At 46.0% G+C, this 72,089-nt stretch overlaps 2 protein-coding genes and 2 pseudogenes across 4 annotated transcripts in view; 2 read left to right on the plus strand and 2 right to left on the minus strand.

Annotated features, from left to right (window-relative positions):
- Nucleotides 1-1,062: 1,062 nt before the first annotated feature.
- On the minus strand, nt 1,063-1,689 carry LOC311530983 (olfactory receptor 14I1-like; annotated as a pseudogene). Its single transcript has one exon. The product of its transcript is annotated as an olfactory receptor 14I1-like (transcript).
- An 18,771-nt stretch (nt 1,690-20,460) lies between these two features.
- LOC311530984 (olfactory receptor 6N1-like) lies at nt 20,461-24,826 on the plus strand (the record flags this gene model as incomplete). The annotated part of the gene is given in 3 exon segments (XM_084648055.1): nt 20,461-20,528; nt 23,860-24,791; nt 24,793-24,826. Coding segments are annotated over 2 exon segments (957 nt in total). The 5' UTR covers nt 20,461-20,528; nt 23,860-23,868.
- A 22,281-nt stretch (nt 24,827-47,107) lies between these two features.
- On the minus strand, nt 47,108-48,065 carry LOC311530985 (olfactory receptor 14A16-like; annotated as a pseudogene). The gene has a single exon. The product of its transcript is annotated as an olfactory receptor 14A16-like (transcript).
- An 18,566-nt stretch (nt 48,066-66,631) lies between these two features.
- LOC311530986 (olfactory receptor 6N1-like) overlaps nt 66,632-72,089 on the plus strand; it is a gene marked incomplete at its 3' end in the record, with an annotated part of 9,544 nt that continues 4,086 nt past the window's right edge. The window contains exon 1 of the mRNA XM_084648056.1: nt 66,632-67,057. Within this exon, the coding sequence (XP_084504182.1) occupies nt 66,639-67,057 (419 nt within the window). The 5' untranslated portion in view covers nt 66,632-66,638. The remainder of the gene's footprint in view (nt 67,058-72,089) is intronic.

Here is a 72,089-nt window from a genome sequence, read left to right on the forward strand (position 1 = left end):
CTTACAGTAAAAAGGGGGAAAGGAACCTGGCATTAACTTGGGAAAGCACTGCAAGCAGGATTCATAACATAAACCATGAGCAAAACACCCACCCCAGAGTATGTTGGGCAGTGTCCTTTTGCCTCAGGTTCTTAAGTCCCACAGTCAAAGATTCCAGTAACGTGCCCATCCCTTCACCGCACCCCACGCACAGCTGTTGTCCTTGGTCAGTGAAGACCCAGAGTTCAGAGGTGCATCTGTGGCGTTCACCGCCCACCCTGGTGGACGGAAAGAAAGGCACCTTGCTCTCTCCGCTGTCCGGGCATTTGCTCTGCCCCTGCCTCTGCTCCACCAGCCCTCCTGCACCTTCTGGGATGTCTTGAGGTCCTGCCACATAACACAGCTCTCAGTGATTTCAGCTGTTATTGGGGGAGCCTCACTGATCGTGCAGACTGGGCAGCCTTATGCACCAGAGACACTGTCCTAAAGCAAGACTCATGCTTAGACCTGGTTATTAGTGGCTTTAGCTCTATGGGTCTGCAACAAAACTCTCAGTTGAGTCTCAGTCAGCTCTGTTATTACACAGTGGAGAGAGAAAGGGTCAAATCATGTCCAAGAGCCCTTACGCAGTGCTCACATCAGCCGGCCAGCAGGCAGACACACACGCACCCATAACTCCAGAGCTTTTGAGGATGTAAATTTTGGACTTAGGCACCAAAATGCTTTTGCTCATTTAGCCCTGGGCTCCTGCTCAGTGGGGCTGGGTTTGGACAGGTGACTTAGAGGTGAAAGCAGCAACTTCATCTCTTATCTCCCACGCCAGCCTGTCCCATCCTGCTCGACAATGTTTGTAGCTTCCACATGGAAATGGGGTGTGAACTGAGACCTCAGCTCCTCTCAGATGTTCAGGGGCCGAAGGCGAGGGACAGTCCTGCTCTCTCAAGTTGCCTTATTGGGGCACAATCTATTCCCAGGCCCTGCCGCAGCGTGGTGCACCCAGCATGGTGTGCCAGGGACATAACATCAGCCCAGGGATTCAGTTACTGAGAGCAACCAAAGCAATCAGACCAAGTGGGACATCCCCTAGGAAACCCCTGTGAGGAGCACAGAGCTGTGATTATCCCCAGGGGGCATTAGCAGGGGAGAGAGTAGAAAACAGCTCAGCAGAAGGGACCCAGTGTATCCTGGGTGCAAAATCACCGATTTCCCTGGAGAGGCCCCAGGAATGGGCTTGGCCCTCTGGAGTGCAGAGTAGAGAATACCACTGGTCTAGGCACTGGCTGCCATTTGGACACAAGCTGTCCTGTTCATCAGTGTCTCATAGTACAGTGGTTGGCAGATAGCGACATATCGCTCATACGCCATGATGGTCAATAAGGCAAAATCTGCTGAAGTGAAGAAGACAACTAGAAAGACTTGGGCAACACATCCAGAATAAGAAATTGATCTGGTGTTCATGAGGGAATTGGCCATGGATTTGGGGATAGTGACAGAGATGGAGCCGAGGTCGAGGATGCCCAAATTTATCAGGAAGAAGTACATGGGGGTGTGAAGGTGGAGGTCAAGGGCTATGGCTGTGATGATGAGACGGTTCCCCAGCAGGGATATCAGGTAAAGCAATAGAAACACCACAAAGTGTAACATCTGCAGCTCCCGACCGTCAGAGAATCCCAGGAGAAGGAACTCGGTCAGAGCGGTTTGGTTTGACATTTTCTTCCTCAGTGCACTGTCTGATGTCTGTGGAGGGAATGAGAAGGACAACGGTCAGGATTAGAGCAACAGAGGGAATGGCCCTGTTTCCCCTTTCCCTAATATCTCGTTATGTGAACGTGAAAGGTGCACAGCACTCGTCACGTACAATGAGTAGGTGTTGTTAGTGCTCCTCGCCTCTGACAATCAATGAGTTGTGTTATCACACTGGTGTAAATTGGATCAGCTCCTTTAAAGTCAAGGGCGCTTCATCAATTTATCCCATCAGAGGATTTGGCCCAAGGTGTGGCTTGATAAAATGCAATATGAAGGATGGAACAAAGCACACTCCAAACCCAACAATTCTCACAGCTTGGGTATGAAACTGATCAACTAAAATGCTAACACAGCCTGATTCTCACTTTGCAGGGCAATATGATGTCGACTCACCCAGCATCGTAAATAGCAGCTCATCTGTAATTTTTACACCCCAAGCTCTGTGCCTAGACGGCCTGCTGCCTGCTTCCAAATTGATTTATGGCAACAACTCCCAACTGCACTTCTGCCTGCATGTAACAATGGGCTAGCAGCATCCCTCCGTCACCGCTCTGTTGCATTGTTTACTCTGTGCAGTGTGGTGCAGTGGCTGTCAGGACACCTGGGCTCTGTTCTCGTCTCTGCCAGTGACCTGCTGTGTGATCTTGGACCAGTCTTTTCCCCGCTTTCTGCCTCTGTTTCCCCCGTCTCCCTTTCTCTGCCGTGTCTTCTAGGACTATAAGGGCTTTCAGAGAGGGGCTGTGGGGCAGATTTTTAAAGATATTGAGGCACCTTGTGGGATTCTCAAAAGCATCAGGACCCCAAAACCCCTTGAAATCGACAAGTTGTGATCTCCTAGGTGATTCTGAAAATCCCACTAGGCATCTAAATACCTTTGGAAACGTAGCCTCGTGTCTTACTCTCTGTATATTCTGCACAGCCATTTACACCATCTATACTCAGCCGACAGCAGTGTGGAGCTAGGCCAGGACGTCTGAGTTCTACTCCCAGGGAGCTCCTGTATGTCCTTGAACGGGGTCAGGACAGACAGGCTTTGGCTGCTTGGTTCAACTCTAACCCAGGGTTTAAAGGGGCTCTTCTGTGTAAAACATTCTGTGCGCTGCCAACTTTACTGGTTATTCAGTTGTTACCTCTTCACAACTATCCCTTTGAAAGAGAAATCACACAGATGCGATAGAATCAATGGGTTTGAAATCAGGCTCTTATCAGGAAATATTAATGTTCCCCAATTTATTTAAGATTTACTGCTGGTTGGAAATTGTCAGCTGGGTTCTTTTTAATGGAGATTGGTTTTTAAGCTAAATAACAACACATCTCAGAATCTGTCTGCTTTTCTCAAACATTTTGGGATTGTTTTGTAAAAAAAATGAAAACTTAAAAAAACAAACTGTATTGGTTTTGGAATTTAAAAAAATCAGTTTTCAGCAGAAAGTTTTCATTTGCCAAAAACTGAGGTGGTGGTGGGGGGAAATGGATTTAGGGTTTTCAGTGAAAAGAAAAAATTTTCCTGACGGGAGGAAAAATTCCAGTCAGCAGTAGGTATTTGATTAAACTGATGGGAAAGGTCTTAACCAGTTCGTATTGTAATTCATATTTATCATCTTAATTCTTCCCTGTATGTTGATCCCCCAACACGTTTAATTGAAATAGCAAACTTCCTGTGCTAGTCTTTGTGGATTTTTTCCCAACGGAAGACACAGTCAGTCATCCAGCACTAGGATTTTTTGGTCAATATCTATCTATATAGCAGAATCTAGAAGCTAATGGCACAGGTATCTGAGAATCCTTTCAGCCTCCTTCTGCAATTCACCTCTTCCACGCCACCATCACTTTTCCCTTTGTAGTAGACACCTTCAGGCCACTCAGCGTCATCTCCTCCCTGCGCTGTAAACTGACAAACATTGAATTCTCTGGAATAAAAGGGCTTTCGAGAATTAATATGGTACACCTTAGGCTTTCGGTTGGAGGTGAGGAAAGCTATGAGACAATTAACAGCTCCCAGGTGTTCTTGGAACGTGAATGGCCCTTCCCACGATGCTTCCATTTTATGGGCCTGGAGCGCCTTTAAGACCATGACCTGGTCCCCTACTTTGAAGGAACGCTCTCTGGCATGTGTATCATACCAGGCTTTTTGCGCTTATTGAGCATCCTGTAGGTTTTCTTTAGCGAGGGCTAAAGAGGTTCAGAGGGTGTTTTGTAGGTTGGTTACAAAGTCCAGAATGTTAGTTCCTGGAGAGGGTGTAAACCCCTTCCATTGCTGCTTCATCAACTGTAATGGCCTCTTAACCTCACGGCCATATACAAGTTCAAATGGTGAAAACCCTAAACTGGGATGTGGTACAGCTCTGTAGGCAAAGAGCAACTGCTGCAACACTAGGTCCCAGTCATTGGAGTGCTCATTTACGAATTTAAGTATCATGGCCCCCAAAGTTCCATTAAACTTCTCCACCATGCCATTTGTTTGAAGGTGGTAAGAAGTGGCAACCAAGTGATTTACCCCCTGAGCTTTCCAAAGGCTTTCCATAGTTCCTCCCAGGAAATTAGTTCCTGCATCTGTGAGGATGTTGGAGGGCCAACCTACCCTGGCAAAAATGTCTGCTAGTGCCTGGCACACACTTTTAGCCCTGGTGTTGCTTAGAGCTACTGCTTCTGGCCATCGGGTGGCAAAATCCATGAAAGTCAGTATGTACTGCTTTCCTCTGGGTGTCTTTTTCGGAAAAGGACCCAGAATATCCACAGCTACTCGCTGAAATGGAACCCCGACCCCTATCCAAACCCCTGCCCCCTGACAGATCCCCGGGTATCCCACACTTATCCAGCCACGGTGCACTGAGGCTGCAGGAGAGGGGGGAGCAGGGGACGGGCTCTGGCTGCTGGAGGCCCGGATGTGAGCGGCTCAATCTGGCCCGGCAGCCCTGTCAGCCGCGTCGCACTCTGCATTGGGAGGGTAATCCCGGACCTTTTGAGAGTTTTCCTAATTCCACCCCGACGGCGACTTAAAACCCAAAAAAATGTCCAGGAAAATCCGGACGCATGGTCACCCTACCATAGGGATTCCAGGATCTGCAGCTGCTGCCACCTATATGGTGAATCCTCCAAATCATCATCAAACAGCTCTTCCCCATTCTGCAACCTGGCCCCACGGTCTGACCATGCAGGAGAACAGAAACCCTTTGGGACAGCAGCAGAGTCTCTTCAATGCCGCACTCTTTGCATGGCTTCCCATGGTCACCATGAAACACGACTACCCTGCCCCCAGGAATCTCTCAAGGAGCTGCCGGCGCAATCACTGGGCACCCACTCGTAATGGTCTCGGGCAGTGGCATTGCAGAGGGAGCTGAGCAGACCGTCCCTTCTGTGACTTCCTGAATTGCTGCCAGGACGGATTCTCCTCTGCGCTAGGGAGAGTCCCCGAGGAAAAGCAGCTGTGGTCAGGGAGGGGGCAAGACAAGCACTCTCCCTGAGCCCTTGACTAGCAGGCAAGCAGGACTCTGGGAGCCAAGGGATTGGTGTGTCTTGCTGGGAGAGCAGAGCTGGAGAGCAGAAAAGGGCATTGGAGGAATTGTAGAAAAGTCAGTGTCATGGCCGGGTCATGGGCAGCCAGACCTAGTGGTCAGAGGCAGAGTCCACACTCACAAGACAGGAGTTGAGAGTCAGCTGGGTCAGGATACTGGAAGAGCAGAAGCAAAAGACCAAATTGTGTTCAGAACCTCAAATCAGGTGAGTCACCCCAAGTCCGGATGCCAGGAAATCAAGCCTGGGGAGTGGGAGCAGGAACAGCCAACAAACGGTCCAGAGCCGGGGAGGAGCGCGGCTGTTCAGACAGCTTCTTGTTCCTGCTGCTGGTTTAAGGAGGTCCTGGGGGCCGATTAGCTGCTCTGGGACTCTGCCAATAGGAGCCTCAAACTGGGTCTGGACTTCGTAAGTCTGAGGTAAGCAGTTTTTCGTAGGCTTCCAGGTGGCGTGCTGGAGGGTGGCTGCTCCCAGGAACCCTGCAGACCAGGGTTAATGACCCATGGGTCATGACAGTGAGTGATCTCTCCCCGCTCAAACCTCCTGCACGAAACAGTCTCCAGGGTCCCGGACACATCCTCTGAGAATACAAAAACAGTCATGAGGACAAATAGGCTATGGAACAGGAGCCCCCTCTTTCTTGCAACAGCCCCAAGTGTCCAGAAGAGTGGACAGTTCTTACCTCCAGGAGATGCCTGGGATCTTCCATCTAAGCCTCAATGGGACCCATGTTGCTTGGTCTGACAGGAGGAGATCATCTGTCCCCACTGCTCCCTGTGCTGGGCTGGCTGCAGCACACATCTGTGTAAGAGGCTGGGCCAGAGAGATGTCACAATCAGGGTCCAGGCACCCCAGAAGGAGAACAGAGGGTCTGAAACCAGAAGATGAAGCAATCAAATCAGCGGATTCGTCAGAGAAGTTTTGTACCCTACAGGGACATCAAATAAGGTCTGTTAGGAAAGCTGAGACATTAGTCTGGAAACTGCTAAGGCAAAGATTGTGACTTGTTAAGATTCAGTTTTAGTCACTGCAAAGTGTGTTGTGTTTTCTTTGTCTGTTTGAAATTTGTCTCTTTCTCTTGCTTAGTATCACTTAAATTTCTTCTTTGTTACTATGCTTCCCAAACCACCTCAGTGTTGTGTGTTTGAGTGAAGTGTGAGTCTCCAGCCTACCTAATATGCTGAGCTGTGCCCAGTCTCTCTGAAGGTAGCGAATAATTTCTGAGCGGTGCTGGGCACAGAGTCCAAGGGCAGTTCACCAGACATCTCCTGTGAAGCCCAAAGAGACCAAAGGAGCAGGAGAGATTCAGGCTCCACTGACCCATGGGAACTTCCCAGAGAAGAGGCTACACAGGGCTCCGGACACAGCCAGCAGGATCCCTCCCACAAGCTGGGCCATGACCTTCCCCTCCCAGCCTCAGGAACCCCTCCCATCTCCCTGCTCTCCCCACCCACTCTCCAATACCAGGCTCTTTCCAGAATGGAAGCAGGTTTGTACCAGATTTCACTCACCGCTAGATCCTGGACACAGCTTTCTAGCTGGGCTAGCAACCCCGTTGAGACTCACTCTTGCAGTTTGTTGGCTGGGAACTCAGCCCTCCAACCAGGTGACTGTCCTTTACTCCACTCCTTCCTGGCTCATGCTCCTTGCAAACAAAGTCCAAAAATGTCTTGAACAGCAACAAGGCCTTCCACCCTTGTGGAGAGCTCTTTCTCAGCCTGATTTCAGCTCGGCCTGCCCTTCTTGGGTTTCTATGGTCTTCTATGTCCCCTTCCTTAGGGACGGTGAGAGAACCCAGTCCTACACTGGACTCCAGGTTTTGTCCCAAGGCCGTCTACTGAACAGCTCGCTCTGCTTCTGTACTTTTGCTGCTGTTTTCCTTTGTTTCCTCTCAGGTGGGTCGCACTTGGTCATCAATTTGGCCTAGCCCCAGGCTTTGCAGCCACAGGCCAAGCCACCCTGTTATACAGCCTCCTCCTTAAAATCCAGCCGAACCCGGGGGCAAGTTCTACTCTTGTCCAATCTTCATCCCTCACCATCTCATCGCTCTCACCAGCTATGCACTCGTACAGCCTGGGCGCGCAGCGTCTCCAGCTCCCCAGCCAGCTCGCTCACCAGAACTCGGAGGCCATCCTTCTCTTCTGCAGTATCCCAATGCTCTTCCTGCAGCCACTCATTCTCATTAACAACTGCTTGCAGAGCCTTGTTCTGAAGCCACTAGCTTCTTCTGTAGCCTTTTTTCTACTGCCGCTGCATCCCCCCAAACCTTTTCCATCAGGGGCTGAGCACACACCATTGCTCAACTCTCGTCTATGTCCCTACTTCAGCCTGCTTCATCTCTGTGCCAACCATTTCATTCTTCACCTCCCTGCAGCACCCGACAGGGTGTGTTGGTGGAGGGTCTGCAAGGTCCACGGCCAACCCTGCCATCTTCACCTAGCCTGCCTCCTGTGTGTTTGTGCCAGAGGACACCTTCTCCTTTCTTTCTCCCCTCTTGGGGCCCTGGCCCCTCCATTTGCCACTCAGGAATTTCCTATGCAAGCCGGGTCTTTTGATATGGCCTGCTTCTCTGCACCAAAGCCAAACAACTTTTGTTGCTGTCTTGGCATTAGGCCATGCTTGTACACTTTCTCATGCCTGCTCTCCTGGGCTAACCTTCTCAGCATAGCCCTGGCATGCTCTCCGAGTCTGCTCTTTTTGTCCATGGGCGTAGCAGGTTGATTTCCCTTTGCAGGATCTCTGACAGGTATTGCTGCTGCTCCACCAAGATTATCAGCTGCATCTGTAGCTCTGCACTTCCTTCTGCTTCTGTTGGGTTTCTAGGAGCTGCTGGAGAAACCCCGAGACCTGCTTTGGCTGCTGAAGCAGTCCCTGGAACTCAAATGGGAAATCCAACTTTGGGGGACGGATCTTCCTTCAGTAACCAAGACTTCCGTGAGCCCTCACGGATGACAGGGGGAATTCAATCCTGCGGACTATGCCAATAATAAATGAATCTACTCATTGTTAGGTGCCCTCTGGTCCCCCATCGATGGTCACTCCAGCACCATGGCAGTCTCTCTGCCTGGTAATTCGGCCCTCTGGCCGGCTCACCACCTTTACTCCACACTTCTGGGGCTCAGAGTCCAAAGACATCTTCCCAGAGAGAAAAGTTCTTCTGTTCTCGCTGGGGCTCTGCCTCAGCCTGCAGCCCCCTTGCTAGGCTTGGTAACCCTCTCTGGGTGCATGTATGCCCCCTTCTTTGGGGCCAGTAGAGGAGCCCTGTCCCACCCTGACACAGGTAGCAGCCCAGGCCTCTGTACCCAACAGCTAGGTCTGCTCTTTTCTCTTTGCTGCAGGTTTCCCTGGGCACATCCTACCTCTCTTCTCAAGTTCCCTTCTCAGCTTTCCTTGCGGCTTTCAACTTCCTACCTAGTTCTCACTCCAGTTCATAGCCCCGTTGAGCTTTATCACCGCTGAAGTCTGGTTCTTTCGGGGCCAATACATGGTCCCTCTGAGATAGGACTCATTCTGTAATCAGTTGGGCTAAGCCCCAGGCTCTGCAGCCCAGGGGAAAGCACTCTCCTTTCCCTGTTACACACCTGCTCTGCCCAGCCCTGCTCTTATTGGGTTGAGGGGGTGAGTCTTGCCCACATACTCAGTGTTTAGCTGATGGCCATATTTGGGCTGGGGACGAAATTTTCCTCCAGGGCAGGATGGCAGAGTCCATGGGGGGTTTTCACCTTCCTCTGCAGTATGGGGCATGGTTCACTTGCTGGAGGCTTCTCTGCACCTTAAAGTCTTTAAACCATTATTTGAGGACTTCAATAGTTCAGACACAGGTTAGGGGTTTATTCCAAGAGTGGATGGGTGAGATTCTGAGGCCTGGATTGTGCGGGAGGTCAAACTAGATGATCATAATGGTCCCTTCTGACCTTAAAGTCTATGAGTCCATGAGTTCAGACCTCTCCACTTCAGACCTGGTTTCCAGATGGGCTAAGTTCACAAAGGCTCGACTGGCTGCAGTTGGAACTTTCTTGGTTCTGGTGACTCTGACATTCAGGCCTTTCATCATTCAGAGGCTGACAGGTTTGTTGAGGGGAGGGTGAAACCCCATTGCTGATCAGAAGGAGGTCAGAGTCCATTCTCTAGGAGCTGAATAGTTCTCAAAGAGGCTGAGAGGGAAGACCCCGCTCCCTAATGGAGGTAAGAGCCATCTACTTCTTTGGGCTTATGGGTCTCTTTGGGGAGAAATGGGATCCCTGCTGCAGAGCCAGGCTGGGAGCTTCCCCCATCCCTGGGACAGAGACATCTCCATCAATGTGCCACCTTTGTTTTTTCCTAGCAAGAGGCTCCCCAGAGATCTTCTCAAACCTGTTCTCCTGGGAGCATTTCTGGGAGGAGGCTCCCGTCCCTCAGTCTCCAACTCCATCATGCATTCTCATTCACATAACATCTCCACTGTCCAGTTCCACTTCCCGCAGCAGGCAGCTAACAGTATCCACTGGAGCTAACTCTAGAAGAGAGAAGAGGGTAAGAACAGAGCAATAGACTTTCATGCTGTATAATCGACACTAGGGGCAGCAGATTGGAAGAAATGAGGCAGGGTCAGGAATATTGACCAATAGATTTCAGAACAGGATAAAGTAATGTGGAAAGGTCAGTGATGCTGCAAGATGTAGGGGCCATTTAGGGATCTGGGGCAAAAATTGAGGATTGGTCCTGCTTTGAGCAGGGGGTTGGACCAGATGATCTCCTGAGGTCCCTTCCAACTCTGATATTCTATGATTCTATGTTTCAGAGTAACAGCCGTGTTAGTCTGTATTTGCAAAAAGAAAAGGAGTACTTGTGGCACCTTAGAGACTAAACAATTTATTTGAGCATGAGCTTTTGTGAGCTACAGCTCACTTATACTATGTCCACTAGAGGGCAGGAGAAACAGGCCACTATTTTGTGAAATGCCCACTAGATGGCAGCAGATATAGGATTATTATTAATTATTATAAGAACAGTACATTATAACAGGCCACCACCTTGGGCAGGTGTCTCTGAAAAATTTAACCTAGAGTTTCGTTATGTGAAGTATTTTCCCCCATGGAATTTTTCCTTCCTTTTATAAGGAATTAATAAGTCATACTGGACAATGTTTACAAAAAACAAAAGCTTTGCAGACAGAAAATTAGTCAGCTGGGAGGTAGGTTAAAGTGGGACCCTGATTACAAAGTTCAAAACCCATCACCATTAAAATGAACAAAGCCTAAAAGGGGTTGAGAATATTGTTTTCCCAATCAATTTTGCAATCAAGCCAGTAATCAAACAAACAAATAAATAAATAAAGTGTTTTTTTTGCCCAAAGGCTGAAAGAAACAATTTTATTTGGGTTCATATGAGAAAACTTTGGTAAAAAATAAAATAAAACGAAGAACTTTGTGCTTGTATACCAGCTTCTGGAAGGCAGGTGTGTGGATAATTGTGTGATGCAGAAATAGAATGGATCTACAGACAATATCAAAATAACGTCAGCAACTGTGTGTGTGGGGCGGGGGGACTGCCATCTAGTGGATGGAATTAGATCCTGTCAAATGTGCCCTCTTCTGTAAATATCCAATCCCTGACATACCAAACAGTGATGCTTTGCAGCTTATTAATAACCATGACATGCCCACAGGTTAGTTACCTTCGAACAACCCCTGTGCAGTGACTCTGTACTTAATGCTGCTTTTCACTGTCTCAGATATTTCGATTAGGACGCGAGTTCGAATACATTGTCCCGCTCCATATCTCTTGAGTCAGTAAGACCAGGGATAGGGGAGACTAGTTAGGCAACCTCCAAATGTCCAGGTTCCATTCTGTAACCAGGCAAGGGCTCAAAAAGAGCTGACTATAAAAAGGACACATTTGTGGAAAATCCTTCCCAAATTGTCATCTCTACAATCTCTCTAGCACTTTTGCAAGTACAGGTTTGAGAACTCCTCAGTGACGCTTGGGATGAACATTGGCCAGAGCAAAGATCAGAAAACCTAAGAAGTTTACTTTAAAACAGGGTTTCATCAAAAGGGGGGCACTGTGCATCACCCCAGTAGACTGAGAAGGCTGGACATTTCCTTTCCCATTTCAAATTATTTATTTTCTGTTCCTTTGGGAGAGGCAGGAATCTCTCAGAAATGAGAATCCAACACACAGAATGGTCAGGCAACCCACAGGGCACATCCCAGGAACCACACTGGAACTATAGAGAAGCTATTGCAATAGCTATTCGGGTACAGCCCAGAGGGCTGTTGCATGGAAAATATGTGAAGTTAGTTCATGGTGCAACACTGTGACGGGGCGAACCGGCCCCACACCGGGACTGAGAGGGTTAACCCTTCGCTCCCAGCAGAGGAAGCCACGCCCCTGAGGCTCTGCTGGGCATGCTCCAACCAGAAGTCAAGTATAAAAGCCTGCAGGGCGGTTCAGTCAGGGTGGGCGGCCAAGGAGGAAGGATGCCCAGTGGAGGCTCCAGCCCAGGAGCAGCTACAACCCTGACAGGGGAGAGCTGCGGAGTCGGGAACGGAGGCTTACAGCTATTGGAACCCCAGGGAGTGTCGGGTGCTGAGGAACCTGGAGACCCTGACGCCACAGGGACGGCTATCGTTGGAGATCTGGTGGGGAGTGAAGGTAAGGGAGTGGTACCTCCCACCACAGCGAGGTCAGCGTGTTGTGGTAGGATTCCCTGCTGACCCTGTGGTGGATCAGCCCGCCACTGGCAGGGCCCTGGGTCAGAGCCCGGTGAGGACGGGTGGGCCTGGTCTCCCCCACCGGGGATCACAGCCCCCCCGCTTTTGATGACATAGTTCCCTGACCCCTTTCTTACCCCAAAAGGGATATATGGACTCAGGCCATTGGGCCATGCTGCCTTAGGAGCATACTGTGTGGACTCCGGCCACTAGGCCGTGCTATCCCACAGGGGAAAAAGAATTTAGAGGAACTCCTGGCCTTTGGGCCACCCTGCTCTAGGAGCACACTCTATGGACTCTGGCCACTAGGCCATGCTATCCCACCAGGGCAAGTGGAGTTATATGGACTTTGGCTATTAGGCCACACAGTACTGACTACCAGAAGGGTAGTAAAACCAACATAGATGCAGAGAGGTGTGGTCACGCCTTGCCCCCCCCACCCCTGAATCAAAGGGGTTGATGAGGTACAATCCCCCCCACAAACACCATTAGACAGAATCACAGCTTCATTTGTCAGAGAGATCATACAGAGAAGTACCCTACCTTGCCCAGCTCCCAGTCACTGGTGATGACCCAGCTTTCACCCTTAGGGTATGTCTGCACTACAAAATTAGGTTGAATTTATAGAAGTTGATTTTTTAGAAAGCGATTTTATACAGTTGATTGTGTGTCCCCACTAAGTGCATTAAGTCGGTGGAGTGCGTCCACAGTACTGAGGTTAGCGTCAACTTTTGGAGCGTTGCACTGTGGGTGGCTATCCCACAGTTCCTGCAGTCTCCGCTGCCCACTGGAATTCTAGGTTGAGCTCCCAGTGCCTGATGGGGCAAAAACAATGTTGCGGGTGGTTTTGGGTACATGTCATCAGTCCCCCTCCCTCCGTGAAAGCAACGGCAGACAATCATTTCATGCCTTTTTTCCGTGCGGGCGCCATACTGCTTTCAGCAGACAGTGTAGTAGGGCTGCAAACTGTCGTCCTCAAATGACCATTTCTGCTGCCACTCTGCTCTCCTGGTGGTCTCACAGGTCCTCTGTATGACCACTTCCGCTGCAACTCTGCTCAGCTGCTCTTGTCTCGCCATACCTTGGCAAGTGTGCAGACGATGCAGTAGATCTGCAAAACTGGTCATCCAACCACCACTTCCCCTGCAACTGTGCTCTCCTGCAGACGCCATACCATGGCAAGCATGGAGCCCGCACAGATCATTGCGGCAGCTATGAGCATTGTAAACACCTCGTGCATTATCAGGTAGTATATGCAGAACCAGAACCTGCCAAAGCAGGCGAGGAGGCTACGGCAGCGTGGTGACGAGTGATGAGGACATGGACACAGACTTCTCTCAAAGTACGGGCCCTGGCAATTTGACCATCCTGGTGGCAATGTGGCAGGCTCATGCCATGGAATGCTGATTCTGGGCCTGGGAAACAAGCACAGACTAGTGGGACCACATAGTGTTGCAGGTCTGGGATGATTCCCAGTGGCTGTGAAACTTTCACATGCATAAGGGGACTTACATGGAACTTTGTGACTTGCTTTCCCCTGCCCTGAAGCGCCAGAATACCAAGATGAGAGCAGCCCTCACAGTTCACAAGCGAGTGGCGATAGCCCTCTGGAAGCTTGCAACGCCAGACAGCTACCGGTCAGTCAAGAACCAATTTGGAGTGGGCAAATCTACTGTGGGGGCTGCTGTGATCCAATGCAATCACTGAGCTGCTGCTATCAAGGGTAGTGACTCTGGGAAATGTGCAGGTCACAGTGGATGGCTTTGCTGCAATGGGATTCCCTAACTGTGGTGGGGTGATAGACGGAACCCATCTCCCTGTCTTGGCACCGGTGCACCAAGGCAGCCAGTACATAAACCGCAAGGGGTACTTTTCTGCGGTGCTGCAAGCTCTGGTGGATCACAAGGGACGTTTCACCAACATCAGCGTGGGATGGCCGGGAAAGGTACATGACACTCGCATCTTCAGGAACTCTGGTCTGTATGAACAGCTTCAGCAAGGGACTTACTTTCCAGAGCAGAAAATAACTGTTGGGGATGTTGAAATGCCTATAGTTCTCCTTGGGGACCCAGCCAACTCCTTAATGCCCTGGTTCATGAAGCCGTACACAGGCAGCCTGGACAGTAGACAGAAACTGTTCAGCTACAGGCTGAGCAAGTGCAGAATGGTGGTAGAATGTGCATTTGGATGTTTAAAAGTGCACTGGCGCAGTTTACTGACTCGGTTAGATCTCAGCGAAACCAGTATTCCCATTGTTATTACTGCTTGCTGTGTGCTTCGCAATCTCTGAGAGTAAGGGGGAGACGTTTATGGCGGGGTGGGAGGTTGAGGCAAAGCGCCTGGCAGCTGATTACGCGCAGCCAGACACCAGGGTGATTAGAATAGCATAGCAGGGCGTGCTGTGCAACAGAGAAGCTTTGAAAACCAGTTTCATGGCTGACCAGGCTATGGTGTGACAGTTCTGTTTGCTTCTCCTTGATGAAAACCCGCCCCCTTGGTTCACTCTACTTCCCTGTGAGCCAACCACCCTCCCCTCCCCCCCTCGATCACGGCTTGCAGAGGCAATAAAGTTGTTGTTTCAAATTCATGCATTCTTTATTAATTCGTCACACAAATAGGGGAATAACTGCCAAGGTAGCTTGGGAGGGGTGGGAGAGGAGGGAAGGACAAGGCCACACTACATTTCAAAACTTATGGAATGCCAGCCTTCTGCTGCTTGGTCAGTCCTCTGGGGTGGAGTGCCTGGGTGCGCGGAGGGCCCCTCGACCCACGTTCTTGGGCGTCTGGGTGAGGAGGCTATGGAACTTGGGGAAGAGGGCGGCTGATTACACAGGGGATTCAGTGGCGGTCTGGGCCTTTCCTGCACCTCAAACATACGCCGGAGCATATCAGTTTGATCCTCCAGTAGCCTCAGCATTGCCTCCTGCCTGCTCTGATCATGCTGCCGCCGCCTCTCCTGTTGCTCCCGCCATCTATCCCCTTGTGCGTCCCTCCTGTCCTCGCGTTCATTTTGTGCTTTCCTGGACTCCTCCATTGCCTGCCTCCATGCATCCTGCTGGGCTCTTTCAGTGCAGGAGGCCTGCATGAGCTCAGAGAACATTTCATCGCGTGCGGGTTTTTCGCCTTCTCACCTGCGCTAGCCTCTGGGAGGGAGATGTTAGTGGCAGCTTTGAAACATTTGCAGCTGCGGGAGGAACAAAAGGGAGAGTAAAAGGGAAAAAGACGCACTGGCCATTTAAAAGGAGGGGCTGATGTGTTCGGGTTAACATGCAGCACAAACCCAGCTAACCCCCCCCCGCCGCCCAATTCTCTGGGATGATGGCTTCACCCCTCCCCCCACTGTGTGGCTAGCAGCGGGGAAGATTTCTGTTCCGCCACAGGCAAACAGCCCAGCAGGAATGGCCACCTCTGAATGTCCCCTAAATACAATTCTCTTATTTCAACCAGGTGACCATGAATGATATCACTCTCCTGAGGATAACATGGAGAGATAAAGAATGGATGTTCCTTGAATGCCAGCAAACACCAGGCCCACACGCTGCCATGCTTTCTTATACAATGATTCCAGACGACATGCTACTGGCCTGGTGTGGTAAAGTGTCCTACCATGGAGGACGCAATAAGGCTGACCTCCCCAGAAACCTTTTGCAAAGGCTTCGGGAGTACCTCCAGGACAGCTTCCTTGAGATGTCCCTGGAGGATTTCTGCCCCATCCCCAGACACGTTAACAGACTTTTCCAGTAGCTGTACTGGCCGTGAATGCATCCCAAGTCTTCAGGGCAAATTAATCATTAAACATGCTTGCTTTTAAACTGTGTATTATATTTACAAAGGTACACTCACCAGAGGTGCCTTCTCCACCTTCAAGGTCCGGGAGCCCGGGTTGGGAGGGTTTTGGCTCCAGGGTGATAAACAGTTCCTGGCTGTCGGGGAGAACGGTTTCTCCGCTTGCCTGGTGTGCGCTATCATCTTCCTCATCCCCAAAATCCTCATCCCTGTTGCATGAGACTCCCTTGCAGGAGTCCACGTACAGGTGTGGGGTAGTTGTAGGGGCACCCCCTGGAATTGCATGAAGCTCAACATAGAAGCGGCTTGTCTGGGGCTCTGACCCCAAGCGGCCGTTTGCCTCTGTGGTTTTTTGGTAGGCTTGCCTGAGCTCCTTAAGTTTCATGCGGCACTGCTATGGGTCCCTGTTATAGCTTCTGTCCTTCATGCCCTTGGAGATTTTTGCAAACATTTGGCATTATCTCTTTTGGAACGGAGTTCTGATAGCATGGATTCGTCTCCCCATACAATGATCAGATTCAATACCTTCCGTTCGGTCCATGCTGGAGCTCTTTTGCAATTCTGGGATTCCATACTCACCTTTGCTGATCAGGTATGCATGGTCACCTGTTTTTATCAGCTTGCCACAGTGGCCAAACAGGAAATGAAATTCAAAAGTTTGTGGAGCTTTTCTTGTCTACCTGGCCAGTGCATCAGAGCTGAGAGCGCTCTCTAGAGCGGTCACAATGGAGCACTCTGGGATAGCTCCCGGAAGCTAATACCATCGAATTGCATCCACGCTACCCCAAATTCAACCTGGCGATGTCGATTTCAGCATTAATCCCCTCGTCAGGGAGGAGTACAGAAATTGATTTTAAGAGCCCTTTAAGTTGACAAAAATGGCTTCATTGTGCAGGGTTAAATCAATCTAACGCTGCTAAATTTGACCTAAACTTGTAGTGTAAACCAGGGCTAAGTGTCCTGGGCTGAAAGTATTGTGTGGGGGAAAGTCCTTGCTTGCTAGTCCTGTCTCCGATGTGTGGGCTGAGATCCCTAAAAGGAGGATTCCGGCATGTTGTCTGTGGTCACCTCTGTTCCAGGACTGGTGTATATAGTGTGCAAACAAACAAGTTACACTGAGAAATTACCCAGACTCCACATCACTAATTTTCCAATGGGAAATCAATCTACAAGACCTGAATTCTGCTACCGCTCAGCAGAAGGGTGAGAATATTGTTAAATAAACAAACATTAGTAATTACTGATAACATCAAAGTTCCTTGGGAGAAATATGTCCATTGGGGGTGTGAATGGGAGAGAGAGTCTTCCATCCAAATCTTTCATTTGCAAACTATGGATTAAATTTACTTTGCATTCAATTTCCTGTGTGTCTGTTAAACTGTGAGGCTTCAGCACCCAATCTGGCAGGCTGAATCATTTTAGCCATTGTTTCTTGTGCAATTGTTCCATTGAAGGCAATGGGACAGTTGACATGAGTAAAGATTGCTCAGTAGTTTCTGTCTCTGCATGGCCCTGCACTCCAGGGTCTCTGCATTACATTTCAGCCATGCAGAGCAATGACCTTAAACAGCTGGTAGCAGAAAGGCGATTCCTCTGGGAGTGGGAGGTTGGTTGCATCAGGACAGTTTTTTGCACAGAAAACACAGTGCTAATTCCCCAGGCTCAATCTCTTCAGAGGTGGAATCAAGGGAGACACAGCCTTCCATGGAGAAGGATACAAATATGAGGGCTCTGCACTGTGTAAATGGAGGGGGAAGAGCATGTTCTAAGACAGATCACAGCAGCTGCTTGTCCATTCAGGTAGATGCAGGTGTCTTTCCTGAGCAGATTCAGTTTCTACTGAATGATGAGACCCAAGTAGTTCAGTGGTGGAAACCGAGTCCTGGCTGCCAAACCCTGAGAAATAGGAGGTCATCACTCGAAGCTTGAGCTGTCCTGTGGTTACAGGTGAGCACCCTCTTCCTGATTGTGTTTCTATACCATCTTCCAAACAGGGGCATGGATATGCTGTGTGAATATTGTTTGCAATGTTGTTGTAGCCGTGTTGGTCCCAGGATATTAGAGAGACAAGGTGGGTGAGGTGATATCTTTTACTGGATCAACTTCTGTTGGAGAGCGAGACAAGGTCTCTAGCTCTCAAAAGCTTATCTGTTTCTCTCTCCAACAGAAGTTGGTCCAATAAAATATATTACCTCACTCACCTTGTCTCTGTGAATATTAGCACTTTTAGCCTCACCGTCCCACAGCAGTTTCAGTCAATGTTAATAGCACCATTTAACAATGGCGAAATTGAGATGTGTCTTGTGAAAGGTCCTCAGCTAAGGATCTGGCTCAGGATAACTAGGGTGAAGCCTGGAATAGAATAATGGGAAATCAAAATTAAATAGGGTGACCAGATAGCAAGTGTAAAAATCGGGACGCGGGTGGGGGGTAATAGGTGCCTATATAAGAAAAAGCCCCCAAAATTGGGACTGTCCCTATAAAATCGGGACATCTGGTCACCCTAAAACTAAGTGAAGCTGATAGAAAGGAACATTAAAATGGCATGTTAGGTAGATAAAGTGTAATTAGGAGGATGAGAGGGTATGTGAAGAACAAATGGTTTTAGTTAAAAGTAAATAAAAACTGCTTCACTATAGCTGAGTCAGGCAGGTTGCAAGAGAATCCACGAGTCCACTGAACCCAGGGAATAAACAAGATATGGACATTGCTCAGGTGCTATGGTTGAGATTTTTAAAGCCACCTAGGAATTGGGTATCCTAATCTCCTATTAGAATTAATGTCCCAATCCTATAGACAGTTTGACAACCTCCTCTCAAATGATTTCTTTGTATCGATTGTCACCAAAAAAGTGTTATCTGTGCCAGGTCAACTTTTTTCTGGGAACAGCCTGTCAGAAGCTGAAATATCAAACAAGTAGCTTCCTGAACTAACTGGAATTTTGGGCTTCTCTGTATCACTTTAGGAGAACATAATAATAATAATAATATAGGAATTGCCAGATTAGATCAGACCCAAGGGCCATCCTGCCCAGTATCCTTCTCCAAGAGCGGGCAGTACTAGATGTTTCAGAGGCAAATGTAAGAACACTGCAATAGCAGTTCTGGGATAATCTCCCCTCACATGTCATGTTGGTCTAGAATAGTTGTAGAATGGATATTAAACCTCATGTTTTGGGGGTTAAGCCAATCTCTATTGTTGCCATTAATTAGGATAACTCTGGATATTTATATGGCTGTCAGGAACATCCAATCTCTTCTGGAATCTAGTTAAGTCCTTCATATCAATGACTTCCTGTGGCAATGAGTGTGATGCTCCTAATGGGGATGCAAGAGTGTGAGTGCCAAATTCAGGGCAGACAGTTACAACCCAGGGCACAAACCCCCTCATTGCTTGTCAGTTCTAAACTTAGATTTCACCAACCAACTGCACCGAGTGCAAACTCCTCAGGCACTTTAACAGCCTTGACAGAGTCCCCTACACTCCCCTCCTTGGCTGCGCCGGTCTGTCCTGCCACCCAGGTGAGCGTATCTGTGGTGCACGACCCCTTACGCCAAGAATCACAGCGATATTCAGGTTACTCCGGACTTCCCCCAGGTCATTTGCACTTTAGGTCTCACACCAAAGACGATGCTTGTAGCCAATCCTATAGTGAACTACTGTATAGGAAGATTTGTTAAATAGGAAAAGGAAATGAGTTATTTACAAGGTTAAAGCAAGAAAACAGACCCATGAATGAGTCACAGTCTTAGGTTTCAAAAGGTGATACAGGCTTCTCTCAGCAGCAAGCTGTATTTGACCTTTAGGGCTATCCCAGGCTAAGCAGCTGGGGATCTCTTGCTAATGCCTAGAAACACCCTGCCCCAAGTGTGCAAGCAGCACAGAGATCCCTAGTTCCTTTTGTTTGAGGTTTTTATCCCCCTCCTGCCATCTTTGCTCTGAGTTGCAAACTCAATCCATTTGCATGACTCATCTTCATCGGGAGGAGAGCAGAACAATAAGAGTCTCTAGTCCTTTTGTTGATGGTTTCTCAATCCCGTTGTCAGGAGTTTCCAGTTGCAATATGCACCCATAGCCCACCCGGTATTAGGGTGACCAGATGTCCGGATTTTATAGGGACAGTCCCATTATTTGGGGCTTTGTCTTTACCCCTCCCCACCCCACATCCCCTCTCCTGATTTTTCACACGTGCCATCTGGTCACCCTATCTGGTACTGATGGGTCTCCTTTTTCAGGAGAGGCTTAATGTCTGTGGGAGAGCAACTCTTCACACTCATGATCGTCCCTCTCCTGTGTGGTGATTCATGCTCACTACAACCACTCAAATGTTAAATTACGATATGGAACAGACATTGCAGGGGAGATTAATGCAGGCAGCAACTGACAAGCATTCAGAGTCAAACATTAAACACTTCCATATAATTCTAGTACCCATTTTATCAATATTAACCCAGAAGGGAGCCAGACTGATTCCAGCTGTGTATGTTAGTGTCCTACTGAGACAGGGGGGACCTTGGCATGAGGTAGCACTTGGTCTGCCAGCATCACAGTGAGTGCCACAGTTTACTTACACAGTGGGTTAACAAGAATTTCATTTGCTAGATTTTAAGTTGCCCACCTTTAAATTTTGTTGTATGTCCCCCTTGTTCTTGGAGTAATGGGCAGGGAAAACAGAAGTTCCCCATTCTACCATCTCCGAGTTTCTGCAGAAAGAGGAGTGACAAGAACCTCCGCTGAGGATCCTGAGGCCACTGAACCCTCAGAAACAAGAGCTCATCACTTCCCGTTTGGGTTGTCCTGTGGTTTCAGGTGAGCACCATCTTCCTGACTGCATTTCTATACCACCTTCCAAACAGGGGCATGAATGTGATTTGTGAATATTAGAGGGTCAAGATGGGTGAGGTAATATCTTTTATTGGACCAGATTCTGGTGGTGAACGAGAGAAGCTTTTGAGCAACACAGAGCTCTTTGACAGGTGAATATTAACAGTTTTAACCTCACTTTCCCACTGCAGTGCCAGTCAGCATTCATAGCACAATTTCACAGAGATGGAGCATGAGATCCATATCTTGAGACAGGTCCTCAGTGGAGGATCTGCTCCACTGACACAAAAGAAGCTACTTTGATTTACACCAGCTGAGGATCCAGCTCAGTGTGAGCCCCAAGCATAGAATCATAGAACTGGAAGGGACCTCGAGAGGTCATCTAGTCCAATCCCCTGCACTCATGGCAGGACTGAGTATTATCCAGACCATCCCTGACAGGTGTTTGTCTAACCTGCTCTTTAAAATCTCCAATGATGGAGATTGCACAACCTTCCTAGGCAATTTATTCCAGTGCTTAACCACCCTGACAGTTAGGAAGTTTATCCTAATGTCCAACCTAAACCTCCCTTGCTGCAATTTAAGCCCATTGCTTCTTGTCCTACCCTCAGAGGTTAAGGAGAACAAATTTTTCTCCCTTCTCCTTGTAACAACTTTTTATGTACATGAAAAGTGTTATGCCCCCTCTCCGTCTTCTCTTCTCCAAACTAAACCACCCCAATTTTTTCAATCTACACTCACAGGTCATGTTTTCTAGACCTTTAATCATTTTTGTTGTTCTTCTCTGGACTTCCTTCAATTTGTCCACATCTTTCCTGAAATGTGGCACCCAGAACCTGACACAATACTCCAGTTGAGTCCTAATCAGCACGGAATAGAGCAGAAGAATTACAACACTCCTGCTAATATATCACAGAATTATGTTTGCTTTTTTTGCAACAGTGTTACACTGTTGACTCATATTTAGCTTGTGATCCACTATGACCCCCCAGATCTCTTTCTGCAGTACTCCTTCCTAGGCAGTTATTTCCCATTTTGTATGTGTGCAACTGATTGTTCGTTCTTAAGTGGAGTACTTTGCATTTGTCCTCATTGAATTTCATCCAAGCATAGAATCATAGAACTGGAAGGGACCTCGAGAGGTCATCTAGTCCATTCCCCTGCACTCAAAACAGGACTACGGATTATGTACACCATCCCTGACAGGTGCTTGTTCAACCTGCTCTTAAAAATCTCCAATGATGGAGATTTCACAACCTTGCAAGGCAATTTATTCCAGTGCTTAACCACCCTGACAGTTAGGAAGTTTTTCCTAATGTCCAACCTAAACCGCTCTTGCTGCAATTTAAGCCCATTGCTTCTTGTCCTATCCTCAGAGGTGTTCAGATCATTTGTCCAGTTTGTCCAGATCATTTTGAATTTTAATCCTATCTTCCAAAGCACTTGCAAACCCTTCCAGCTTGGTATCATCCGCAAACTTTATAAGTGTACTCTCTCTGCCATTATCTAAATCGTTGATGAAGATATTGAACAGAACCAGACCCAGGACCTATCCCTGCAGGACCCTCTTGTTATGCCCTTCCAGCATGACTGTGAACCACTGATAACTCCTCTCTGGGAATGGTTTTCCAACCAGTTATGCACCCACCTTATAGTAGCTCCATCTAGGTTGTATTTCCCTAGTTTGTATGAGAAGGTCATATGAGACAGTATCAAAAGCCTTACTAAAGCCAAGATATACCACAGCTACCGCTTCCCCCCCTATCCACAAGGCTTGTTACCCTGTCAAAGAAAGCTATCAGGTTGGTTTGACATGATTTGTTCTTGACAAATCCATGCTGACTGTTTCTTATCACCTCATTATCTTCTAGGTGTTTGCAAATTGATTGCTTAATTATTTGCTCCATTACCTTTCCGGGTACAGAAGTTAAGCTGACTGATCTGTAATTCCCCAGGTTGTCCTTATTTCCCTTTTTAAAGATGGGCACTATATTTTCCCTTTTCCAGTCTTCTGGAATGTCTCCGGCCATCCATGACTTTTAATGGGGTGGTGATAGTCTTACTAACCCGGATCACACATGCCAGATTGTTTCTAGACTCTGAGTTCAGGGACAGCATATCCCCCACCCTCACCACCCCAGTGCCTTTCTTGCTCCTGTATTATCATCCCACATTCATTATGGATGTGGAAGGTCACTCCACCAGTTAGGGTTGCACATCAGCCTGGTTTTACCCCTTCCTAAGATCCACCCTCCAAAGAGCTGTATTTTTTTACTGCTACATAGCTAATGTCAGGAAACAGAAAAGGCACTGCCAGTCCCTCACCACATCACCATCACCACCACAGGAACTAAGGGAGAATTTACTTCACTTCATAAATTATGCTAAACTGATCTCTTGTGTGGGGGTGAAAATTGTTCCTTTTCCTACAGGGAAATGAAAGGCTGAATATACCAGGATATATTGTTAGATTTATTTCCATTAATTATAACACAAGACTGGTGCCTAAGGACACTAGACTGCATTGGAGATCTCAGTACAAGATTTCAGTTGATGTATTTATTGATTTTTGACTCCTAAGGCATGGCATGATTCTGGCCATTGTCAGAAGTGAAATACAGCATTTAAGTATCATTGTTAAGCTCTGGTATGTCACTACATGGGATTTGATATGACAGAACAGATCATTTCTCTATCAGTAATTGGCCACCATGGAAACGGGCTGTTATAGCAGTCATTGGTATTCATGTAGACCACCCTCTTCCCCATCAGAGCGAAGTTCTGTCCTCAGACTGAGACCCATAGAATACCAGGGTGGAAGGGACCTCAGGTGGTCACCTAGTCCAACCTCCTGCTCAAAGCAGGACCAATCCCCAACTAAATCATCTACTTTTTTTTTAATTTTGCCCCAGATCCCTAAATGGCCCCTTCAAGGATTGAACTCACAACCCAGGGTTTAGCAGGCCAATGCTCAAACCACTGAGCTATCCTTCCCCCCGCAAAAGGAATAGTGATGAAGTGAGCTGTAGCTCACGAAAGCTTATGCTCAAATAAATTTGTTCGTTTCTAAGGTGCCACAAGTACTCCTTTTCTTTTTGCAAATACAGACTAACACGGCTGCTACTCTGAAACCTGTTTCCACCCTGTTTCCACTCCTGGCACTTTCCTCTGAAATCTATATTTAGTCTTAACATTTCAGCCTTTAACCAGGAGAGGAAGGGGAGTTTCTGAATATTTATGGAATTAATTCATGAGATTTGATTAACTTTGAACTCCATGTCCTTCTGATTCAATCACACAGATTTATTGTTCCTAGACTCAACCCATGGCAGACTGGAGAAACCAAACAGCCATCACAGAATTCTTCCTCCTGGGATTTGGGGAGCTCCCTGACCTACAAATTCTTCTCTTCCTGATATTCCTAGTGATGTACATGGCAACCGTGTCCGGGAACACCCTCATCATGGTGCTTATTGTGGCTGATCAGCACCTTCACACCCCCATGTACTTCTTCCTGGGGAATTTGTCCTGCATAGAGACCTGCTACACCACAACCATCCTGCCCCGGATGCTGGCCAGTCTCCTGACTGGGGACAGAACCATTTCAGTCAGTGGCTGCATCACACAACTGTATTTCTTTGGGTCTCTGGTAGGTATGGAATGCTGTCTCCTAGCAGCGATGTCTTATGATCGCTATTTAGCGATATGTAAACCCCTGCATTATTCAACTCTTATGAATACCAGGTTTTGCCTCCATTTGGCTGCTGGCTCCTGGTTAAATGGTTTTTTGGCTCTTACCATCTTGGTCTTATTCCTATCACAGTTAATATTCTGTGGCCCAAATGAAATTGACCATTTCTATTGTGATGCCATTCCACTGATAGAGCTCTCCTGCAGTGACACCCACCAGGTCATATTGATGGATTTCATACTATCCTGTGTATTCACCCTGCCTCCATTCCTACTAACCCTGATGTCCTACATGTGCATCATCGCCACCATCCTGAGAATCCCTTCCACCACCGGGAGGCAAAAGGCCTTTTCCACCTGCTCCTCTCACCTCATTGTGGTGACAATTTTCTATGGAACCCTAATGATTGTGTACCTGCTACCGAAACGTGATACACTGAGAGACCTAAACAAAGTGGTCTCTCTTTGCTACACGGTCCTAACTCCCCTGGTAAACCCCCTCATCTACAGCCTGAGAAACAGAGAGGTCAAAGAAGCCTTGAGCAAAGCAGTCAGTAAATGTGGCTTTCACAGAAATGTGCAGATACACCTAGATAATAACATAGCCTGAGGTTTTCAAAGCTGCCTGGGTGATTTCAGCAATCAGCCCCCATTAAAATTAAGTTGAAAAGTCCCAGTTAAAATCTCAGCACTCAGTGTTGTCCATTTTAGTGGAAGAACCAGGGAGGGAAAACTATGTTTCGATCATGGAGTTTTTAACTGGGTACTAGGCAGAGTGGAGACAAAATTTTAACCGACTTTTATATCTGTAAAAAAGCCATTTTTGATCAAAATAAATGTTTGGAGAATAAAAATACTAACTCCTGGTGCAGCATATGTGGGGACATAAACCTGGGAAATCTGCCACCTCTGAAATTGTGCTTATTGCCAGCATAGCCCTCTGCAAACCAACCACCTTTACTGTGCTCACACTGGCCAGATGCAAACAACCAGGCCACAGCAGTGACCTCTGGACACTTCACCAGGAGCAGAGTTATAGCCTTTCTTGCCCTTCTACTTTGGCTGCTGTAAGAATCCCTCTAGGCAAACCTTAAGTTACAAAAAGACACAAAATGGTCGAGGTGGCAACATGTTGTAAGGGTGAGACCATTGAGTCTGTGTTCATCTATGCAAATTGGTGAGGATTTTTATCAAGCCTTCCCCACGAAAGGGGGTGTAGGGTTTGGGAGGATTTTGCGGGGGGAATCATAGAGTCATAGAATATCAGGGTTGGAAGGGACCTCAAGAGGTCATCTAGTCCAACCCCCTGCTCAAAGCAGGACTGATCCCCGACTAAATCATCCCAGCCAGGGCTTTGTCAAGCCTGACCTTAAAAACTTCTAGGGAAGGAGATTCCACCACCTCCCTAGGAAACACATTCCAGTGTTTCACCACCCTCCTAGTGAAAATGTTTTTCGTAATATCCAACCTAAATCTCTTCCACTGCAACTTGAGACCATTACTCCTTGTTCTGTCATCTGCTACCACTGAGAACAGTCTAGAGCCATCCTCTTTGAAATCCCCTTTCAGGTAGTTGAAAGCAGCTATCAAATCCCCCCTCATTCTTCTCTTCTGAAGACTAAACATCCCCAGTTTCCTCAGCCTCTCCTCATAAGTCATGTGTTCCAGTCCCCTAATCATTTTTGTTGCCCTCCGCTGGACTCTTTCCAATTTTTCCACATCCTTCTTGTAGCGGGGGGCCCAAAACTGGACACAGTACTCCAGATGAGGCCTCACCAATGTTGAATAGAGGGGAATGATCACGTCCCTCGATCTGTTGGCAATGCCCCTACGTATACATCCCAAAATGCCATTGGCCTTCTTGGCAACAAGGGCACACTGTTGACTCATATCCAGCTTCTTGTCCACTGTCACCCCTAGGTCCTTTTCTGCGGAACTGCTGCCTAGCCATTCGGTCCCTAGTCTGTAGCGGTGCATGGGATTCTTCCGTCCTAAGTGCAGGACTCTGCACTTGTCCTTGTTGAACCTCATCAGATTTCTTTTGGCCCAATGCTCCAATTTGTCTAGGTCCCTCTGTATCCTAGCCCTACCCTCCAGCGTATCTACCTCTCCTCCCAGTTTAGTGTCATCTGCAAACTTGCTGAGGGTGCAATCCACACCATCCTCCAGATCATTTATGAAGATATTGAACAAAACCGGCCCCAGGAACGACCCCTGGGGCACTCCACTTGATACCAGCTGCCAACTAGACATGGAGCCATTGATCACTACCCGTTGAGCCCGACAATCTAGCCAGCTTTCTATCCACCTTATAGTCCATTCATCCAGCCCATACTTCTTGAACTTGCTGGCAAGAATACTGTGGGAGACCGTGTCAAAAGCTTTGCTAAAGTCAAGGAACAACACGTCCACTGCTTTCCCCTCATCCACAGAGCCAGTTATCTCGTCATAGAAGGCAATTAGATTTGTCAGGCATGACTTGCCTTTGGTGAATCCATGCTGACTGTTCCTGATCACTTTCCTCTCCTCTAAGTGCTTCACAATTGATTCCTTGAGGACCTGCTCCATGATTTTTCCAGGGACTGACGTGAGGCTGACTGGCCTGTAGTTCCCTGGATCCTCCTTTTTCCCTTTTTAAAAGATGGGCACTACATTAGCCTTTTTCCAGTCATCTGGGACCTCCCCCGAGCGCCATGAGTTTTCAAAGATAATGGCCAATGGCTCTGCAATCACATCCGCCAACTCCTTTAGCACTCTTGGATGCAACGCATCCGGCCCCATGGACTTGTGCTCATCCAGCTTTTCTAAATAGTCCCTGTCATAAATATAAAGGAAAGGGTAAACTCCTTTGAAATCCCTCCTGGCCAGAGGAAAAACTCCTCTCACCTGTAAAGGGTTAAGAAGCTAAAGGTAACCTCGCTGGCACCTGACCAAAATGACCAATGAGGAGACAAGATACTTTCAAAAGCTGGGAGGAGGGAGAGAAACAAAGGGTCTGTGTGTCTGTCTATATTCTGTCTTGGCCGGGGATAGACCAGGAATGGAGTCTTAGAACTTTTAGTAAGTAATCTAGCTAGGTATGTGTTAGATTATGATTTCTTTAAATGGCTGAGAAAAGAACTGTGCTGAATAGAATAACTATTTCTGTCTGTGTATCTTTTTTGTAACTTAAGGTTTTGCCTAGAGGGGTTCTCTATGTTTTTGAATCTAATTACCCTGTAATGTATCTACCATCCTGATTTTACAGGGGGAATTTCTTTATTTCTATTTACTTCTATTTTTATTAAAAGTCTTCTTGTAAGAAAACTGAATGCTTTTTTCATTGTTCTCAGATCCAAGGGTTTGGGTCTGTGGTCACCTATGCAAATTGGTGAGGCTTTTTATCCAACATTTCCCAGGAAAGGGGGGGTGCAAGTATTGGGAGGATTGTTCATTGTTCTTAAGATCCAAGGGCCTGGGTCTGTAGTCACCTAGGCAAATTGGTGAGGTTTTTTACCAAACCTTGTCCAGGACGTGGGGTGCAAGGTTTTGGGAAGTATTTTGGGGGGAAAGACGTTTCCAAACAGCTCTTCCCCAGTAACCAGTATTTGTTTGGTGGTGGTAGCAGCCAATCCAAGGACAAAGGGTGGAATATTTTGTACCTTGGGGAAGTTTTGACCTAAGCTGGTAAGATAAGCTTAGGAGGTTTTTCATGCAGGTCCCCACATCTGTACCCTAGCGTTCAGAGTGGGGGAGGAACCTTGACACAGGTAAATGACATGTCTGGTTTCCGCCTTAGGGCTCTGAATGGCCGATGGGAATGCTCCGGTGTTAGCCACATTCTGACTCTCGCCTTGGTTTTATCAAAACCAATCTTTTTAGAACCGAAGTCTCCTGACTCAAACAGCACAGAAATAAAGTCACGGAGGGGAATCACACAACAAAGCCCGTTGCCAACTGTGTCCACATATCTATTCAGGGGACACCATCACAGGGCCTAATAACATCAGCCACACTATCAGAGGCTCGTTCACCTGCACATCCACCAATGTGATATATGCCATCATGTGCCAGCAATGCCCCTCTGCCATGTACATTGGTCAAACTGGACAGTCTCTACGTAAAAGAATAAATGGACACAAATCAGATGTCAAGAATTATAACATTCATAAACCAGTCGGAGAACACTTCAATCTCTCTGGTCACGCAATTACAGACATGAAGGTCGCTATCTTACAACAAAAAAACTTCAAATCCAGACTCCAGCGAGAAACTGCTGAATTGGAATTAATTTGCAAATTGGATATTATTAATTTAGGCTTAAATAGAGACTGGGAGTGGCTAAGTCATTATGCAAGGTAGCCTATTTCCCCTTGTTTTTTCCTACCCCCCCCCCCCCAGACGTTCTGGTTAAACTTGGATTTATGCTGGAAATGGCTGACCTTGATTATCATACACATTGTAAAGAGAGTGGTGAGTTTGGATGAGCAGGAGAGTGAGTTTGTGTGTGTGTGTTTTGGGGGGTGGGGGTGGGGGGTGAGACCTTGATGATTATACACATTGTAAAGAGAGTGGTCACTTTGGATGGGCTATTACCAGCAGGAGAGTGAGTTTGTGTGTGGGAGGGGGGGCGGAGGGTGAGAAAACCTGGATTTGTGCTGGAAATGGCCCAACTTGATTATCATACACATTGTAAGGAGTGTGATCACTTTAGATAAGCTATTACCAGCAGGAGAGTGGGGTGGGAGGAGGTATTGTTTCATGGTCTCTGTGTATATAATGTCTTCTGCAGTTTCCACAGTATGCATCTGATGAAGTGAGCTGTAGCTCACGAAAGCTTATGCTCAAATAAATTGGTTAGTCTCTAAGGTGCCACAAGTACTCCTTTTCTTTTTCTGAAACCTGTGATTAAAAGATAGCACCTAACCTGCTCTGATGCTATTGTAAATCCCCAAAGGCGCCTTTCTCCTTCTTTAGGTGCTTAAACCCTTTGTAATCCTGGGCCTGTGTCTATCTTGTTAACTTCCAAGGAAATCCTGGAAATATGGGTTCTAGTCCCATTTACCTCCTGTATGTCCTTTGGCAACATTGAGATAGACTGGCTTTAACTGGTGGTTCAACTCTGAGCCTAAAGGTGCTGGTGTGCATAACATATCAACTGTGGCTGTCAGCTGTGCTGCTTATTCAATTTTGACCTTCCAGTAATTATCCCTTTGACACAGAAACAAACCCAGTTTCAAGAGAAAAAATGGTTTTGAAATTATGCTATTATTGAACAGTATTAGTGTTCCCCTCCCTTGTTTAAAGCTCCATTCCAAATTAGAGATGTTTGGAAATTTAGATTTTTTTTGTAGTAGTAGGAAAATGAGTTTTTTGTAGGAAAATGAGTTTTTGAACTAAACAAAAATGTTCAGGGAAAGTATCTCCTATACTCAGATATTTTGTTTTGTTTTTTTGAAATCTGCAAATCCCAATATGCTTTGGTTTGCAATGTGCAATTTCCAGTTTACAGTAGTTTTTAGCTGAAAAGAAATTAGTTGTTGCTTGCTAAACCCTGCAAACATTTCTGATTTCTGATGCAAAGTCATTGTCCCCCTTCTTTTTCTCTGACTGGATCTAGATGTCTGACTAGACTGAGAGTTAATTCCTTAAAGAGTTCAAATTGTAATTTATATTTCGGTTCTTACATTCTGCTAAAAAGAAATCTGACAGGCTCTAGCTGTTTGATAATAAAAGTCTTTAAAAGTTCCAATTACAATTCATATCTCTATTATTAAATTTGTCTGTATATTAATACCTTCACGTGTAGAATTGAAAGCAAAAATGTAGTCTGTTGGTCTTTGTGGATTTTTTCCCAACATGCGATGCTTTTGATCCTCCAGCACCAGGATTCTTTGGTCATCTCTCTCTTATGCCCCCATCACTGTATTATCCAGCAGCAGTTTTCATGTCCCTTCGCTGGATTTCCTAAGTCTCTCTGCAGTTCCTAGTAGACAGGGATCCACTCCACAGAGGGGTGCTCCCTGCTCCCCTCCTTGGACAGGCTTGGCTGGGAGACGAAGGACTAAATGGGATCAGAGACTGAAAACTCCTCCCAGCTCTAGAGCTGATCCTGTCTTGTGCAGGGTTCAGATATTGTCACAGCCCAGGATGTCCCTACTCTGGGCTAAATAGTTGAATCCGGTCTCCAAGGCTTTACGCCCAGCTCTGATCTCACCTCTGGAGCAAACCACCCTGACAACCTGCCCAACTCTAACTCCACAGAGGGAGAACAGTACCCACCCTTTATCTCACTTGATGGCAGCATCCCTGGAAGGACCCTTGGCTAAAAACAAGGCAGGGCAGAGGCCCAAAGCATGTCCCAAGGTGTTTGTAGAATGAATCATAGAATGAATGAATCATAGAATCTCAGGGCTGGAAGGGACTAAAACAGCGATTTCTAACAGAGACACATGATCCACAATGGCGAAGAGCCTTGTCGCACCAGAATCTCAGCTGGCCTGGAATAGCCTGTTCCTTCATTAACATAATGTAATCACTTCTGGGGGAGCAGAGACTTTTTTTCCCTCCTGCATTGTATCAGCAGCTCTTGGGATGCCTCTGCTAGAGGAACCCACAGCTCAGGCTGCCTTGTCTGACTGAAGTCAGTCACCAAGAGGTACCCAGAGGTGAAGACTAAAAACTAAGGGCCAGGTCATGGGCTTGTGTAAATTGTTACACTTCCATTGAGTTCATGGTAGTTTGGCCTATTTACGCCAACTGGGAATCTGGGCCTTGGATTTCCGTCGAGCGATGTCAATTTACATCAGCTGGGGATCTAGCCCATTACACAGTTATAAATCCATATTTTTTGCCTGCCAATGTGATCCGAAGCTGATTCAAAAGTTCTGAACCCGTCTGCACTTTCTTAGCTCTTTGCCCCATGGGTTTAATTACAAGTGTAACTTTTATTGGTGGCGAAGAATGGTTCAGTCCCACTAGGGATAGAACTTTGGAGGAATTCAGTGTTGCACAGTTTTCAAGTATCTCATCTTCAACTTCTGTTGGGATGAATGGCCCAAATCTATCTTTCTTTCTTTCTTTCTTTCTTTCTTTCTCAGCCATTACATTAATTTTTCTCTTACTACAGACAGCACTAAACTAAAAAGCTCAATGGGCTGCAGATGCAACGCTGCATGACTTTTAAAAAATATTGAATTCACATTGATCGCCCAGCAGGTGTAAATTGGTTGTAGCTCCTTTGGAGTCAATGGGCCCTGCTGCCTATTCTGCAGAGTGTTAATCGCCCACTTCATGTTAATTGCCCACTTCATTTTAAATGGTCTCCTACAATATGTGTGATCCCCTTATGCATAACAATCTGTCCCACCTTGTACTGATCTTGGACACTATGGTTATCTTCTCCAGACCAGAGGAAGAGCTCTGTGAAGCACGAAAGCTTGTCCCATCCACCAACAGAAGTTGGTCCAATAAAAAATGATACCTCACCTTCTTTGTCTCTCTCAAAATCTTGAAAAGTCTTGCAGGATGGGAAACCCATTTCCCACCCAGCTGCATTCTTCAGGTATTCTTCCCTGCTCTGTGCCTGGTTACCCTGTAGATCGAGATAACAATACAACTTAGCTGTAGATCTCAAAGTGATTTATCAAGCCGGGTCAGGATCATCATCCTCATTTTTCAGAGTGTACAGAGAGGGGAAGTGACTGGCTAGAGGTCACACAGCAACTTTGAGGAATATAACCAGGGTGTCATGAGTCCCAGTCCCTTCGGGTATGTCTAGACGGGGATAAAAGCCCTGTGGCATGGCTTCGGCAGGCCTGGGTCATCTGACTCGGGGTTGCAGAGCTTGGACTGTGGGGCTAAAAATTGCTGTGTAGGGTCCTAGAGCTCGGGCTCCAGCCTGGATCCGAATGTCTACACAGCAATTTTTCAGCCCCGGAGCCCAAGCCCCATGAGCTCGAGTCGGAGGATCCAGGCCAGCCATGGGTTTATTAATCCCTGTGAAGGCATACCTGAGTAATGTCGCTCCCTCTGGTCACGTAGCAATTGTGACACTGACAGGCCAGCTCAGGTCAGAGCAATAGGCCGATTCACTTGTGTGTTGTTAGGGCTTCCCCTACCCTCCCTTGGTTCTTGTCATGCAGACAGAAAGCAGGTAGCCAGTGTCCAAACTGCCGGCAATGCATAACCCCTGCTCTTTACACCAACAGAGCTTCCTCTCCCTCCTCCTTTGTAGTGGGCTTAATTATACCTGTAGTGTACGCCCCGGTACCCTGAACCCTGGTACCACCCTTGCAATTTATGGTCATATTCCGTTTTGGAGGGTCTTGAGTCTGGGGGCTTCGGTACCACCTCTTTTGTACCCCATGGGAGGGGTAGGGAGTGAAGTTATGCACCGGTCAGGGTTCCCTTTTTGATTGGTTTTTAGTGTTCCTTATAGCTTCCCCCATCTCCCTGGCCCCCCAAACTGGTTACTTGACCTTGTCTTGGGAGAGGAGTCAGGCAGCCGTCAATTATACACGGTATATCAAACTCCCGCCATATCCAGCAACACTGGAACCCTATTTCTTATCTTTTCTCTTTGTATTGAAAAACCCCCATCTGTAGGCAGAAGCAACACACGGTGGTGTCCCCCCAGCCCCTTGTTCACATATGTTGATAAGGGTATAAGACACAAACAATTCTATTTTAAAAACCTCAAAATTCAAGTGGGCAAACAAAACCCAAAATTCTATCTCAGGCAAATAAACAGGACTACATACTATATTACCATCACTAACGTATGACTATCAAAGAAATGTTAAGTGTACTAATTCACTCAAGTGTTTAGTTCAAAGGAAATGGGAATGATATTGCCTTCACTTATCTGTAACCCGTTGCATGCTATCCCTTTACATTATGTATATCCCTCTGCTTAATTAACCCTAGATCAAAAGTGTGAATTTACTTGATGTGTGAACTTCATGAAAACTAAGGAAGGATTGTTGTCTGCTGTTACATTGCAATTTACATCGCATGTATCCCGGTAATTACGTTTGCTCATCAAATGCGATTGGAGCCTTGGAAATGTAAATGAAGAACATGCTACCTTCAAAGCATGGGTCATTGTGTTGCACAAATGGAAATCCACAGACCCAGTCTGCGTTGAGTCATCAGAGGAAAAACCCATGCTGTGATGGAAACACTTGCCAGATTGCTTTCCGGGGAAGACAGCTGTAAGAATGGATCCAGGGAATGGTTCTGTCTCTCTGAGCTGTTTGGACACTTTCAGGGAACATTCCAGATGCAAGCAATGTGCCAGCAATGCCCCTCTGCCATGTACATTGGTCAAACTGGACAGTCTCTACGTAAAAGAATAAATGGACATAAATCAGATGTCAAGAATTATAACATTCATAAACCAGTCGAAGAACACTTCGATCTCTCTGGTCATGCGATTACAGACATGAAAGTTGCTATATTACAACAAAAAAGCTTCAAAAACAGACTCCAACGAGAGACTGCCGAATTGGAATTAATTTGCAAACTGGATACAATTAACTTAGGCTTGAATAGAGACTTAGAATGGATGGGTCATTACACAAAGTAAAACTATTTCCCCATGTTTGTTTATTTCTTACCCCCCACCACCCCCCCCGACACTGTTCCTCAGTTAAAAGAAAAGGAGGACTTGTGGCACCTTAGAGACTAACCAATTTATTAGAGCATAAGCTTTCGTGAGCTACAGCTCACTTCCTCAGATGCATATCGTGGAAACTGCAGCAGACTTTATATATACACAGAGAATATGAAACAATACCTCCTCCCACCCCACTGTCCTGCTGGTAATAGCTTATCTAAAGTGATCATCAGGTGGGCCATTACCAGCACAAATCCAGGTTTTCTGGGTGAGAGTTGTTCCTGTTAACTGCTTGAAATGGCCCACCTAGATTATCACTACAAAAAGTTTCCCCCCTTCTTGTTAACTGCTGGAAATGGCTCACCTTGATTATCACTACAAAAAGTTTCCCCCTCCTTCCCCCCACCCCGCTCTCCTGCTGGTAATAGCTCATCTTAATTGATCAGTCTCCTTACAGGTTTGGTTTTTTGGTTTGGTTTTTTTCTCATGTTCTCTGTGTGTATATATATGTCCTCACTGTGTTTTCCACTAAATGCATCCGATGAAGTGAGCTGTAGCTCACGAAAGTTTATGCTCAAATAAATTGGTTAGTCTCTAAGGTGCCACCAGTACTCCTCTTCTTTTTTTGAATACAGACTAGCATGGCTGCTACTCTGAAACCTGAAAAGATGCAAGACAGAGATCCCCAAAGTTATCTTGGGTAACCCTGAGAGACTTATGGAAAACTAGCAGATACCACATCTCTGCTGTCACTTTGGACTGACAAACTTGGACTGTCCAAACCTGTTAATGTATTTTACGTGCTTTAAACTCTCAATAACTTTCATTTCTTTTCTTAGCTAATAAAACTTTAGTTAGTTTACTAGAGAAATTTGCTGCCAGCATTGCCTTTGATGTGAGATCAAGAGTATCCATTGACCTGGGATAAGTGACTGACCCTTTGGGGTTGGGAGTAACCCAATATAATGTGATTCTTTGTTTTAATAACCTTTTATCACAAAGTCCAGTTTATCTGGTTGGTGAAAGTGGCTGGAGATCCTAGGGGACTGTCTGTGACTCCATGGTAATACTAATATAGTGATCCAGGAGTTCACATTTATTACTGGCTTGGTGAAATCTAATTACCACCAGTCATACCACCAGTTTGGGGTGTCTGCCCTGTGTTCTGACCGTCTGACCTGCGATTGGCACTCATGGTTGTGAGCCGTTCCAGACAGCGTGACAGCAATGACTGAGGAAGAATGGTCCAGGTGGTCTGGACGCTAACATGGAACCTGAGAGACCCAGCTCAGCTACCTGCTTTGCCATGGGTTTCCTGTGTGATCTTGGGCACGTCATTCTGTCCGGACAACAGTTCCCATCTATAACATGGATATAATAGTACTGCCCTGCCTTGTAGGGTTGCGGGGAGGATAAATATATTAAAGAGTTAGTGGTTAAAACAGAGGTGGTTGGAAACTTTGTTTCCTCATGAAAATTTTGTGGTTTTTTGTTAAAGAAAATCCCCAACATTTCTCAAAACTGAACTTTTTTGTCTGAAAATTGTCAAAAAACATTAAGCTAAATTAAATTAAATTAAATGAAAAATACAATTTTCAGGCAAAACTATTTGTTTTTCCAGTTTTCATTTCTTTAAATGAAAAACAGAAAATGTTCAAGGAAAGTGAAGACTTTCTGTGAAAATTTTGTTTGGTGAAGCCTGCAATTTATACTTCGGAAAACATCGTGATGGAATGCAGTCATGGCAGCCATATGGACACTTTAGATAGACAGAGATGTGAATAATGGGACTTTTTTTCCTGATCATTGTCAAAGTCAGATTCAAGACTCAGAAGGTTTGTCAGACCACTCTGTTTATTAGCAAAGCACTTTGCCAATGCACCCAGATATGTGTGCCTCTTGCAAAAGCTCAAGCTAACTTATTTAAACAGATAAGCCAAAGCCAATTTAACATAAGAGACAAAAGGAAGCAGAAACTGACAAATATACGTACATATCTTATTTGCATACTAACGTTTACCAATCTCCTACCTCAGTAGGAGCTCTAAGTTAATTAGTTTGATGACCCATTGTCTCACACTCTTTAATGTTTCTCTTCCTGACAACTATATTTCTTTAATGAATTATAATTTCAATATCATTCATTCTACTTTCACATCATCTATAGAGTTGAATTATAACAGTTCCGTCCATTCAAAGCTATCATGAGGCTGATGTCATTCTCAGATTAAATTCATCCATGGGCACCATTTAATTTGATGCCTGAATGGGACCTGAGTTCTTCTGAGCTGGCCTCTGGGCATAAGAAATAAGTTACATTTCATGTTCAGCACTGGATGAGTTGATTTTTCACCTGCTGTGAAGCACCAAGTATTGGCTATTGCCCAGAGCCACCAAGTATGTCAGTGGCAAAACCAAAAACCAAGTCCCGTGAGAGCTGGGTGCATAATACCTTGGAGGACCTGGACCTGGAACAAGTTCTGAACTCCTATCTACTGCACTAACTTCTTTAGACTCCCTTGAAAATAAAAGCCCAAATATGGAATTTTTTGCACCATTCTGGAGTCCTTTCAGGATGCAGAATAAAAGTGACATTTGAAATTGTGGCTCAAAATAATTCTTGCAAATTTTGTTTTAAAATTAAAAAAACAGCAAATACAAACATTGAAGGACTCCTGAAATGAGCTTCACTTGGCATGGGAGGAAATGATGCATTGGAGGCATCACCTTTGAACGGACTCAGATCTCACTATCTTAGGAGCTGCAGGAAGACAGCAGCTTTTGATGTTTATCCCAGGCTCAGCGGTAAGTCCTTATTAATGTTCACTTCCAAACACACACATGCACAAAATCATATTTTCCCATAAATACGCCATCATGTAACAAAAGTCAGGGTATGCTTCTATGGGCACAAAGCTCTAAAGATTTAGAGCAGGTTGCACAGCGGAGCCAAGAGGCCAGTGAAGAAGCTTGGCAACATGTGACCTCTAGAAGAAGAAGGGGGAATGTCCGGGTTCCAGCAACGCAGACACAGGTAACTAACCGCTTTCATGTTCTCTCCACAGGTACCATTGTGGAGAGTGGACCAGATGATATGTCTGGGGGGAGAAAGCAGAAGGAGACTCCGCTGGTTGGAAGGCATGAGATGCTATGTCCTGAGGTTGGGAGTTCCACGACCACCACTCCCAAGAGAAGGAGGCGGGTGGTGGTGGTCGGGGACTCTCTACTCCGGGGGACTGAGTCATCTATCTGTCGCCCTGACCGGGAAAACCGAGAAGTCTGCCGCTTGCCGGGGGCTAAGATTCGCGATGTGATGGAGAGACTGCCGAGACTCATCAAGCCCTCGGATCGCTACGCCTTCCTGCTTCTCCACGTGGGCACCAATGATACTGCCAAGAATGACCTTGAGTGGATCACTGCAGACTATGTGGCTCTGGGAAGAAGGATAAAGGAGTTTGAGGCGCAAGTGGTGTTCTCGTCCCTCCTCCCAGTGGAAGGAAAAGGCCTGGGTAGGGACCGTCGAATCGTGGAAGTCAATGAATGGCTATGCAGGTGGTGTTGGAGAGAAGGCTTTGGATTCTTTGACCATGGGATGGTGTTCCATGAAGGAGGAGTGCTGGGCAGAGACGGGCTCCACCTTACGAAGAGAGGGAAGAGCATCTTTGTGAGCACGCTAGCTAACCTAGTGAGGAGGGCTTTAAACTAGGTTCACCGGGGGAAGGAGACCAAAGCCCTGAGGTAAGTGGGAAAGCGGGATACCGGGAGGAAGCACAGGCAGGAATGTCTGTGAGGGGAGGGCTCCTGCCTCATACTGAGAATGAGGGGCGATCAGCAGGTTATCTCAAGTGCTTATATACGAATGCACAAAGCCTTGGAAACAAGCAGGGAGAACTGGAGGTCCTGGTGATGTCAAGGAATTATGACGTGATTGGAATAACAGAGACTTGGTGGGATAACTCATATGACTGGAGTACTGTCATGGATGGTTATAAACTGTTCAGGAAGGACAGGCAGGGCAGAAAAGGTGGGGGAGTAGCACTGTATGTAAGGGAGCAGTATGACTGCTCAGAGCTCTGGTACGAAACTGCAGAAAAAGCTGAGTGTCTCTGGATTAAGTTTAGAAGTGTGAGCAACAAGAGTGATGTAGTGGTGGGAGTCTGCTATAGACCACCGGACCAGGGGGATGAGGTGGATGAGGCTTTCTTCCGGCAGCTCACGGAAGCTACTAGATCGCATGCCCTGGTTCTCATGGGTGACTTTAATTTTCCTGATATCTGCTGGGAGAGCAATACAGCGGTGCATAGACAATCCAAGAAGTTTTTGTAAAGCATAGGGGACAATTTCCTGGTGCAAGTGCTAGAGGAGCCAACTGGGGGGAAGCTTTTCTTGACCTGCTGCTCACAAACCGGGAAGAATTAGTAGGGGAAGCAAAAGTGGATGGGAATCTGGGAGGCAGTGACCATGAATTGGCTGAGTTCAGGATCCTGACACAGGGAAGAAAGGTAAGCAGTAGGATATGGACCCTGGACTTCAGGAAAGCAGACTTCGACTCCCTCAGGGAACGGATGGGTAGGATCCCCTGGGGGACTAACATGAAGGGGAAAGGAGTCCAGGAGAGCTGGCTATATTTCAAGGAATCCCTGTTGAGGTTACAGGGACAAACCATCCCGAAGTGTCGAAAGAATAGTAAATATGGCAGCGACCAGCTTGGCTTAACGGTGAAATCCTAGCGGATCTTAAGCATAAAAAAGAAGCTTGCAAGAAGTGGAAGGTTGGACATATGACCAGGGAAGAGTATAAAAATATTGCTCGGGCATGTAGGAATGAAATTAGGAGGGCCAAATCGCACCTGGAGCTGCAGCTAGCAAGAGATGTCAAGAGTAACAAGAATGGTTTCTTCAGATATGTTGGCAACAAGAAGAAAGCCAAGGAAAGTGTGGGCCCCTTAATGAATGAGGGAGGCAACCTAGTGACAGAGGATGTGGAAAAAGCTAATGTACTCAATGCTTTTTTTGCCTCTGTCTTCACGAACAAGGTCAGCTCCCAGACTGCTGCGCTGGGCATCACAACATGGGGAATAGATGGCCAGCCCTCTGTGGAGAAAGAGGTGGTTAGGGACTATTTAGAAAAGCTGGACGTGCACAAGTCCATGGGGCAGGACGAGTTGCATCCGAGAGTGCTAAAGGAACTGGCGGCTGTGATTGCAGAGCCATTGGCCATTATCTTTGAAAACTCGTGGCGAACGGGGGAAGGCCCGGATGACTGGAAAAAGGCTAATGTAGTGCCAATCTTTAAAAAAGGGAAGAAGGAGGATCCTGGGAACTACAGGCCAATCAGCTTCACTTCAGTCCCCGGAAAAATCATGGAGCAGGTCCTCAAAGAATCAATCCTGAAGCACTTACATGAGAAGAAAGTGATCAGGAACAGTCAGCATGGATTCACCAAGGGAAGGTCATGCCTGACTAATCTAATCGCCTTCTATGATGAGATTACTGGTTCTGTGGATGAAGGGAAAGCAGTGGATGTATTGTATCTTGACTTTAGCAAAGCTTTTGACACGGTCTCCCCCAGTATTCTTGTCAGCAAGTTAAAGAAGTATGGGCTGGATGAATGCACTATAAGGTGGGTAGAAAGTTGGCTAGATTGTCGGGCTCAACGGGTAGTGATCAATGGCTCCATGTCTAGTTGGCAGCCGGTGTCAAGTGGAGTGCCCCAGGGGTCGGTCCTGGGGCCGGTTTTGTTCAATATCTTCATAAATGATCTGGAGGATGGTGTGGATTGCACTCTCAGAAAATTTGCGGATGATACTAAACTGGGAGGAGTGGTAGATACGCTGGAGGGCAGGGCTAGGATACAGAGGGACCTAGACAAATTGGAGGATTGGGCCAAAAGAAATCTGATGAGGTTCAATAAGGATAAGTGCAGGGTCCTGCACTTAGGACGGAAGAACCCAATGCACAGCTACAGACTAGGGACCGAATGGCTAGGCAGCAGTTCTGCGGAAAAGGACCTAGGGGTGACAGTGGACGAGAAGCTGGATATGAGTCAGCAGTGTGCCCTTGTTGCCAAGAAGGCCAATGGCATTTTGGGATGTATAAGTAGGGGCATAGCGAGCAGATCGAGGGACGTGATCGTCCCCCTCTATTCGACATTGGTGAGGCCTCATCTGGAGTACTGTGTCCAGTTTTGGGCCCCACACTACAAGAAGGATGTGGATAAATTGGAAAGAGCCCAGCGAAGGGCAACAAAAATGATTAGGGGTCTGGAACACATGACTTATGAGGAGAGGCTGAGGGAACTGGGATTGTTTAGTCTGCGGAAGAGAAGAATGAGGGAGGATTTGATAGCTGCTTTCAACTGCCTGAGAGGTGGTTCCAGAGAGGATGGTTCTAGACTATTCTCAGTGGTGGAAGAGGACAGGACAAGGAGTAATGGTCTCAAGTTGCAGTGGGGGAGGTTTAGGTTGCATATTAGGAAAAACTTTTTCACTAGGAGGGTGGTGAAACACTGGAATGCGTTGCCTAGGGAGGTGGTGGAATCTCCTTCCTTAGAAGTTTTTAAGGTCAGGCTTGACAAAGCCCTGGCTGGGATGATTTAATTGGGGATGGGTCCTGCTTTTGAGCAGGGTGTTGGACTAGATGACCTCCTGAGGTCCCTTCCAACCCTGATATTCTATGATTCTATGATTCTATGTACCCGTAGAAACACACGCACAATAATCCACAGTCATAACACTCATGTAGTCACGCAATATTTTTCACTAATAAACACACAATATTGTGTATTCACAAACACAACAATAATGCACACTTGCACACCAGAAGAAGCACTGACAACACACACAAAAGTTACGCAATATTTTTCGCCATAAACACATGATTTTGTACATTCTCATGGACACACACGAACAGAAAACTCACATGCACATTGATTGCAACTCAGGTATACACTCACAATAATGTCCACTGACAACACCACACATGTGAGCAGTGTACTTGACTAGCAAACACACACTGAAAGCAATGTCTCAGTACATTGCACTTATCATGTAATCTCACAAAAAGAAACACATAAGACAGATCGACACTAGAAACTTTCACCATCATAACAATGTCAGCTTGGAAGTGTGATTTTTTGGGCAACATTTCTATGCTGGTAAAACCCCTCGTGTAAACATGGTAAAACCAGCTTACAAATGCTTCTGCGGTGTGGCTTGTTTCTCTCAGAGAACCAGTGTAAGTAATACCAGCAAAACTACTAGTCCATTTACAGTAGGAGAGTTTGTTTGTATTGCTATATCAGCAAAACTTTTCCAGTGTAGACCTGGCTCTACCTTGTCTCGCTAGACATTCTCCCTCTTCTTCTCATATAAACACACACACACTTACACACACACAGATTCTCCTCCATTTACAGCCACTGGGTAAAATTATCATCCCTCACCCAGTTATTTAGGTACCAAAATCTTATTTTCAAACGTGACTTTGGCACTTCTACATATAATACGGCCCTATTTTTAAAGGTATTTAGGTGCCTATGGAGGATTACCTAAAGAACCTAGATGCTTAATACCTATAGAAATCCATGGGTGTTAAGTGATAAGATGTTTTTGAAGATCTCACAACGCACCTAAATACCTTTAAAAATCTGGCCTGAGTGACTAAGGCATGTTGCACTTGTCACAGAAGTGTTTCTGCAAATGTTACCCCTCGCCATGAGGCAGCCACCAGGCAGAGGCAGATCCGATTGCTCACGATAGTGAGGTATTGCAGCAGGTATGAGATGCCATTTCGAAGTCTGAGGACATGATATCAAAGAAGAAGAACTCCATGCTGTCCATCAGGCAGTGGAAGTAGCCCTGGGCATGGTAGCTAAGGAAGGAACTCATCTCCTGATTGCTCACCATGGGGATGACCATGCTGGTGAGCAGGACGTCCAGGAGGGAGAGGCTGGTGAGGAAGCGGCACACTGTACTGGTGAGTTTGGAGAAGAAGACCCAGAGATTCTGGCTTTGGGATAAACTGTTATTTCATGTTAATCATCCAGAACCCAGAAAGGGAGAATAATTCCAGTGCACCAATTGCAGGGCTTTATTTGATTGGGAAAGGAGAGTACCTTGCACAGTGTCAGGGTCTGACACCAGTTTGGGGTTATCCTTAAGCCCTATCCATAGCCCTAACCCATAACCAACAGGGACTTAAGTATAAGTTTTTCTTTAAACCTTCAATGGGGCCACTCATGTGTTTGGACCAGATCCTCAGCTGGTGTAAATTCTCAGAGATCTATTGACTTCAACAGAGCGATGACAATTTAAACCAGCTGAGAATTAGCCCCTTGGTTTTTCAGGAACCCATGTGTGATATGTTCATTTATTCAGAGAAACAAAACACAGCATGTTTAAAATGTATCCAGTCAAAACATCTGGAAGTCTAAACACCGAGTACTTTTGATGAGCTCTTTGTAAATGAGCGATGGAGTAAGACAGAGTCATAAACCATCTTTGCTAAATAATGTTTAATAACGAGTACTTATAAGAGAATCATGAAGTGGACAAAGACAATCATTAACAGGAAGAAGCACAATAATTTACATCCGTGATTGGTTATCTAGCTAGCTAACGTAATTCACAATTAAAGAGAAATCTGTCATTATGACTAAATGAGGTTGTGTGTTAGGAGAATAAATGATCCTATCTGTCTGTCTCTCTATCTAATCACATGATCTGTTTTTGTCCGTCATATATGTAATGTACAGAACCATGCACAAAGATGGTATTCTAATAGTAACAACTTCTGAGATCCTTTCTCAGCTTGGAAATGAGTAGATCTACATGGGATAGCATATGGAGCACCAGATCAGTGCATGTGACGGCACTTTTCCACTTACATCAAGGCTAGAACAAAATGATCCCAACCAAGTAACTTACACCAGTGTTCATGTCACTGCTGAGTGTAGCCCAGAGACTTTGGGCCAGAACCTCAGAAGTATTAAATTGGTGATGTGAATGTGTTTACTCTACATTGGTGCTGGTTCAGATGAGCTGGGATATCAGACCCTTACATTTCGGTCACACTCACTTTCTCCAGGAGTCTGTCAGCCAATTCTGGATCCTTGTGTAGACAAGCTCTTGGCCAAATCCTAATTTCTTTGAAGTGAGGGGCTAAACCTCAGTGACTTCAATGGGATCCAAACCTGGCCTCATTATCTCAAGTTGCAGAGTAGCAGCCGTGTTAGTCTGTATTCGCAAAAAGAAAAGGAGGACTTGTGGCACCTTAGAGACTAACCAATTTATTAGAGCATAAGCTTTCGTGAGCTACAGCTCACTTCCTCAGATGCATATCGTGGAAACTGCAGCAGGCTTTATATATACACAGAGAATATGAAACAATACCTATTCCCACCCCACTGTCCTGCTGGTAATAGCTTATCTAAAGTGATTTCCAGCACAAATCCAGGTTTTCTCACCCTCCACCCCCCCACACAAATTCACTCTCCTGCTGGTGATAGCCCATCCAAAGTGACAACTCTTTACACAATGTGCATGACAATCAAGCTGGGCTATTTCCTGCATAAATCCAGGTTCTCACATCCCCCCCACCCCCATACACACACAAACTCACTCTCCTGCTGGTAATAGCTCATCCAAACTGACCACTCTTCAAGTTAAAATCCAAGTTAAACCAGAACATCTGGGGGGGGGGGGGTAGGAAAAAACAAGAGGAAACAGGCTACCTTGCATAATGACTTAGCCACTCCAAGTCTCTATTTAAGCCTAAATTAATAGTATCCAATTTGCAAATGAATTCCAATTCAGCAGTTTCTCGCTGGAGTCTGGATTTGAAGTTTTTTTGTTTTAAGATAGCGACCTTCATGTCTGTGATCGCGTGACCAGAGAGATTGAAGTGTTCTCCGACTGGTTTATGAATGTTACAATTCTTGACATCTGATTTGTGTCCATTTATTCTTTTCCGTAGAGACTGTCCAGTTTGACCAATGTACATGGCAGAGGGGCATTGCTGGCACATGATGGCATATATCACATTGGTGGATGTGCAGGTGAATGAGCCTCTGATAGTGTGGCTGATGTTATCCACAGCCTCAGAAACAACTCTGACATCATAATCAAAAAGGCTGACAAAGGAGGTGCTGTTGTCGTCATGAATAGGTCGGAATATGAACAAGAGGCTGCTCGGCAGCTCTCCAACACGAGTTTCTACAAGCCATTACCCTCTGATCCCACTGAGAGTTACCAAAAGCAACTACAGCATTTGCTCAAGAAACTTCCTGAAAAAGCACAAGATCAAATCCGCACAGACACACCCCTGGAACCCCGACCTGGGATATTCTATCTACTACCCAAGATCCATAAACCTGGAAATCCTGGGCGCCCCATCATCTCAGGCATTGGCACCCTGACAGCAGGATTGTCTGGCTATGTAGACTCCCTCCTCAGGCCCTACGCTACCAGCACTCCCAGCTACCTTCGAGACACCACTGACTTCCTGAGGAAACTACAATCCATCGGTGATCTTCCTGATAACACCATCCTGGCCACTATGGATGTAGAAGCCCTCTACACCAACATTCCACACAAAGATGGACTACAAGCCGTCAAGAACACTATCCCCGATAATGTCACGGCTAACCTGGTGGCTGAACTTTGTGACTTTGTCCTTACCCATAACTACTTCACATTTGGGGACAATGTATACCTTCAGATCAGCGGCACTGCTATGGGTACCCGCATGGCCCCACAGTATGCCAACATTTTTATGGCTGATTTAGAACAACGCTTCCTCAGCTCTCGTCCCCTAAAGCCCCTACTCTACTTGCGCTATATTGATGACATCTTCATCATCTGGACCCATGGAAAAGAAGCCCTTGAGGAATTCCACCATGATTTCAACAATTTCCATCCCACCACCAACCTCAGCCTGGTCCAGTCCACACAAGAGATCCACTTCCTGGACACTACAGTGCTAATAAACAATGGTCACATAAACACCACCCTATACCGGAAACCTACTGACCGCTATTCCTACCTGCATGCCTCCAGCTTTCACCCTGACCACACCACACGATCCATCGTCTACAGCCAAGCTCTGCGATACAACCGCATTTGCTCCAACCCCTCAGACAGAGACAAACACCTACCAGATCTCTGTCAAGCTTTCTTACAACTACAATACCCACCTGCAGAAGTAAAGAAACAGATTGATAGAGCCAGAAGAGTTCCCAGAAGTTACCTACTACAGGACAGGCCTAACAAAGAAAATAACAGAACGCCACTAGCCGTCACCTTCAGCCCCCAACTAAAACCCCTCCAACGCATTATTAAGGATCTACAACCTATCCTAAAGGATGACCCAACACTCTCACAAATCTTGGGAGACAGGCCAGTCCTTGCCTACAGACAGCCCCGCAACCTGAAGCAAATACTCACCAACAACCACATACCACACAACAGAACCACTAACCCAGGAACTTATCCTTGCAACAAAGCCCGTTGCCAACTGTGCCCACATATCTATTCAGGGGACACCATCACAGGGCCTAATAACATCAGCCACACTATCAGAGGCTCATTCACCTGCACATCCACCAATGTGATATATGCCATCATGTGCCAGCAATGCCCCTCTGCCATGTACATTGGTCAAACTGGACAGTCTCTACGGAAAAGAATAAATGGACACAAATCAGATGTCAAGAATTGTAACATTCATAAACCAGTCGGAGAACACTTCAATCTCTCTGGTCACGCGATCACAGACATGAAGGTTGCTATCTTAAAACAAAAAAACTTCAAATCCAGACTCCAGCGAGAAACTGCTGAATTGGAATTCATTTGCAAATTGGATACTATTAATTTAGGCTTAAATAGAGACTTGGAGTGGCTAAGTCATTATGCAAGGTAGCCTGTTTCCTCTTGTTTTTTCCTACCCCCCCCCCCCCCCCAGATGTTCTGGTTTAACTTGGATTTTAACTTGAAGAGTGGTCAGTTTGGATGAGCTATTACCAGCAGGAGAGTGAGTTTGTGTGTGTATGGGGGTGGGGGGGATGTGAGAACCTGGATTTATGCAGGAAATAGCCCAGCTTGATTGTCATGCACATTGTGTAAAGAGTTGTCACTTTGGATGGGCTATCACCAGCAGGAGAGTGAATTTGTGTGGGGGGGTGGAGGGTGAGAAAACCTGGATTTGTGCTGGAAATCACTTTAGATAAGCTATTACCAGCAGGACAGTGGGGTGGGAATAGGTATTGTTTCATATTCTCTGTGTATATATAAAGCCTGCTGCAGTTTCCACGATATGCATCTGAGGAAGTGAGCTGTAGCTCACGAAAGCTTATGCTCTAATAAATTGGTTAGTCTCTAAGGTGCCACAAGTCCTCCTTTTCTTTTTATCTCAAGTTGGATTTTCTTTAGAAAACATTGGAAAAAGTTTCTCTTCCAAACAGTCTTTGCACCATAGCAAGAATGACACAGCTCTTACACAGAGAAGATGGGTGAGGTAATAACTTTAATTGGACAATCTTCTGTTGGTGAGAGGGACAAGCTTTTGATTTACACAGAGCTCTTCTTCAGGTTAAAATAATAAAAGACAGCTACCTGAGGCTCTTTCTCCCCTAAGACGTCATTCATAATACAATAATATCCCAACAGTATATACATAATCGAGTCAGGAGGAACTTAGCCACGCAGAAACTTCTTTTGCACCCTTTTATCACTATGGGGAGCAAACCTTCAGCTCACTCAGAAAATCCCATCAAAGGGATGACATATGAACACTCTCAGGAGAAGGCAAACATTGAAAATCCTGTCAAACTAAACTCTCACTGTCTCAACAGGCCTTCCCACCTGCAAACCCACCTGGAACAAAGAAACAAATAAAAGCAACAAACAACTCAGCAAAATTAAACTAAAAAACTGACAAACAAAAACCAAAGAACAAATGTGTTGATACCTCAGTCAGAGTTATTATCCTGACAAAGAAGAGCCAGAGAACCCACTAGGAACATTGCTATGGCTAGTGACTATCACATTGAATGGTGGTGTCTAGCAGTAGATAGATAGATAGATAGATAGATAGATTCTGATCTTAATTACATTGATGTAAACCTAGAGTAACTCCAATTTTCTTGGGTTAAATTTGTCTGGATTTTTATGAATGCAAATACCCAATTCTGCATAAAAAGATTGCAAAGTATGTTGTCATGAAGGCAATAATGTCATCAGATGATTCTATTTATAAAGAAACACAGAATGAACTCGCAATCAGTGGAGAAATATAGACATTATATTCTTGCTGAATAACCTCCAACCTATCAGTTTACTCAGTGCACCTTTCATTTCCTTGTTTCTCATGCTGTAGATGATCGGATTCATCATTGGGGGCAACACAGAATAGAGAACAGCCACCAAGAGATTCAGATCTGAGGTCGAGTTGGAGGTTGGTTTCAGGAAGGCAAAGGTGCCCGTGAAAAGGAATAAGGAGACCACAGTGAGGTGAGGGAGGCAGGTGGAGAGGGCTTTATGCTGGCCCTGCTTCGAAGGGATTTTCAGCACTGTTTTGTAGGTCTGAACATACGACACAATTATAAAAGCAAAGCAGATTAAACCTAAAAGCACGTGAAAAGAAATAACAACAATTTCCCTGAGATACGAGTCAGAGCAGGCAAGGTGGAGGAGCTGGGGGATTTCACAGAAGAACTGGTCCACCACGTTGCCTCCACAGAAGGATATTGCAAACGTGTTCCTGGTGTGCACTGCAGAGTAGAGAATAACACTGATCCAGGCACTGGCTGCCATTTGGACGAAAGCTCTCCTGTTCATTACTGTCTCCAAGGGCAATGGTTGGCAGATGGCGATGTATCAATCGTACGGCATGATGGTCAGTAAGGGAAAATTTGCTGAAGCAAAGAATAAGAAAAGAATGATTAGGGTATCTCATCCAGAATAAGAAATCAATTTTGTGTTCATGAGGGAATTGGCCATAGATTTGGGAATGGTGACAGAGATGGAATCAAAGTCTAGAATGGACAGATTCATCAGGAAGAAGTACATGGAGTTGTGAAGGTGGCGGTCAAGGGCTCTGGCTGTGATGATGAGAAGGTTCCCCAGCAGGGATATCAGGTAAAGCAGTAGAAACACCACTGCTTTGTAAAATCTGCAGCTCCCGAACATCAGAGAATCCCTGGAGAAAGAATTCGATCATGGAGGTTTGGTTGGACATTTTCTTCCTCAGTACACTGTGTGATGGCTGTGGAGGGAATGAGAAGGACAATGATCAGGACTAGAGTGACAGAGGGAATGGCCCTGTTTCTCCTTTCCCTAATATCTCATTCTAGGAATGTCAAAGGTACATAGAACTCATCACTTACAATGACTAGGTGTTCTTAGTGCTCCTCACCTCTGACAATCAATCAGTAATATTATCACACTTGTGTAACCTCCTTCATCACTTTACCCAATCTGAGGATTCGGCACAGGTGTGGCTTGATAAAATGCAGTATGAAGAATAAAATGCCAACACAGCCCCATGTCTTCTGTGTAAGTTCTGTACACCCATTTACACCATTTATACTCAGCCAGCAGCAGTGTGGAGCTAGGCCAGGAACTTTGGGTTCCACCCCGAGTCAGCTCCCGTGTGTCCTTGAACGAGGTCAGGATAGACAGGCTTTGGCTGCTTGGTTCAACTCTAAGCCAGGGTTTAAAGGGGCTCTTCTGTAAAAAACATTCTGTGTGCTGCCAACTTTACTGCTTATTCAATTGTTACCTCCACGCAACTATCCCCTTGAAAGAGAAATCACAGAGATGAGATCGAATCAATGAGTTTGAAATCAGTCTCTTATCAGGCAATATTAATGTTACCCAATTTATTTAACATTTACTGCTGGTTGGAAATTTTCAGCTGGGTTCTTTTTAATGGAGATTGTTTTTTCAGCTAAACAATACCACCACCACCAACATCAGATGTATTCTTTGGGTAGCAAATTATTACCCCACCTAGCAGTAACAATAGGAATTTTGAATCCTTGATTTTATCTTGGTTTCTCTTGAACTCCTTGGAAGGTGATTTTAGATGATGCTTCATGCAGCAGACATTCTTTTGCCCTGTGTCATCCTGGCATCTCCATTACCGGGCTCGGGAGGAGGGTAAGAGAGAATCCACTCTGCAGCCTGCAGAAGACTGCATTCTAATTCAAAAGTTTGTTACTTTTTGTCCTGATTTCCTTCCGCTCCTGGAAGGTGATAGCCGGAATTTTTTTTTGAAGCATGAATTCTGGATGACTTTTTCAAATGTTTGGGTGGAGAGAGCTTTTGTAGGTCACTCTCCCCTTGTCCCCGGTATCTCATAAAACCATTGCACTCATTGATGTGCTGTTCACACACCATTGCCCTCAATAGCCCCTCTGCGTACTTTGATGCGATCCTATCACATGCCTGGAAAATTACTTGGTTTTCTGATAGTTCTAAAATATTAAGGGATTCCCCAAAGTCAGAGCCAGGATTGGTAAAGGTCCCCAAAACACAACTGCAGCCTACCCTGCGTCAGTCAGATCCAGCGTCTTAATTATCTGTAATTGATTTAAAGTAAAACAAGAGGTCGATGCTCAGTCAACCCATGAAACTCTTTGCCAGGGGATGTTGTGAACGCCAAGACTATAACCGGGTTCAAAAAATAACTCTAGAAATTGATGAAGGAAAGGTCCATCAATGGCTATTAACCAGTATGGGTGGGAATGGTGTCCTTAGTCTCTGTTTGCCAGAAGCTGGAAATGGTCAAAGGGAGATGGATCACTTGATGAATACCTGTTCCGTTCATTCCCTCTGGAGAACCTGGCATTGGCCACTCTCGGCAGACAGGTTGCTTGTGCCTCTGTGAATCTTCCAGGGACAGAAGTGAGATGGAGAGTACACAAGAATTTATGAAAGAGTGATCTAGAAGCATTCCACAGTGTGGACAGACAGAAAGCAAAGTGGGGGATTCTTCCCCCCACCCCAGGCAGTACAATGAATATAGCCTCTGTTTCCTTCCACTGGAAGACACTTGCACACTTGCTGGGCCAAGACTGCTGCGTGGGACTGCGGGTGCTACAAGTGGCCAGCAGTGGGCCAGAAGGACGAGGACCGTGCAGGAGGTTTGCCAATAGAGGCAAAGAGAAGCCAAAAGCACCTGGCTTCCAAAAGAGCCAAGGAGAAGAAGGACACAATCCAACAAGAGAGACTGCTCTAGAGGTTCCTGGATGAAGAGAGGTGGAGCAGACAGCGGGACGGATTGCTCAGGGAGAGAATGCTGGGTATGTGGGCCAGCAGGGTGATTCATCCAGCTCCATGACAGAGCCTGCACCAATGCATGTGCCAGCTGCAATGTCTGCAGGTGCACAGGTACCTGTAGACAGGAGAGGGGAATGGTGTCCCTGGTCCTGGTTCACAATGGTTGGAGGGTGGAGTTTCTAGCAGGGCCAGTGAACAACATTATAAGTAGGGTTTGTTTTCCAAACTATTCACAGTTGTGTGTCTGAGAGAAAGATCCTCTAACCCCTGCCCAAGAGATGTACCCCTGTATCTGAGACCAGGGAGGTGGCAGAGCGCAGACTGGTTTATGACATATACAACATCTTTGCTGGTCAGCCCTGAACTGTGAATTCCATGATTCATCTTCTTCTGACACTTAATAGCTTTTCTATTTTGGCTGTAGTGATTCTTCAGACGCTCGGCCAAACGTCAATCCCGCTCCCACGTGGCACCTCAATTTCCCACTCTTTAAAGTGGGGATAATCCTGACCCACATTCAGAAAGTGGTTGATCTTCTCTATTTCTTCCCAGGATACAATTAACGTAGGCTTGAATAAAGACTGGGAGTGGATGCGTCCTTACACAAAGTAAAACTATTTCCCCATGTTTATTTCCCCTCCTACTGTTCTTGTAAAGTGCTGGAAATGGCGCACCTTGATTATCACTACAATAGGTCCCCCCGCCCCCCGCCCCGGCTCTCCTGCTGGTAATAGCTCACCTTACCTGATCACTCTTGTTACAGTCTGTATGGTAAAAAGAACAGGAGTACTTGTGGCACCTTAGAGACTAACAAATTGTTTCATGTTCTCTGTTGGAAAGTTATACTGTAAAATGGCTGCTAGGTGGCAGCATGTTGTAAGAGTGAGACATGGGCCACTATTTTCAAAAATGCCCATTAGATGGCAGCATCTCTTGAATACTAATTCGGGGTGGTGCAAGTACATGATAACTGGCCATCACCTTGGACAGGCATCTCCCAAAAATGAAAGCTGGTGTTTGTCCATGATCTAAAATATTTTCCACAAAGAATCATTAGACTAAAACATGATGTAGAATGGGACTTGTATAATTGCAACTCACAGTGGGCATTGTTAGCTATAACGCTTTGGAGACACAAAATGAACCAAGTGGGAAAAAGGTCAAAGTGGGACCATTTTGAAAAGCACGAAGAGCGAATACAAATATGAGAGAGCATTTACACTTTTTAAATCGAAGGGGAAGCCCATTTTCCGTCCCTTCAGGTAACTGCAGGTCTCTATGAGAAAGTCCCATTTCTGCAGAATGATGAAAGACAAGAACCTCAGTGGAACTGGAGTCTTGTCTGCCAAACCCTGAAGAGCTCTGTGTGTCGAAAACATGTCTCTCACCAGCAGAAGCTGGTCCAATAAAAGGTATTACCTCACCCACCTGGTCTCAAACCCTGAGAAATGAGTTCATCGACTCCAGTGTGAGCTGTCCTATGAATAGAGGTGAGCACCCAATTCCAAACTGCTGCTGCTTTGCATTTATATATCACCTTCCGAACCGGGGTATTAAAGTGCTTGAGTAATTAAGCATGAGCAATTTAAGATTCACCTTCTGTGAAGAATGTGGGAAGTATCTGTATTCATTTTTACGATACATCGTCTTTGTCAGGATGCTGGGCAAAGATAGGTAGGACAAATGTTAGGAGCTGGAGATCCCGGAACTGAAGCCAGGGGTCAGAGTCAGTATCAGGGTCAAGAGTCAAGCTGAGGATCAGAGCCGGAGGCAGAATCAGGAATTTTTTTCCCTTTCATTTCATTTGCTTACAGTTCTTGCCATTCCTTCCTTAGCTCACTTTTGATTAGGTGTTTAAATGCCAGTTTGCTTAAGGGGATCCCGAGGTCAACTTGTTTATGATTAATAACACTTTTTGCCAGCCAATTCGTTGCCTGCTATCCCTGTCTGCACCAGGATCCATGTGATAATGTTGGTTATATCCAGTTCCACCAGTCTGGCTGTTAGCAGTAATATATCATTAAGAAAATCATTTCTGCTGTCAGACTCACCACTGTAAGTTGCCTGCTGCAGCCCTGATAAAGAGTCAGACAGGATGGCCACAGCAGCTGGCCACACATCTAAAGCACGATTTAGTGCTAGCATAATCCCTGTGTATCTCAGCCATAAAGACGGATACAAAGTTAGCCATACAGCTTTCTTGAATCCGAGTGAGGGCACACAGGAAGCTGTTCCCACTCTGTTCTTTCCTCTTTGGAACCCTCTGTATGTATTTGTCAATAGTGTCCCCACTTATAGCAAATCAATATAATTGTGACATCTTGTCTATCATTTTTTTATTGATTTCATTATATAATTCCATGTCTTTCCCGACCGGGGGTGATTTTCTAATGATAGAGTATTTTCCCATAGCTATACATTTTGGTCTCTTTCAATCCCTTCTTTTCATGAAGATCAGCTATCCACTTCTGTACCCTATTTACATGGGGTATGTTGAGTTTTTGTCCAAACCGGTTAGCTTAGTGCTATCTTCACTATTATCTCATACTTTGGCCCAAAAAGGTTAAGTCTGGGAGCTTCGTTCTAAGAATTAGCAGCAGCTGATGGAAATGCGTATATCTGTAGTACAGAGATACAGTAATGAAGTCACCACCTGATATGCAATGCTTGTGTGTGGATATAATCTAGTTCAGATTTGTATTCATTGCTGACCCAAAGGCCGGGCATCCATACTCAATAACTAGTCTAATTAGTGCTCTGTATAGCATTGCCACCATTTTCATACCCACTCCCCAGGATGTTCCAAAGGCATTTGACTTTTGCACTTATCTAATATTTTCAATATGCTCCCTCCAAGTGAGCTTGTTATCAAATATCACACCTAAGAATTTGTAATGTCAGTATATTTATCTATTGGTCATATAGCTATAACTTTACATCTTTTTGGCTTTTCCATGTTGTGAGGATCATTCCCTTAGTTTTGTCTATGAGAATTTGAAGCCCCACCTCTTCCCCATTCTGCACTTCTCTTAAGTGCATCATCATTCTTTTGGTGGCACTTTCAAGGTTTCTGCTTTTGATCCATATGGCACAGTCAGCAAACATGATCCCTATTCCTATCCTCATCTCTTCAGGGCGATCATTTATCATGATGTTAAAGAGGGCTGGTGTAACTACACTGCTCTGTGGAGTTTCACTTGCAATTTACTATACGCTGGAGAAAGCTTTTCCTAATTGGACTTGTTCTTTTGCCTAAGAAGTTCCTTATCCATCTGTACATTCTTCCTATGTTACCCATTGAGACCACTTCATGAAGTAGTTCCTCTCTCCAGAACACATTGTAGGCTTTTTCTATGTCCAGGAATATTAGTATAATGAATTCTATGATTCTCATGCTTTTTTGTGCTTCTGTCTCTATCCTGACAACATGGTCAATCACACTCCCACCTTACTGGAGCCCACCTGTGTTTTATCTATAAACGTTCTTCTTTCTAGGTGTGCTACTGTCCTCTCCCTTACTATGCTTTCCATGGTTTTACTTAAGCCACACTAAAGTTTACATTTAAAATATCCACATCCTTCTCCCATCCCACCTCTTCATCTCATAATTATCCTTAATGTTCTTTTCTTCTCCCTAATTTGTAACCGCTGATATTTATCATTACTGACTTTTTGAAACATGGTGGCCAGAGTTTCTGTTTTTCTTTTGTTAGAGCTTATTACTCCATGCCCCGCAACTGGAAGACTTGGTGTTACGTGACTCTTACTCTTTATTCCATTCATTTCCCTAGTTTGTTTATATATAATCTTTGCTGTATTGGTATTTTTACTTACTTCCCCATGTTATGGTGTCCAGCTCTCTCTTTTTGCCCTTTTTATAGCCCTTTGTGAAACTACCTTACTTTTTTATATTTCATTAAGTCCATTATTTAAGGATTTTTTGCTGTCTTATATGACTTATTCCTTTCCCTAATTACCATTTCATATTCCCTGTTCCACCATGGTACACTTCCCCATCTTCAGGCAGTGTTGGCATCCTAGGAATAGCTAGGCTGGCTGTCTTTATGATTCCTTTATTAATATTACTACAGAATTCCTCAATATCTTCACAGATACATTACTTACTCACATATTGCTCACTTCTCTTTCCAAAGATTTTTCCAGTTTGCTTTTTTAAGATTCCAAGTGGGGATATCCTTTTCCTTGAGATGTAATTAATGTCAGGACCTGGTCACTAGCCATTCCCACCCCTCTGTCAATTTCACAGCTGCATTCACTCCCTATGGTCCCAGATCCAGACATGAGAAGCTTCCATCAGCTGTACTGAACCTGGTAGGTGCTCCATCACTTATTGCTAAATTATTCTCTTCAAAGATTTGCTCTGAACATTTTCCATGTTTTTCTTACTTCCCTGCAATCGGTTGTGACTATTCAGATCACCACAGACAATGAGTGGGCATGTGACACTTGCAATGAATTCTTTCAGGTCCATAGCCTCTAGTTTCCTGCATGGGTAATAAACATGATAAAGTCTTAGAGATGTAGAATTGTTTTGTATTGGTATCTCAATAGCATTATCCTTGATATTTAGCTTTCTAATCTCTACTTCAAGGTACTTCAGGTTCTCCTTAGTAAAAGGGTATCCATCCCCACCTTTTCCATTTCTCTATGATGTCCATATAGACCATATCCTGGGATTTTATAGTCTCATTTTTCTATTAGCCAAGTCTTGTATGCATATTAGATCAGGCTTTGTTTTCATATCAAAAATATTGGTCTTTAATTCCTACCCATGTGCTATTAAGCTGTGGGCATTCAAGCTGACAATCTGTTTCTGACCGTCCATAGTAGTTTCACTGAGGAAAGTCTGAAGTTGTTCCACTGACAGGTTGCTAGGCTGCAGCTTTAATTATAATTCTCATTTTCTGTTTTCTTTCCTGTTTGAGAACTACAATTGATTACATCAACCATTACTGCAATGAATCTCTTTTCATCCCAACGTTATTCATTCCCTCCCATTAATTTGTTGCAGGCTGTCAAGGTTCCTCCCCCACTCTGAACTCTAGGGTACAGATGTGGGGACCTGCATGAAAAACCTCCTAAGCTTATCTTTACCAGCTTAGGTCAAAACTTCCCCAAGGTACAAAATATTCCACCCGTTATCCTTGGACTGGCCGCTACCACCACCAAACTAATACTGGTTACTGGGGAAGAGCTGTTTGGACGCGTCCTTCCCCCCAAAATACTTCCCAAAACCTTGCACCCCACTTCCTGGACAAGGTTTGGTAAAAAGCCTCACCAATTTGCCTAGGTGACTACAGACCCAGACCCTTGGATCTTAAGAACAATGAACAATCCTCCCAACACTTGCACCCCCCCTTTCCTGGGAAATGTTGGATAAAAAGCCTCACCAATTTGCATAGGTGACCACAGACCCAAACCCTTGGATCTGAGAACAATGAAAAAGCATTCAGTTTTTTACAAGAAGACTTTTAATAAAAAATAGAAGTAAATAGAAATAAAGAAATCCCCCCTGTAAAATCAGGATGGTAGATATCTTACAGGGTAATTAGATTCAAAAACATAGAGAACCCCTCTAGGCAAAACCTTAAGTTACAAAAAAGATACACAGACAGAAATAGTTATTCTATTCAGCACAATTCTTTTCTCAGCCATTTAAAGAAATCATAATCTAACACATACCTAGCTAGATTACTTACTAAAAGTTCTAAGACTCCATTCCTGGTCTATACCTGGCAGAAAACCAGCATACAGACAGACACAGACCCTTTGTTTCTCTCCCTCCTCCCAGCTTTTGAAAGTATCTTGTCTCCTCATTGGTCATTTTGGTCAGGTGCCAGCGAGGTTACCTTTAGCTTCTTAACCCTTTACAGGTGAGAGGAGCTTTCCCCTGGCCAGGAGGGATTTCAAAGGGGTTTACCCTTCCCTTTATATTTATGACACGCCCCCCAAATCTCAGCTAGGGTGAAACACTGGCTGGGATTTCTTCCAGGAGCTCTAGGAAAAACAGAGTTAATAAGACACATGCATCTCTAAATATACTACCAAGTACATAAAGACTAACAATATTTTCCACATCTCAAGGACGATTTTAACCAGTTGATTCTGGGAAACTTTCACGGGAGAGTGCATCAGCCACTTTGTTAGAAGCTCCTGAGATGTGTTGGATGTCGAAATCAAAATCTTGGAGAGCTAAACTCCACCGAAGAAGTTTTTTGTTAGTTTCCTTGACGGTGTGAAGCCACTTCAGTGCAGCATGGTCGGTTTGCAGGTGGAAACGCCGTCCCCAAACATATGGGCGTAGCTTTTCCAGAGCATAGACAATGGCGTAACATTCTTTTTCAGTGACTGACCAGTTGCTTTCCCTCTCAGACAGTTTTTTGCTGAGAAACACTACAGGGTGGAATTCTTGATCAGGTCCTTTCTGCATTAAAACTGCTCCCACACCACGCTCGGACGCATCTGTGGTTACTAGGAACGGTTTGTCAAAGTCTGGGGGCCCTTAGTACAGGGTCAGACATGAGTGTCGCTTTAAGCTTGTTAAAGGCCTTCTGACACTTTTCAGTCCACTGAACAGCATTTGGCTGTTTCTTTTTGGTTAGGTCTGTCAGTGGGGCAGCGATTTGGCTGTAGTGCGGTACAAATCGTCTGTAATAACCGGCCAAGCCTAAGAAGGATTGAACCTGTTTCTTTGACTTTGGGACAGGCCACTTTTGGATAGCATCCCCTTTGGCCTGTAGGGGGCTGATAGTTCCTTGACCCACCTGGTGTCCAAGGTAAGTCACTCTGTTCAGGCCTATTTGACACTTCTTAGCCTTAACAGTTAGTCCTGCCTCCCTTATGCGCTCAAGGACTTTGTGTAGATGTTCCAGGTGGTCTGCCCAGGAATCCGAAAATATGGCCACATCGTCAAGGTAGGCGACTGCATATTCTCCTAATCCCGCTAGGAGACCATCTACAAGTCTTTGGAAAGTGGCGGGTGCATTTCGCAGCCCGAAAGGGAGTACATTAAATTCATACAGCCCGAGATGTGTGATGAAGGCTGACCTTTCCTTGGCAGATTCATCTAGCGATACCTGCCAGTACCCCTTGGTTAAGTCCAAGGTAGAGATGAACTGGGCCCGTCCCAGTTTCTCTATTAGTTCATCTGTGCGTGGCATTGGATAGTTGTCTGGGCGAGTTACAGCATTTAGCTTATGGTAGTCCACGCAAAAACGTATTTCCCCATCTGGTTTGGGAACTAGAACCACTGGAGATGCCCATGCACTTTCAGAGGGGCGGATTACACCCATCTGTAACATATCCTGGATCTCCCGTTCTATAGCAGTTTTAGCTTGAGGAGACACCCGGTAAGGTTGGACCCTAATTGGGTGAGCATTACCTGTGTCAATGGAGTGGTATGCCCGTTCAGTCAGTCCTGGGGTGGCTGAGAACGTTGGCGCGTAGCTAGTGCACAGCTCCTGGATCTGCTGTCGCTGCATACGCCCAAGGGTCATGGAGAGGTTCACCTCTTCCACACCACCAGCACATTTCCCTTCATAGTAGACACCTTTGGGCCACTCAGCGTCGTCTCCTCCCTGGGCTGTAAACTGACAAACCTTTAATTCTCTGGAATAAAAGGGCTTTAGAGAATTAATATGGTACACCTTAGGCTTCTGGTTGGAGGTGGGGAATGCTATGAGATAATTAACAGCTCCCAGGCGCTCCTGGACCATGAATGGCCCTTCCCACGATGCTTCCATTTTATGGGCCTGGAGCGCCTTTAAGACCATGACCTGGTCCCCTACTTTGAAGGAACGCTCTCTGGCATGTTTATCATACCAGACTTTTTGCTCTTTTTGAGCATCCTGTAAGTTTTCTTTAGCAAGGGCTAAAGAGGTTCGGAGGGTGTTTTGTAGGTTGGTTACAAAGTCCAGAATATTAGTTCCTGGAGAAGGTGTAAATCCCTCCCATTGCTGCTTCACCAACTGCAATGGCCCCTTAACTTCACGGCCATATACAAGTTCAAATGGGGAAAACCCTAAACTGGGATGTGGTACAGCTCTGTAGGCAAAGAGCAACTGCTGCAACACTAGGTCCCAATCATTGGAGTGCTCATTTACGAATTTACGTATCATGGCCCCCAAAGTTCCATTAAACTTCTCCACCATGCCATTTGTTTGATGATGGTAAGGAGTGGCAACCAAGTGATTTACCCCATGAGCTTCCCAAAGGTTTTTCATAGTTCCTGCCAGGAAATTAGTCCCTGCATCTGTGAGGATGTCGGAGGGCCAACCTACCCTGGCAAAAATGTCTGCTAGTGCCTGGCACACACTTTTAGCCCTGGTGTTGCTTAGAGCTACTGCTTCCGGCCATCGGGTGGCAAAATCCATGAAAGTCAGTATGTACTGCTTTCCTCTGGGTGTCTTTTTCGGAAAAGGACCCAGAATATCCACAGCTACTCGCTGAAATGGAACTTCAATGATGGGGAGTGGCTGGAGAGGGGCTTTGACCTGGTCTTGGGGTTTTCCCACTCTTTGGCACACCTCACAAGACTGGACATAGGTAGAAACATCCTTGCCCATTCCCTCCCAGTGGAATGACCCCCTCAAACGGTCTTTGGTCCTGTTCACCCCAGCATGGCCACTAGGGTGATCGTAGGCTAAGCTCAAGAGCTTGGCCCGGTATTTAGTTGGAACTACCAACTGTCTCTGAGGATGCCAGTCTTCCTGGTGTCCACCAGAAAGAGTTTCCTTGTATAAAAGTCCTCTTTCTATAACAAACCTGGATCGATTAGAAGAGCTGAGAGGCGGTGGGTTGCTCCGTGCCGCCGTTCAAGCTCTCTGGAGGCTTTCATCTGCTTTCTGTTTGGTCTGGAACTGTTCCCTTGATGCTGGAGACATCAGTTCCTCATGGGATTGTGGACCTAGGCTTGGTCCCTCTGGAAGCGATATAGGGGATGGAGCTGTTTCTGTTGACTGTGAACCGCTCTCCGCTGGTGCACTATGTTGGGATTCAGGCTCCGGCTGAGCCTCTTGTGTAGGGTTATCGGCTGCTGCCAGTTCAGGTTCAGTGGGGCCCTCTGGTGTTGAGGTTGCAAGTACTGGATTCAGTGCTGACACGGGGTCTGGTGTTGGTTGTTCATCTGGTTCCGGTTCTGGGACTGGTTCCGTCTGGGTCTCTGGGACTGGATCCACTACTGCTGTTGCAGACATTGGCCTGGGGTCCGGGTCCATCACCTCTGACCGGGTCCTGATAGAAGTTTCCGGAACAGAGCTAGGCCTCACGGCTTGTTTAGCCTGGCTGCGGGTGACCGTTCCCACCCTCTTGGCCTGCTTCACATGATTGGCCAAGTCTTCCCCCAACAGCATGGGGATGGGATAATCATCATAGACTGCAAAAGTCCACATTCCTGACCAGCCCTTGTACTGGACAGGCAACTTGGCTGTAGGCAAATTGAAAGAGTTGGACTTGAAGGGTTGAATCGTCACTTGGATCTCTGGGTTGATTAAATTGGGGTCCACTAAGGAAGCATGGATAGCTGACACTTGTGCTCCGGTGTCCCTCCACGCGGTGACCTTCTTCCCGCCCACACTCACAGTTTCCCTCCGCTCCAAGGGTATCTGGGAGGTATCTGGGCCTGTGGACCTCTGGTGTGATTCCGGTGCAATGAACTGTAATCTGTTGGGGTTCTTGGGGCAGTTGGCCTTTACATGCCCCAGCTCGTTACATTTAAAACATCGTCCAGCTGACGGGTCACTGGGGCGAGGTGGGTTGCTGGAGAACAGGGTGGTGGGACGATAAGGGGTCTGGAGGGTTCTTTGGGAGGTAGGTGGGGCTTTGGGCGGCCCCCGGTAATACGGTGTGGTCTGGGGTGGTCCCTTCTGGTCTCCGCTCCAACTGCGACCAGTTTTCTTCTTCTCTGCCACCTCCACCCATCTGGCTCCAATCTCTCCTGCCTCGATTACAGTTTTGGGTTTCCCATCTAGGATGTATCTTTCTATTTCCTCAGGAACACCCTCTAAGAATTGTTCCATTTGCATTAGGAAGGGCAAATTTACTGGAGAGTCAACACTTGCTCCTGATATCCAGGCATCCCAATGTTTCACAATGTGGTAGGCATGTTGGGTAAATGACATGTCTGGGTTCCACCTTAGGGCTCTGAACCTCCGACGAGACTGCTCGGGTGTTATCCCCATTCTGACTCTCGCCTTGGATTTAAACAGTTCATACTTGTTCATGTGTTCTTTAGGCATTTCAGCTGCCACCTCAGCTAAGGGTCCACTGAGCTGCGGCCTCAGCTCTACCATGTATTGGTCAGTAGAGATGTTGTACCCAAGGCAGGCCCTTTCGAAGTTTTCTAAGAAGGCCTCAGTATCATCACCTGCCTTGTAGGGGGGGAACTTTCTGGGATGGGAAGTGGTACCTGGAGAAGGATTGCTAGGGTTTGTTGGTATATTCTGCTGGGCCTTTATCCTCTCCACCTCCTCCACATGCTTCCTCTCTTTTTCCTTCTCTTCCTCCACATGCTTCCTTGCCTCCATTTCCCTCTTGTGGGCAGCCTCCTGTACCTCCTTCTCCAGCCGCATGAGTTCTATCTGTCTTTCATGTTCCCTTTGTTTTTCCTCAGCCTGAAATTTGGCTAATTCCAGCTGTAGTCGAGCTGAGGATTTGGTCATTCTAACCTCTCTGTTTTTAACTAACTTTACACCCGAGGTTTAGAAATAAACAAACAAAACTTGGCTGTAAAATTTTGCTGTGCTGGAATAGAATACCTATTCTCTGATAGTGACTGTCAGCCTACAGAAAAAGACAATTCCCTTGTCTCTGCTCTGGGCCCAAATTAAAGCAAAAAACCTCCAACTACTTGGAAACCTGTTTACCCAGCCCAAAGAAAAAGCAAATGGGTAGAACACACACCCCCTATTTACTTTTAGGAAGAAAAGAAAAAAAAACCTCTGGGTTGGAAGACTGTGAATTTCCCTGCAGGAGTTAAGTACCCTGCCTCCAGGCAAAGAAAACCTGCAATTCACAAGATAATCCCCTTTTGTCTCTGCTTGGCCACAAAACAGAGAACAACAAGCTGCTTTCAGTTTCAAAGCTGCTTTCTGGACTTCCTTTCCACAGGAAAAAAAAAATCCTTTTTAAAATCTGTATTTCTAGTTCAAAAAATCTCAACTGGATCTCAAAATGATTTCAGGTTAATCCCACCACTATGCCACCATGTCAAGGTTCCTCCCCCACTCTGAACTCTAGGGTACAGATGTGGGGACCTGCATGAAAAACCTCCTAAGCTTATCTTTACCAGCTTAGGTCAAAACTTCCCCAAGGTACAAAATATTCCACCCGTTGTCCTTGGACTGGCCGCTACCACCACCAAACTAATACTGGTTACTGGGGAAGAGCTGTTTGGACGCGTCCTTCCCCCCAAAATACTTCCCAAAACCTTGCACCCCACTTCCTGGACAAGGTTTGGTAAAAAGCCTCACCAATTTGCCTAGGTGACTACAGACCCAGACCCTTGGATCTTAAGAACAATGAACAATCCTCCCAACACTTGCACCCCCCCTTTCCTGGGAAATGTTGGATAAAAAGCCTCACCAATTTGCATAGGTGACCACAGACCCAAACCCTTGGATCTGAGAACAATGAAAAAGCATTCAGTTTTTTACAAGAAGACTTTTAATAAAAAATAGAAGTAAATAGAAATAAAGAAATCCCCCCTGTAAAATCAGGATGGTAGATATCTTACAGGGTAATTAGATTCAAAAACATAGAGAACCCCTCTAGGCAAAACCTTAAGTTACAAAAAAGATACACAGACAGAAATAGTTATTCTATTCAGCACAATTCTTTTCTCAGCCATTTAAAGAAATCATAATCTAACACATACCTAGCTAGATTACTTACTAAAAGTTCTAAGACTCCATTCCTGGTCTATACCTGGCAGAAAACCAGCATACAGACAGACACAGACCCTTTGTTTCTCTCCCTCCTCCCAGCTTTTGAAAGTATCTTGTCTCCTCATTGGTCATTTTGGTCAGGTGCCAGCGAGGTTACCTTTAGCTTCTTAACCCTTTACAGGTGAGAGGAGCTTTCCCCTGGCCAGGAGGGATTTCAAAGGGGTTTACCCTTCCCTTTATATTTATGACACAGGCTATTGCCTTTCCTCACATCAGGTTCTCTTTTAGGTATCTCCTAACAGCTTCTGCACAGGACATGTTATTAGCAACTTGGGTTTCTTGTAGTTTCTCTAGCTTGCTCCCCTCAGTACAGCTTGCATATTCTGAGCTGTGTTTCCCCCACAGTTGCAACATTTTTGCTCTGTCCCTTCCTCACAGTCATCCTGTGAATGGTCACCTCCACACTTACTGCACTTTATTTTCCCATTGGAATTATTTGCAACATGACCAAATCTCTGGCCGCTGTAGCATCTCACAGAAAGAGGACTATAGGACTTTGATACCCTAAAGTTACTCTGATATTCTGGACTATCTGGTCACATCCCTCCCTTAAAATGTGACCAGCACAGCTGTCAAGCACTTGCTATCAACGCCTCTTCTGCTAATTAGCCACTTAGCACTTATCACCTTATCTCCACCTATTCCTTGCTTTCTTTCCTGACATTTCATTTGGCACCCCAGATTCTACCCATCTTGTTTCTGTGAGGAATTTGGGTAGCTGACAACTTATTTGTATTTTACTTAGCACCTTTGTCTTAAGGAGTGTCCCTACTTGGTCTTTGTTTTTACATTCCACTAATGAGTCTCCAGCAGGTACCATCTTAGCTCTTGCTCTGTCTCCAGCACTTTTTTGATCCCCTCTGCCATTCTCAGGGGGTTGATATCTCCTATCTTTATGTCCTTATCTACGGATTTTACTGTTAGGTAATTTCCCCCCATTTCCCTTTCCTGCCCTCCTATTTGCTGGTCCTTCTTCTGGGTGCAGAGAATCTCCCCTTTTCTTTTTCCTTGCTGGCATCCAGTCTTCATCAATGCTTTCCCTGTACTCATGGTCTAGCCTGGTTTCAGTTTCATTTCTCTCATCCATCTCACTCTGCCCAGCCAGCCACCGAGCCAGCACCCCACAGTCACCACTGAAACAGCCTTTCTTCAACCAGAGCCTGGACACTTCCTTTCACACCCCATCGCTTTATATAGGATCAAGGAGCCAATCAGGGATAGCTAAGACCACTGTCAGTCAGATCACATGAGGCGGAACTTCCCCTGGTGTTAAACCACTGCAGATTGTGTGTTGCAAGGAATAATCAAATTACAGGTAGCAATGTGGGGATGTTTGTTGCCTGGTAGTCCTATAGACCCACTAGGTCTTACATCATCTCTTCTAGGGGTGCTGCCCAGACAGGCTCTTCTAGGAGGATGATGGTATGCTTGGCAGATAAGGGAAGCTTGACTATCAAATCCACAGTAATAATCACCTAGAGTCTAGATAGGGTGTCTGAAGGTGCTGAGGGGCGCCTTCTTACTAACTAAAGGAGGAAGTGGTCTTGGGGAATAGAGCATCCAGGAAAATATAGGGCTTGAGGATGCACACCAGCTGGGTATGGTCAGGGAGGTATTCCCCTTTTCAGGACAGGGCATTGGCTGCCTTGTTCTGGTGACAGGTGATGGTAAAATAAAAGTGTGTGAACAACAGGGCCCACTGAAGCTGTCTTTGGTTCAGCGCCTTTGCCCTACGGAGATAGTCCAAGATTTTAGGATCTGTGTATACCTGTATTGGGTGTTGGGCACCTTCAAGGTGGTGGCGCCATTCCCCGAAGGTGGCTTTGATTGCTAGAAGCTCCGTATCTAAAATCTCATAATTTTGTTCTGCTGGGTGTGAGTTTCCGAGAATAATAAGCACAAGGGAACAGGTGCTGTTGGGGGCCTGATTCTGGGGGAAGTATGGTCCCAATTGCAACATTAGATGCATCAGTCTCACTGACAAAGGCCCGCATTGGGTCAGGATGGATCAAGACTGGAGCACTGGTGAAGGACATCTTGAGCTGGTCGAACACCTGTTGAGCCTCCGGAGAGTAGGTGAAAGAGGCGTGTTTGGGGAGGAGCACTGTCAATGGGGCTATCTGGTCTGAAAACCCAGGCATGAAGTGCCTATAAAAATTAGCAAACCCAAGGAAGCACTGCAGCTCCTTGATGTTCCAGGGGTGCCACCCAGGTCCGAACAGCGTTCACCTTCCTGGGGTCCATTTTGAGGCCCTCGGAGACAGGATGTAACCCAACTACTTCACGGAGTGTTGGTCAAAGCTGCCCAATTGTGTTCGCACCATGGGAAGTTCTCTCCGAGGGCTGTCAACCTGTTCAGGTGTGTTTAGTGCCCCTTGCAACATGCTGGGTAGGGGGTGACCCACTGCCTCCATGTCCCACAGGGCTGGCCTTGTACAAGTGTGAGGGGTGGTCCAGGAAAACTTCCAGAATCCTTGGCAAAGGTAGGCAGGACTAGTGGCAGGAGCTTGGGATCCCAGAACTGAAGCCAGGAGTCAGAGCCAGTGTCAGGGTCAAGCTGAGGGTCAAGCAAAAATCAGAGTCAGAGTTAAGCTGAGGGTCAGAGCCAAAGACAGAGTCAGGATTGGGATGTGGGTCAAACCCAGGTTTTGACCTTTAATCGTATTTGTTACTCTTCTCTGAACTTTCTCCAATTTGTCCACATCTTTCCTGAAATGTGGTGCCCAGGAGTGGAAGAATTACTTCTCGTGTCTTGCCTACAACACACCTGCTAATACATCCCAGAATTATATTTGCTTTTTTTGCAACAGTGTTACACTGTTGACTCATATTTAGCTTGTGATCCACAATGACCCCCAGATCCCTTTCCACAGTACTTCTTCCTTCTGCACTCATTTCCCATTTGGTATGTGTGCAACTGATTGTTCCTTCCTAAGTGGAGTACGTTGCATTTGTCCTTATTGAATTTCATCCTATTTACTTCAGACCATTTCTTCAGTTTGTCCAGATCATTTTGAATTTTAATTCTATCCTCCAAAACACTCACAACCCCTCCCAGCTTGGTATTGTCCGCAAACTTTATAAGTGTACTCTCTCTGCCATTATCTAAATCGTTGATGAAGATATTGAACAGAACCCGACCCAAAACATATCCCTGCAGGACCCTCTTGTTATGCCCTTCCAGCATGACTGTGAACCACTGATAACGACTCTCTGGGAATGGTTTTCCAACCAGTTATGCACCCACCTTAGAGTAGCTCCATCTAGGTTGTATTTCCCTAGTTTGTATGAGAAGGTCATATGAGACAGTATCAAAAGCCTTACTAAAGCCAAGATATACCACAGCTACCGCTTCCCCCCCTATCCACAAGGCTTGTTACCCTGTCAAAGAAAGCTATCAGGTTGGTTTGACATGCTTTGTTCTTGACAAATCCATGCTGACTGTTACTTATCACCTCATTATCTTCTAGCTGTTTGCAAACTGATTGCTTAATTATTTGCTCCATTACCTTTCCGGGTACAGAAGTTAAGCTGACTGGTCTGTAATTCCCTGGGTTGTCCTTATTTCCCTTTTTATAGATGGGTACTATATTTGCCCTTTTCCAGTCTTCTGGTATGTCTCCGGTCTTCCATGAATTTTCAATGGGGTGGCGAGTGGTGATAGAGTCTTACTAGCCCGGATCACACATGCCAGATTGTTTCTAGACTTTGAGTTTAGGGAAAGCATTTTTTTTCACCCAGTGCCTTTCCTGTATTATCATCTCACACTCATTATGAAGTGGGGAGGGTCATTTCCCAGTTAGGGTTGTACATCAGCCTGGTTTTGCACCTTCTTAAGATCCACCCTCCAAAGAGCTGTATTTTATGACTGCTACATAGCTACTGTTGGGAATCAGAAAAGGCACTGCCAGTCCCTCAACATGTTCCCATCACCACCACAGGCACTAAGGGAGAATTTACTCCACTTCATAATTTATGGCATGAACTGATCTCTTGTGAGGGGGTGAAAATTATTCCTTCTCCTACAGGGCACTGAAATGCTGAATATACCAGTATATATTGTTAGAATTAATGGAAAGAAATCTAACAGCAGGACGTTGCCTAAGAACTCTAGACCACATTGAAAAATCTCAGTCCAAGATTTTAGTTGATGTTTGATTTTGACTCTTAAGACATGGAATGATTCTGGCCATTGCCAGAAGTGAAATACAGCATTTAAGCATCTTTGTTAAGCTCTGGTATGTCACTAGAAAGGATATGATAGACAGAGAAATGATCTGATCTGTCATATCAGTATGTGGCTACCAGATAAATGGGCTTTTATAGTAATCACTGATATCCGTGTCGAACACCCTCTTCCCCATCAGAGCAATGTTCTGTCCTCGGACTCAGTTTCCTAGCACTTTGCTCTGAAATCTAAACTTAGCCTTAAAATTTCAGCCTGTAACCAGGAGAGGGAGGGATTTTCTGAATATTTATGGAATTAATTCACAAGATTTGATTAACTTTTAACTCTGTGTCCTTCCAATTCAGTCGCACAGATTTATTGTTCCTAGACTCAACCAATGGCAGACTGCAGAAACCAAACAGCCATCACTGAATTCTTCCTCCTGGGATTCGGGGATCTCCCTGACCTGCAAATTCTTCTCTTCCTGATGTTCCTAGTGATCTACATGGCAACCGTGGCTGGGAACACCCTCATTGTGGTGCTCGTTGTGGCTGACCAGCATCTTCACAGCCCCATGTACTTCTTCCTGGGGAATTTGTCCTGCGTAGAGACCTGCTACACCTCAGCCATCGTGCCCCAGATGCTGGCCAGTCTCCTGACTGGGGAGAAAACCATCTCAGTCAGTGGCTGCATCACACAACTGTATTTCTTTGGGTCTCTGGCAGGTACAGAATGCTATCTCCTAGCAGCGATGTCTTATGATCGGTATTTAGCGATATGTAAACCCCTGCACTATTCAACTCTTATGAATATCAGGTTTTCCTTCCAGTTGGCTGCTGGCTCCTGGTTAAATGGTTTTTTGGCTATTACCATCTTGGTCTTATTCCTATCACAGTTAATATTCTGTGGCCCAAATGAAATTGACCATTTCTATTGTGATGCCCTCCCACTGATAGAGCTCTCCTGCAGTGACACCCACCAGGTCATATTGATGGATTTCATACTAGCCTGTGTATTCACCCTGCCTCCATTCCTACTAACCCTGACATCCTACATGTGCATCATCACTACCATCCTGAGAATCCCTTCCACCACCGGGAGGCAAAAGGCCTTTTCCACGTGCTCCTCTCACCTCATTGTGGTGACAATTTTCTATGGAACCCTAATGATTGTCTACATGCTACCGAAACGTGATACACTGAGAGACCTAAACAAAGTTTTCTCTCTTTGCTACACGGTCCTGACTCCCCTGGTAAACCCCCTCATCTACAGCCTGAGAAACAGAGAAGTCAAGGAAGCTTTGAGGAAAGCAGTCAGTAAATGTGGCTTTTGCAAAAACGTGCGAAGACTCTGAGATAACTTAGCTTTGAAAACCTCAGGCTGTCTGGGTGATTTCAGCAATCATCCCCCATTAAAATTAAGTTGAAAAGTCCTAGTGAAAATCTCAGCACTCAGTGTTGTCCTTCTCAGTGGAAGGACCAGGGAGGGAGGTGGCCATAACCATGTTCCCATCATGGAGTTATGGGCACTAGGCAGAATGGAGACAAAATTGTAACCAATTGTTTAGATCTTTAGAAAAGCCATTCTTGATCAAAATAAATGTTTGGACAATAAAAATAGTAACTCCTTGTGCAGCAGAGTTGGAAACGTAAGCCTGGGAAATCTGCCACCCCTGAAATTGTGCATATTACCGTCATAACCCTCTGCAAACCAACCATCTTCACTGAACTCACAGAGGCCGGAGGCAAACAACCAGGCCCCAGCAGTGACCTCTGGACACTTCACCAGGAACAGCGTTATAGCTCTTATCTGGGCTACACCCGGCTGTGACCAGCTCCGGGAAAGCGACAGCTCCAGGCTCACCGGGCCCTTGGAGGCAGGGAGGTTGGGCAAACAAAGAGGTAGACTCACACGCCAGGTCCACTGGGACTGTCCAGGCCCAGCTGGGGGTTTGCCAGGGCACCCGTAGAACTGAGCCCGTTCCAGGGGTCGGGTCTGTCAAACGGTCACTGACGAGGGACTCTGCTCATGGCCCTGCAGGGCACCAGCTGCTCTGCTTCCCCCAGCTGCACAGAGCAGTTCAAAGGGAGGGGACCTGTTACAATGAGCATCCCCAAAACTAACTGCAACAAGCCCAATGTCCAACAGGGCTAGTTCTGAGGGCACAGTGTCTAGTCAGCCCCAGGTACCCCAGGCAGCTCTGCTCCACATAGGGCCCTTTCCTCAGGGGGTGAGGCAACTTATGGTGAGAGAAAGCGGCAACCACCTATCAACGGGCAGAACTCCTGTGATGCCAAACATGGCAGTGCTGGCTCAGTCACTGGGAGCATGTCAGGGCTTGGCCAGAGGTCGGGGAGCTGGGCACCAGTGAGAATTGTAGGGCTCCGACTCTGTGGAAGGGATTTCAGAAGGGACATAACAGAGTTAGTCACCCAAATCCCTTTGAAATGGGAGATGGATGCACATCACCTTACACGCCTCTGAGAATCTCAGCCTGGAGAGCCACTGGGAATCTGTCATGGTAGCTTCAATCTGTGCATTTCCATTGGACACAGAGCCCACATCAGAAGAAAGGCGCTGGATGGATGGGAAACCCCTGCTAAGCCTTTGAGAGCTGCTGCCACAGTATACGCTCTTGTAGCCACTAATGTTGCAATCATTTTTTGTACGATTTTGTTCCCAGTGGCTGTAGTTTGAAACAGCACCCACCTAGCAGTAGGTAAGAAATGAGGAGAGATGCAGTTATGCTGTCTAGGGCCACAAGAGGTCAGAGAGGACAGGCGCAGCTGTGCTGCCCAATGAACAGCACCCAAAGTGGAGGGGCAAGAAAGGAGAAGTTATGTTGCCAAATGACCATTGGAAAGGGAGGTGAAGCTGTATAACGGTGTGTAAGTGCTGAGTAGAGAGCACTGAAGAGACGAGGACCTCTGTGCTGCATAGTGAAAGGTGGATAGTCGCAGATGTTACGGAGTGAGATATGGGCTGTTATATTAAACAAAGGGCCACCACGTGACATGAGAGTCAAGAACGGGAAAGAGGCAGCTATAGAGAGAAGAGCAACAGGCTGTCATGCTGGGAAATCAACACTAGATGGCAGCAGAGTAGAGGAAATGAGGTGGGTGGGGGTGTCACAAATACTGACTAGTGACCAATAGAGTTCAGTAGCCAATACAATAATGGGGAAAAGAACAGGAGGACTTAGAGACTAACAAATTTATTAGAGCTTAAGCTTTTGTGGGCTACAGCTCACTTCATCGGATGCATAGAATGGAACATATAGTAAGAGACAGATATACATACAGATAAGTTGGAAGTTACCATACAAACTGTGAGAGGCTAATTAGTTAAGATGAGCTATTACCAGCAGGAGAAAAAAACTTTTGTCGTGATAATCAAGATGGCCCATTTAGACAGTTGAGAAGAAGGTGTGAGGATACTTAACTTAAGGAAATAGATTCAGTATGTGTAATGACCCAGCCACTCCCAGTCTCTATTCAAACCCAAGTTAACGATATCTAGGTTTGCATATTAATTCAAGCTCAGCAGTCTCTCCTTGGAGTCTGTTTTTGAAACTTTTCTGTTGCAAAATTGCCACCCTTAGATCTTTTACTGAGTGGCCAGAGGTTGAAGTGTTCTCCTACTGGTTTTTGAATGTTATGATTCCTGATGTCAGATTTGTGTCCATTTATTCTTTTGCGTAGAGACTGTCCGGTTTGACCAATGTACATGGCAGAGGGGCATTGGTGGCACATGATGGCATATATCACATTGGCAGATGTGCAGGTGAACGAGCCTGTCATAAATATAAAGGGAAGGGTAAACCCCTTTGAAATCCCTCCTGGCCAGGGGAAAGCTCCTCTCACCTGTAAAGGGTTAAGAAGCTAAAGGTAACCTCGCTGGCACCTGACCAAAATGACCAATGAGGAGACAAGTTACTTTCAAAAGCTGGGAGGAGGGAGAGAAACAAAGGGTCTGTGTCTGTCTATATGCTGGTCTTTACCGGGGATAGACCAGGAATGGAGTCTTAGAACTTTTAGTAAGTAATCTAGCTAGGTATGTGCTAGATTATGATTTCTTTAAATGGCTGAGAAAAGAATTGTGCTGAATAGAATAACTATTTCTGTCTGTGTATCTTTTTTGTAACTTAAGGTTTGCCTAGAGGGGTTCTCTATGTTTTTGAATCTAATTACCCTGTAAGATATCTACCATCCTGATTTTACAGGGGGGATTTCTTTATTTCTATTTACTTCTATTTTTATTAAAAGTCGTCTTGTAAGAAAACTGAATGCTTTTTCATTGTTCTCAGATCCAAGGGTTTGGGTCTGTGGTCACCTATGCAAATTGGTGAGGCTTTTTACCAAACCTTGTCCAGGAAGTGGGGTGCAAGGTTTTGGGAAGTATTTTGGGGGGAAGGACGCGTCCAAACAGCTCTTCCCCAGTAACCAGTATTAGTTTGGTGGTGGTAGCGGCCAGTCCAAGGATAACGGGTGGAATATTTTGTACCTTGGGGAAGTTTTGACCTAAGCTGGTAAAGATAAGCTTAGGAGGTTTTTCATGCAGGTCCCCACATCTGTACCCTAGAGTTCAGAGTGGGGGAGGAACCTTGACAGAGCCCCTGATGGTGTGGCTAATGGGATTAGGTCCTATGATGGTGTCACTTGAATAAATATGTGGACAGAGTTGGCATCGGGCTTTGTTGCAAAGATAGGTTCCTGGGTTAGTGTTTTTGGTGTGTGGTATGTGGTTGCTGGTGAGTATTTGCTTCAGGTTGGGGGGCTGTCTGTAGGCAAGGACTGGCCTGTCTCCCAAGATTTGTGAGAGTGATGGGTCGTCCTTCAGGATAGGTTGTAGATCTTTGATGATGCGCTGGACAGGTTTTAGTTGGGGGCTGAAGGTGACGGCTAGTGGCGTTCTGTTACTTTCTTTGTTGGGCCTGTCTTGTAGTAGGTGACTTCTGGGTACTCTTCTGGCTCTGTCAATCTGTTTTTTCACTTCAGCAGGTGGGTATTGTAGTTTTAAGAATGCTTGATGTAGATCTTGTAGGTGTTTGTCTCTGTCTGAGGGATTGGAGTAAATGCAGTTGTATCTTAGATCTTGGCGGTAGACAATGGATCGGGTGGTGAGCCATCAGGGGCTCGTTCGCCTGCACATCTACCATGTGCCAGCATGTGAAGCCAGGGGTCAGAGTCAGTAACAGGGTCAAGAGTCAAGCGGAGGGTCAGAGCCGGAGACAGAATCAGGAATTGGGACGAGGGTCCAAACCAGGTATCAGCATCCCAGTTGTGTTTCCAGGGGTCGATCAGGAGTCAGAATCCAAGTCAGAGTCGAGGTCAGTACCAGGACTTCAGACACAGAGAAGCAGGGTGGGCATGGCAGCTGGCTGGGATCCACATTGTTGCCTGGACACTTCTTGGTGCGCCCCATGGGCGAATATAGGGTCAAGGAGCCAAGAGCACTTTCAGTCCGATCATGCAGGATGGAATTTACCGTGGCGTACAACCACTGCAGATTATGGGCCACAGGGAATGAGTCAGCTACAGGCACTGCCAGGTTGCAGTGTGGGGAAATTACTTACCCGTTAACCTTACAGGCCCGGGTCCAAGTCCTGCTGATACGCACAGTTACTTTGGGTGGCTGTGGTCTGGGTAAATAAGGGTTAAATTCTGCAAGCACTCCCTCATGGTAGCTGTAGACAGACCTCAGTGGTCTGATGCTCAAAGGAAAAGCCCCGTGGGAGAAATGCATGAAGCAGTGTATGAGAGATACAGGGTGGGTGAGTTAGTATCTCTTATTGGACCAACTTCCGTTGGTGAGAGAGACAAGCTTTCAGCTATGACACTGCATGAAC

Source organism: Lepidochelys olivacea (genome assembly GCF_965140295.1).
Source record: "Lepidochelys olivacea isolate rLepOli2 genome assembly, chromosome: 14".
Classification (NCBI taxonomy): domain Eukaryota; kingdom Metazoa; phylum Chordata; order Testudines; family Cheloniidae; genus Lepidochelys; species Lepidochelys olivacea.